This window comes from Carassius carassius, chromosome 7 (assembly GCF_963082965.1).
Source record: "Carassius carassius chromosome 7, fCarCar2.1, whole genome shotgun sequence".
Taxonomy (NCBI): domain Eukaryota; kingdom Metazoa; phylum Chordata; class Actinopteri; order Cypriniformes; family Cyprinidae; genus Carassius; species Carassius carassius.
In genome coordinates this window covers 21150270-21213226 of record NC_081761.1, presented here as the reverse complement: position 1 = coordinate 21213226, position 62957 = coordinate 21150270, and the positions used below count along the sequence as shown (strand labels likewise).

Below are 62957 nucleotides of genomic sequence, written 5' to 3'. Positions count from 1 at the left end.
CAGATATGAATGTTTAAACAAAAATAAATAAAAGGTGCCGCTTTAATTTGACTCAATTAATTGTACCTGTATATTGTTTATGACAATACTTTCCAAATCAGCGTTCTGCCTTACAAAACCCCAATCCAAAGTCAACAGGAAAAACATACCTCAAAAACATTTACTACTTTTTTTTTTCATTCAATAGCTTTATTATTTTTAACTAAAGCTATAGCAATGCTACTAAAGTTTAGTGTTGAACTTTGGGTAAGTGATATCTGCGCCAGTTTTTTACTCTGGTGAAGTAGTCATAACAGACAGTAAAGCTTTTGATTACAGATCTGTCAGTCCTGACCTTTAAGGACTTTCTCGGATTCAGTGGTCAGAACTGAAAGGTTAATGTCATGCTTCAGTAAATGTAATGGGATTTGTGAAATGACTCTGTGAAGTAGCCAGGAACTTTTGGAGAATTAACACCAGAAAGGCAGCTTAAAGCAAGGGGTCTGAAGTTAAAGGCATTTCTACAATATCAGAATCTTGTGAATCTTTTGCTTTTAAGATTGTTTCATTTCATCAACACATTTCTACCAGTTGATTTCATAAATTACTCTGTGGCATAAGTTTTAATAAGTATAATACATTTTGTAACTTCCTAAAGCACACAGATTACATAAAGGTACATGTTCCGATTTGGTGGAATGAACGTAGAGTAAAGGAATGTTTATAGTAAAGCAGTCAGACTGCAGTTTCTTTCCATTTTCCATTTGTTTTCGTTCCATTTCCACATAGACCTTTACTATTCCTGTGGATGTACAGTCATGGCCAAGAATTTTGGCAGTGACATCAATTTTGTGTTTTGCAAAGTTTACTGCTGAAACTGTTGTGTTGTTCGTTCACATTGTTTCCAGATTATTGTTTAGAGTGAAAAGATGCATTTCAAATAATTGCTAAAAGCTTCATTGGCCAAAAAAATCTACTTTTCACCAAAAAACTAATTTGACAGTTTTTTGATGCTGACACAAAATGACCACCAGATAACATTAACTGACTAATTCTATCAGCACCACACGTGAAAGTGTGTTTGAATATCATACTAATTAATAAGAGCAGACTGTTTGCTATAAATGCAGGGAAGAAGTGCTTCCAATCATTGTGTTCTTGCTAGCAATGGTTATCTCCAAAGAAACTTGTGCAGTCATCCTCGCTTTGCATCAAAATAGCCTCATATGCAAGGAAATTGCTACAAAGAATATTGCACCTGATAGACCATTACCTGATTCATCAAGAACTTCAAAGAGAGAGGTTTGACTGCAGTGAGGAAGTCTTCAGGACGTCCCAGAGTGTACAGCAAGCGCCATGACCATCTCCCTCCTGAGAAGTCAGCTACAGAATCGTGTCTCCAGCAGTGCAGAGCTTGCTCAGGAATGGCAGCAGGTTGGTGTGAGAGCATCTGCACACACAGTGAGGCCAAGACTTTTAGACAGTGGCCTGGTGTCAAGAAGGGCAGCAAAAAAGCCACTTCTCTCCAAGAAAAAACATTAAGGACAGACTGAAATTCTGCAGGAAGTACAAGGATTTACAAGTATTGGACAGCAAGCTCCCTTCTGACTGTTTGGGACATGTGGAAAATCGATTGTATGGGGAAGAAGAGGTGAACACTACCAAGAGTCGTGTGTTGTGCCAACAGTGAAGCATCCCGAGACCATTCATGTGTGGTGTCGCTTTTCAACCAAGGGAGTGGGCGCTCTCATAATTCTGTCCCAAAACACTGCCATGAATAAAGTATGGCATCAAAATGTCCTGCAAGAGCGACTTCTTCAAACGGTCCATGAGCAATTTGGTGATGATCCCTGCATTTCCCAGCATGATGGAGCTCCATGTCACAAAGCAAGAGAAGTGATAAAGAAGTAGCTTGAAAATCATTACATTGAAATTTTGGATCCATGGCCGAGCAACTCCCCGGACCTCAATCCCGTAGAGAACCTGTGGTCAGTCCTTAAAAGGCGAGTAGACAAGCAGAAGCCCACAAATTGTGATCAGCTCTGAGAACTAATAAAACAAGAATGGATTGCCATCAGTCAGGATTTGGCCCAGAAGCTAATATTCAGCATGCCAGAGCGAACTGCAGAGGTTATGAAGAACAAGGGTCATCACTGTAAATACCGACTCATATATATATATATATATATATATAATTTTTTTTTTTTTTTTGGCAATAAAAGCCTTTAAAATGTATGATATGCTTATTATTATTTTTCAATATACCATAGAAACTTGGGGAAATAATCAACAAATACCGAAGCAGCAAACTTCATCCATCGTGGAACCAGCCAGTCTAACACTGATGACTTATTTTCTTCAAGTGTGAACTGCTCAGGAAGTTGAAGGATTGGCACCACCTGCTGGCCTTATAGTATCCCTTCACTATCTGAACCTTTCGATGTCGCATGACCCCACATCCTCTTACTCTTGTCAACCACCAGGATTCCTGCCAGGAGGGAATATGTTTGTCAGATATAAGGCTTGTGGAAATTTCGGTAGTTGAGGTTTAAGGAACCACCTGTTCACCATTGTATTAAGTTTGGAAATGCATATGCTGCATCACTGATAACCTGCTCATATAGCCTACTATTAGCCTATAATTCTACAAGCATGCACTCTTTTTGAGAAGAAAAATTTTATACTTTTGAGTGTGTAGCAGAAGAAATAAGCATTTGGACACAATACCATGTCATAAAGCTGTTGCAGAGTTAACTGACAAAATTGTTTTTTAACATTATAGTTCATGAAATGTATCCTAACAATTCTTCCTATTGTATTGGAGAGAAAACATGTAGTATGTTGCCTGCCTTGAGTCCTATGCTCATGTTTTTTGAATGATTTATTCAGAATGATATAACAATAGCCAAATATCTGTTTTGGTATTGTGCTTTTCATGCACAACATTCGAATATCTATCTATCTATCTATCTATCTATCTATCTATCTATATATATATATATATATATATATATATATATATATATATATATATATATATATATATATATATATATATATATATAAACTTGACTAGTTTGTTTTGTAAATATATAGCAAGATTATATTGATGGAAACACAATTTTAAGCAAAATTAGATATTCAACATTTGTTCAATTTTTATATATTTATACTGTTTACACACAGAGACACAAGAAAATACTATTTTAGTCATTTTACTTTTATATTTAATTCAATGTTGTATCTGTCTTTTGCAAAAAGAAAAAAAAATAGTGAAATTTGATAGTAGATTCAAAGTAAACCCTACTACTACAGTATAGTATATTACTACTATACTTGATGAGCATTCATTTATGTATTTAATTCCTTGTCCAACTTGCTGATCTCTTATTTTTAATTTGTTAATCATGTGTAAACATACCAGATGCATTTTAGGTAGACAATTTTTAAACATAAATGGTATACAAATGTTTGCACAACCATTCAGTAAAGCATGAATTATTCTGAATGTACAAATATTTCTTAAATCTAGACTATATACAGTACGGTTAAATAACACTAGGGGGCAATAGGTTCGAGAAAACACCAACCGATGTAATGAAATTTAACTTACTATTGTTATGGGATGATTACAAAACTTTTTGCTGGATACTCTTGCAGATTTATTTAATTCATAATTACAAATATTACAAGAACTTTGTCAGACATTGCATGTACTATCAGGCTGAGTTTTTAATACAGGCTGATGTGAATATTTTATGAATATTTTTTTCATTAATATTTTATTCTCTCAGGAGAAGTTTCAGTCTAAATTAGTCAATTTAAATAGTCCTACCTGCACTGTAAAATATTTCCAAAATTGTTCAAGATTTCATATTCCATCTTACAATACAAGACTGGATTCAGATTTATTTGTTTATTGTAATTGATTAGGTCATTTTCTGTCTTACAACTACAGCACAGTAAAACAGAAAATTATACAAAAGCACTACTCCCTTAACTGTTACATGATGGGAATGTAAGCACCAGTTCTTCAATCTGTTATACAAGAGATTAATATAATACACAGACAGCTAATCACTGTGCTCTTAAACCACACTCCAGAATATTACATCCATGTCCTGTTCCTGTTCACTGTGACTCAACAGTAAACACCTGTAATATAATTCTAATAAAGTACAAGAACCTTTTGCTTTAAAAGTCACTGTGAATGTATGAGAGTAGCCACTAATATACTGTAAATTCATACTGTATGAATAGTTTGTATGGTGTTTCAATGGCTGCTAAACCCATTTGTGGTCAGGGAAATGAACAAAAGCATAGTCGAACTTCAGCACATTTGGCAGTTTCCACACACCAATGCTTCAGGTTTTCCACCGTTCCATTGGGACTTGTACAGTTTGTACAGTCATGCACAGTTTGTTTAGTTTCTGTTGCAAAATTCAAGCGAAATCTGCTCAAACACATTAATTCAACTCAAGATGTTAATGATGGAGAATGCAAAATGGTTACCCTGTTATGCAACATGGTTAGAATAATAAGAAAGAAAGAAAGAAAACCACGCTATAAATAACTTCCATTAATTAGCCTACTCTGAGTGATCAGCAAACTTAAGTGCACACCTCCATTCAATATTTGGAATCACTAAAACATTTAATGTTTGGAACAAAATGAATGCTGTAATTTTACGCTATTTTAACATAAAACAGTCACAAAGTTTAATTTATGTAACTATTTGTATGCATAAAAAAAAAGGAAGCCATTGTCATTAAGTGCTGATATTATATTTTATGGCACAGTTGTTTGACAGCAGATAAATAAATATTTTGGCATTGTGTCACAAGGTGGATTTTTCTTAAATACAAATACTCAAATAATAATAATAATAATAAGAGTTTCATTTAAAAAAGGTTCAATAAAAACACTTCTGACTGATTCCATTGCTCTAGCTAAGAGTTTCAGTTTCATCTATAATATCGTAAAATGGGGAGGCGCTGTGAAGTAAAGCACGGGTGAAGAAGGACAATAGTTCTGATTGGACAGGGTCCATGTACCATCGGGAACACAGCCACTCCTCTCCTACCGCGAAACGACGCGAAAATCTTATTAACCACGTGTATATATAAGCGAACAAGTTCTTTTCTAGCTTTTCGGTGATCTACATCCACGAGGAATGGAGTTATTTTGATCATACGATGAAGTTTGGCTATTTCCGCCGGGTGGTGCATTTCGCGGATTTCCCGCAGAATAAATTTTCTGTAATATCTTGGTGAATTTATTTGAAAGACTTCACAAGACGAAACGGTATGTTTTTGCGTTTACCAAGTTGGTGCAACATCAGAGTATGTTTCTACGAGGTGGATTGTGATTAGGGTCAGTGGGGTTGAAGAAAAGAGATGATAATATAGTTCGGGGTGAGGGGTGTGTGATTGCATGGATCCTTTCAGTTAACGCAGCCTTGATACAAGAATACATTCAATTTAATGTCGCAGATCAACAGGCTGTCAAGTCACTTTAATAAGCAACCACCGTTTAAAGTCCACTTTAATGTAAAGACGTCCAGATGAGTTAGTTTAAGTGGGAGGGAACAGTTTTGTTTAGGCTGGCACCCTTGTTTATTTTGCGCCTGTTTTCCAGAATTATACAATCAAGTAGCATATTGGAGATGGTGGCTTTTGTAACAATTTTTGTGAACAGAAAACGTTCATATATTTGTATCATTTGATCTAGACGTGTATGGAATATTTTAAACCACGCTGACATTTCGACGTTGAGAAATAATATATATTTATATGAATGTTTATTCTGTTCTCCTGATTTCTCAGGGAATTGCACAGGAAGGTGTTCAGGGCTTCCCAGAAACTTAAGGTACATTTTTCTGCTTTCATATTTGACTGGTTAATTGCTTGCTTGTAGGTCCCACTGTGATTTTAGAGTTGTTTGAATGCTCGCGTGGGCCTCGCACTTGTTTATATCCAAAGTTGTTATTATGTAACGGGAAATGTTGTTTTGCTCAGTCGACCAAACAAGAAATATTTTTTCCCCTTTCAATTTAGTTAAAAAAATAATAATCGGCCTTAACGAATTAGCATTGCAATACCGTAGACATAACATCTACAGGCTAAGCTGTGTTTTCTTTTAATAACACAGGGCTTGAAAAAGGTTGTTAAAATGCCACAGTCAAACTTCCTGTTTAGGTCGAGTGCTTTTGTCCATTGTGTCAGCACACACACACACACACACACACACACACACAAAAACGCGAAGGAATAATAATACCACGTTGTGCGTATTATGTTTCTGTAGCACACTTAGCATAAAGTCACCAAATCTCTGTCAGTTTGTATTTACGTGTTTATGTCTGTAACTTTCTTCTTTTTGGGATTCTTCAGTTTAGTTGGATATCTGCTAAGTTAGCTTTAAACGTTACGTCGCAATAGATTTTTAAAGTTGTTTTAATTGTTATTTTAATCATTCGTATTATGATTTGTAATAGGTGGAGTATTTTGTTGATTGATGGCTGTCTGCTGTTATTATAGGAGAACGAGTTTATTGAAAAATCCATAATAATCCAAATATATTGACTTGAACCTCTTTGTGTAGGCCTCGGAATATAGAAATTTAGGACAATACTCTTTTTAAAAGAGTATCACAGTGAATTAAAAAAGAAATGTTTTTTTAGATTACAGCTAATGTAAATCCGATTATATATATATTCAAACACAAATTTAAACACATGCAGAAGTGCTTGAATAACATTTAGAGGTCACTACATAGTTAACTACATGTGAGCACAACCACGTGATCAGGTTTACTTTACTCCTATGCAGCCATCCTCTAGTTTATAGCACACATGTTTCTACACAGACATATATAATTCTTATTTTGTTTTTTTACAGAAAAGCTTTTTATCAAGGATATGACTTGCAGTTGTTGTCTTAAAGAGCCACTTCTACCTCCTGATAGAAAATAGAAACCCACAAAAATGTGTTTTGTTGTTATAAATGAATGTGAGTTGGTTCATGGTAAATATTTTTTGACTAAATAAAACCATCTGATATAGATGTTTCTATTTGTTTCAGTGTACATATTCATGATTGGTGGGGACAAAATCACAAATTTAACAATCTTAAAAAAACATGAATGAATATTCACGATTCACAATGAATATTGTGGTAGTTGAGTTTTTAGTGTCAGTCTTAAGTGCAGAACTCAAATAGACAAGCTAATTAAAAGGTTTTTGTAACTAATTATATGTAAATACAAAACATTTTGAGAACATTCAGATGAAATTGGACAAGTTCTAGATTAAAGCATTCCATCAGTGTAAGAAGGAAATATTAGATTCACATGTTCGTAAGGAGTGAAGAACACATCATGTAAGCATTAGCCTGTATTAATAAATACCACCATTCGAGGTGGGATGTGGAGCAAATAACCCAGTTATCAAAACCCACTATGTAACAAAGCACAAACTATACACAGTTGAGTAATTTCTATATGCATTGTTGTACATAGTGTGGTCCACTTTTAGTTGCAGTAGCTGTTTTTAAATGATTTTTGAATTAGTTTGTTACTTTTGCTATGTATTAGGCACTTTATAAGCTTATTATACCTAGACACGGTGCATAACATCTACCACTGTGGTTTGTGGCAAATGATTGCGATTTCCTAAAAATGGTCAGTGCTTTGAGAATAAAATCAAACAAATCAAAACTTAAAAAAAGTGGTCAGTATTGGTTTATTCACTTAGGAGCCACTCAGCTTTTCAAGTGATAATTATCACATTATTAATAAACTATATAAAAGTTTTGTTTTTGTTTCTTTTGTGTTTAATTTCAAACATTATCAGGTTTATGTATTTGATAATTATATGTTCTTAAATATTCAAAAAAAAAATACTTTGTTTACGATGTGAGTACTTAAAGAAGATAACTGCTCTGAAATCATTATTTAAATATTCCAATTGACCTTAAAGGAAAACAGATCAGGTGTCAGATTCAGATAACAAAAAACTAGATCAATACACGGAAAACATGGTAAACCTAAAATTGGTATCATCTCTATTAACTGATTTTATTCAAGACAAAAATCATATTTATCATCACTGAATCAACCTCAATTGGCTACATTAATTTATAGCAACAAAATGAAAAAGTTCAGGTTAAATCAAGTAGAAATAGCTGATAACAATTGCAGATCATCACTTTTTGTAATGATTGCAATCTTTAATGATTGGGAAACATTTATACAACTGTGCTCAGCATTACAAAGAAATTTACAAAACCGGTCCTTGTGTCTGATGTTATATCAGCTGTTGATTTAGAAGTAATTTATTCGTTGTTCATACTGTTATCTGTCTGAATGTTCACATGTAACACAAATACTACATTTAAAAAGGCAAAGTTTTCTGCACTAAAAGGGTTTTTGTGTTTCTTATTGGAGTTGTGTTGAAACTTTAAGATTGAAATCTAGAGAAAAGATTTTTGTTTGTAGGTTTATGATATGTTAACAAATATTGTTAAATTAAATTTAGGGGAAAAGATAAGGAGAACAGAAGGATATAAGGGAAGAGAGAATTAAAATGCAATTTAAATGATAATTTACAGCTTCACAAAGATATAGTGGCCCTCAAAGAATTTGATAAAGAAATGTGTATCTTAAGGTATTATTTTAATTATTATTGTGAAGCTGTTTATGATTGTTTAAAAGGTTTATTATAGGTCTCAAAATTCTTGGAGGTTCTAGTTCTTTAATTCTTTTAAAATACGATTTGAATAATGTAATTAAACAGATGTGTTTATTTGTGCATCACATTCTTTTACATTTTGATTGTTGTTTGGACCAAGTTGAGAAAAACTGTGACCAGTTCTTTCTAAACTTCTTTCTAAACTTTTTGAAAGCTGAAATGTAAAATGAAAATGATATCATTGATTTCATAAAGAATAACTGCTTTTCAAAGTGGCAGAAAAAAATAGGTGTTTCTGAGGAGGGTCGTTGTTTTTTGTATATGTTTGTGCTCAAGTGCTTTTTTTTACATTTCTTTTTATTGAAACTGCATGGAGAGATACGGTAGTACAAAGACAGTGCTACTGCAGTTAGTGGAAGTGGCCCAAGTAAACCGGCGTGTGTGTGTGTGTGTGTGTGTGTGTGTGTGTGTGTGTGTGTGTGTGTGTGTAACCAGAGCCCAGCAGATCAGATGCCACACTATGAACAGGACTTCGGTTCTGTCACCCTGTGTCATCTGATGCACAGGAATCCTGTCACAGAACACATGTTAAAAGTACCTTTAGGTATCATGATTAGAACCGAAATAGGCCTAGAGAGTAAGAAAATGTATTTTTTTTTTATAGCAGGTTAAAATATAAAATGTAATACTGTATATAGCTATATGTATGTATATATATGTATATGTATGTATATGTGTGTGTATATATATATATATATATATGTGTATATATATTTTTTTACTTACATGTAATAACTTGTAATAATAATTTGTCTTTTTTCTCTTAATTAGGGCTGGGTAAAAATATCTATTTTCAGAGTATCTGTGATATTCATGTGAGCACTCCTCAGGATTCTCTGAATCCCAAGATTGATATTTTACTCTTGACGGCTTTCAGTTGCCGTGTGAAAAGTGTGCGTGCAGCACTTCCCGTCCTGCAGATTTCACTGCGTTTTGCTAAACTGACTCACTCTGCTGCTTAGTTTGAAACTTGCTTTTAAATTTTCAAATGATTTTTTGTAATGTACAAACTAGAACAAAGATTCCCTGTTTTCCACTTGGTTCATTGTGGTGATGCTGAATCTGTATGCTTTTCTATAATAGCTTATTTTTTGTGAATCAAAAATGTGATGAAAGCCTGACGGAAGACTCTTGAGATGATTTACCAGTTCGTACTAGTTTGAAACACTTCACTGTTTAATTTTCAGCATTAGTAGAAAAGGGAATTTCCTTTATATTATGTAGGCAAAATGGTCATTACTACAGAAATATAACCACCCTCCAAAAAAGAACAAAAGCTCATCGAGTTCTTGTGAATTCGTTTCAAATCTGTATTTAGCCCTGCTGCTGATGTCAACTAATAGCAGTTTAGCTCCATTCTGGTACAGTATGTAAAACCCAATTGTCACAATCCTGTTAATTAAAATATAAAAGAAAATCTAAAAAATAAAAATAAAAAAGTCCTTTTGAGCATCATATTTGATACATAAGACATTTATTGCTCATAGTATGATATATTATAAAAACGAAGCAAAAAATGTTTTTTGCAGATGCTATTCATATTGCCAAAAGTAAAATGAAACTGTGATGGCATGTAATGCAAATCAGTTAGATTTTTATAACCATATAACATAAAATTATATCAAATATATCAGTTGTCACTCTTTATCTCCCAAAATTGTCTTAGTAAGATGATTTAAATGTCTAGTTTTATGATCAAAACTGTAGTTTTAAAATCATATAATACAGTGCAATACATTGATATTTGGTACTCACATTTGAACATGGAAACATGAAAAAATGAAGAAAAAAAATCTCTCTCTCGCTGTATATATATCAGATTACATAAGATATGTAATATACTGTGTACAAAAGTTTTTTCAGGAAAGTGATTTTATGAAATTAATTTTTTCTATCCTGTGTAATTTGAAAATTTCAGAATATGAAAGTTAAATGGAAATTGAAGGTAACTTGTGTTTTCGCATTGACTGATATGCTATGCCTGGACAAAGAGTATAGTGTCTGATCATAACTCAGTACACCAGTAGAGGGGGTACAGACGGTATTAAGAGATTACGCAGATAAAAACCCATCTCCATTCATCTTTTCTCTGACTCTTTTCTTCTCATTGCCCACATCCATTAACACCTCTCATGGCTGTTTCTGGATATTTTGCATGGCAGTTATAGTCCATGAGGTGTTTGCGGTTTGTTTCTGTATCCATCTGTCTTTCTCTTTAAACACGCACAGACTCACACGCAATGACTTGATCACATTCAATGCTTTTGCCCCATACTTTACCAAGCTGAGTCAATGCTGATGACTTGGGAATGGTGCAGGAGTTGCCATGGTAACCCCATAGCTGGAGAGTGTGGAGGTATAGGCAGGTCGGCTGGGCTTTTGTTATGGATGGAGTGTGTGAGTCTAGAGCAACACAATAGCCCACTGAGACCAGCACACAAAAGAGGGAATTTACTGGGAAAATTGTGATCTATAAGTACTGTGAGAAAGGTTGGGAAGCAGAAATAATAACGTGCTGTGAAAGCAGAGTGAGAGGAACACTCCCTGTTTGCTGATGGGTGTCGACTGTTCAACAGGTTAGGTAGCATGTTTAAGATACGCAAAGATGAGTTGAGTATGAATTTATACCTATATCCAAGAAAACTACTAAAACTACTAATGTAAAATAAAAAATACACATCATCCTGTTCAGAAAGTTTACTCTAATGAATTGTGTTCTTCCTGTGCGTGTGGGTGTGTGTGTGTGTGTGAGTGAATGAATGTTTGTAGCCTCAGTGTGAAAAGATGGATGTCAAAATAATACAGTCACTCTTCAAAAATGGCTCAGATATGCAGAAGATGCTGGAAAACCAAAGAATGTGCAGGACCTGGAGGGCTTTTCTGAATAACTGTTAGCAGTTTAACTTTTTATTTAACAAATTCAAACAATACCGTATTGTGGCTCAATATTGTGTCATGAAAGATCACTGTAGCGTCTCTTCAAGCGGCACATGTACTGGTCATCTTTTCCACTTTACTAGTTACAGCGTGAAATAAGCATGAATGAACAGTAGAAGGTATCTTGTTTTAACCTTGGAACGATGTTAATACACAATATTTTCAGGTTCAAGTTCAACAACGTTAATCTATTCTTCGGTCTGGTTTGTTTGTCAGACAAAAAATGGCAGATTCAGCATTGATTAATCAGATTGGCTGTCAGTCAGTTAAAAAAAGAACAAACAAACATGTTTGATCACTGTGAATGGGTGAGCGTTTAATAGGATGTTTTCAATAAAATGTGTGAGTGTGAGAGACAGGTTTTTTTAAATTCAAACCAAAAACTCACATACATATTGCATATTGCGTGTATTATCTGCACTTGTTATATGAACAACAACCAGTCATTATTTACACTGACTGACAAGCCTTAAGTACACATTACACAATTACCGTTGAGTGACAAATGATGACTTGCACGTCATAAAGTAGTCAAGAACAGCCATTAACATTAAATCTTAGCTCTTCAAGGCATTCATTTAATTGCAATTTGCAATGTTTTATTTTCTCAAATCCACCTGTGAATGGAGATGTGAACTTGCAGGTCAGTCACCCACTGATCAGTTGCCCTGTGACAAGGATACTGAGTAAAAGGTTCACTGCCTGCCAGTACTTCAGAGTTGACATTAGAAAGGTGGAAGCTATGCTTTAGTTATATTTACCACTCCCAGAAGTGAGAACAGTGATGTCAGTGCTGGATAACTTTGCTTCGCTGCGTGGGAGAGTATTTATTTATTGATTTTTTTTTAATAGTGGATTTAAAGTTTCCTGCTATATAGTTCACCTCATTCCAAACCTTGTATACGTTTCTTTCTTATGTTGAACACAAAAGAAGATATTTTGAAGAATACTGGTAATACAGGTTTGGAACAACACAAGGGTGAGTAAATTATGACAGAATTTTCATTTTTGAGGTGAACTGTTCCTTTATTGTCATAATACAGGTACTGTGCATAAAGTGTAAGCATCATTGCTGTACTATGTTTTGTGGTTGTCCCACAGTTACTGTTCAGAAATCAGGCTGCACAGATTGTAGGTTTTTTTTTTTGTTTGTTTGTTTTTTTGCATGCAGGACATTATTCTTTCTTCGATCCTGAACTGAAGGTGCAGTATAGTGACACTGCACTACTGCTGAAGAGCAGTGCAGAAAACTATTTCCGTATACAAGTATTTTAGCCTTCTGTTTGCATTGACTGAAGAATTCCAGCATTTCTTCTAGTATTTCTAACAATTTTCGGTATTTTCTTAACAAGAACCAGTTCACCATTCCCAGCTACCTCATCTCTGCATTGTGGTTTTGTAAATTGAGCCAGTCTTACCAAATGTATTTGCGTGCATGTGCATTTGTATGATATTCTGGAATGCAAAGTGTCTGCTTGTAACCTGTTCTGTTGCAGTATGAGAGTGTGACGCAATCATATTAGAAGCGTCACTCATTTTACTCTGGCATTCTGAATCTACAATGGCATGAGAAAAGAAATTGTATCAGAAAATGTTACTTTTATTTTTTTATGTGATAAAAATACAGTGTACCATGGAAAAACGCATCTTTCTATTGTATTGTATTTTTGTATTTTGAAACAAAAGCTTATGACTTATTATTTGCTCAAAAAATCAGGAATCATTCACTAACCTAACTCATTAAAACAGATAAATATTGAAAATGAATTAATGTCTGAATCTCTTACATAGTCTTAAGTTTTGCTTCAAGTCACTCTTTCCAATTAAGCAAAACGGTTCATAAATCTTCCTTCAATCAATCTTTCTTCAAAAAAAAAAAAAAACCCACACACCATCACTGATTAGTTGTTGTTCATCTGACCTCAAAACGAAACTTAAATAAAACATCAAATATATTACCATAGTAATGTTTGCAGAAACAAGTGTCTTTAAGAAATATAGTAACATATTTCTAAACACACTAGGTCAGCTCTTTAGATGCTGAGCTACAGGATATGGATACACACACACTGGGTCAGAGGATGAGGATCAGGTTGTGATGAAGATAATGCTTCTTCAGCCTCTTGTGAATCACGTGATAGTCAGTGATCTGATGGCCAGGTTAGATCTGTTTGACATATATTATTAAAGCACATGGCAGTGGATTGTTAATTAGTCTGTAACTGCTTCCATTACGGTAAACTGACACACATACACATCATAGAATTTTTTGCTGCATAAAACATGAACAAGTATTATAAATGTGACAATGTCTATGGATAGTGTACATGCTGGATTGTCTCTTTTTAACCCCTTCAGGAGGATTGGAGTGAGCCGAGTATGTGTGCATGTTTGGGGGCAGTGGGTGTAACCACACTTAATAAAGGCCTCGCCTGTGTCTAATAATCCCAATCCCCTCAGATTAAAGGATGACGTGTCTGGTAGAGCGCTGCTTGGCTCAGACTCCAGTTGTGTCCTGGTGAGGGAATACACCATGCATGAATTACTTCTATAGGTGGGGTTTCACAAAGCAAGTGTCTGGAACACAGAGCGTTGATGTCACAATTTTTGGAACCTTTGTTTTTTTTTTTTTTTTTTACGTCTAAGGAGGAATCTTGGTGTAGACCTGTGATACCTGTAGCAATGACGATCTAGAACTCTCACACTTTCTAAAACTATTTTGTCCCGTCAGTCTTCATGATCACTGGAACATCCGCGCCAAATTGGGCAAAGGTATCATTCAATACAAATCAAAAGTTTGAAATCATGATCTTTTAATTTTTTTTTTTTTTTTATGGTTTAAAATGTAATTTCATGCTGGGATGCAAAGCTGAATTTTCAGCATCATTACTTCAGTCTTCAGTGTCACATTTTTCTTCAGAAATCATTCTAATATGCTGATTTGCTGCTCAAGAAACATTGCAGTATACCATTTAAATGTTTTGGGTAAGTAAGAGAAAATAAACTTCCTTTTAATAAAGCATGGATACATGCTGTTCTTCTGAACTTTCTATTCATGAAAGAATCCTGGAAAAAAATGTTTAACAGTTTCCACAAAATTATGAAGTAGCACAACTGTTTTCAGCATGGTTAATGAGAAGTTTTTCTTGAGCAGCAAATCAGCATAATAGAGTGATTTCTGAAGGATCATGTGACACTGAAAAGACTGGAGTAATGTTACTGAAAATTCAGCTTTGCATTGTGGGAATTTACTTTAAAATAGATCGTTTTAATTGAGATATAAGACAATATTACCATTTTTGCTGTGATTTTGATCAGATCAGATATTTGATGGGAAGTCGTGGCCTAATGGTTAGAGAGTCGGACTCCCAATCGAAAGGTTGTGAGTTCGAGTCCCGGGCTGGCAGGAATTGTGGGTGGGGGGAGTGCATGTACAGTTCTCTCTCCACCCTCAATACCACGACTCAGGTGCCCTTGAGCAAGGCATCGAACCCCCAACTGCTCCCCGGGTGCCGCAGCATAAATGGCTGCCCACTGCTCCGGGTGTGTGCTCACAGTGTGTGTGTGTGTGTTCACTGCTCTGTGTGTGTGCATTTTGGATGGGTTAAATGCAGAGCACAAATTCTGAGTATGGGTCACCATACTTGGCTGAATGTCACTTCACTTTCACTTTTTCACTTTTCACTAAATACAGCCTTGGTGAACATAAGAGACTTTTAGAAACATTAAAAAATGGTAATGATTTCAAATTTTGACCGGTAGTTCAGGTATCAGTAGTTCTTCTCCTTTGTCCTACTGAGAGTCATGTGTGTTTTTCGAGTTTCTCTCTCTTCTTGTTATGAGACAGTGAGGGTGGGGAAACTCATACATATGCAAATCAGCCTTGTCTAGTATATTTATACAGCAAGTATGCCTCTCACACATTGAAATATGGATGTGAGTCCTTAAATCTCATTTGCATCACATACATCTTCAGTGCATTCCAAGCGAGATATAATTGGCAGGGCATCCGTGGGGGGAGGCACATATGACATTTAAAGTGCCTGCAAGGAGGTCTCTGCCCCGTAGGAAAAGCCGTAGAAGGATTTGTGTTATCTTTAATTTAGTTTTTTGTCTTCATCTACGGTATGATACATATATTAGTCATGACACTTTTATTGGTCGAGTACTGATTTAAAGATCTTGTTTTTTCCGGCAGCGGGCAGTGATTAGAGCCTTTGTTGTTACTCCTTTCTCTCACAGTTGGTTCTCTATCTCTATTCAAGTCTCACAGGGTTTGCTGATTCATTAATGTTTAAATATTCTTCTCTGTTACATGCCCTTATTGATATGTCAAGTCTTATTGATTTTCTCCTAAAAACTGCATAATGTTACGCAGAAATAGTCATTCATTATTAACAGTGTTTACACAAACTAAGACTGACATAAGTCTATACTCACACATGCACTACTCATGTATACACAGATAAGGTCAGTTCAATGCAGGATATTTACATGCATTTTGCAGACATTTTTTATCAAAAACTCTTTTGCATTCAAGGTATACATTTTATCTGTTCATGCATTACCTGGGAATCAAACGCATTTTTACTGTTTGAGCTCCAGGAACCATCCATGCATCCATTATTCCAGTCAATTATCCTCTGTAGGGTTGGGAGGAATGCAATAGGTTTTTTCTTTTCACTCTCGGATCAAATGGGAATGCTGAGATTTCTTATTTACTTCTAAGTGAAAGTGTAAAACAGGTTCTTTAGGTTACAATGACCACTCCTTTGTTTTGTGACTTAGCTGAAAGTCGATAGATGCACCATCCCTGTATCTATTCCTATGGTTCACAAACATACTCATGGTTCCTAACAAACCTGGTTAGTGTGATAAGCCTGATAGTGTTTGATGGGGCAGTGTGATAATGACCGTTGTGTTTTCCAAACTTTAAATCCAAAATCAATCCTTTGAAATGTTGGTGTTTGTTTGGAGGAAAAAATCTGCATAATTTAATCACCCTCAAATCATTCTAAAAATCAATGACTTTCTTCTGTGGAACGCAAAATGTAGAACTGAATTAGCAAAACCTGCTGTTTCTCTGTCTCAGGTAGCCAAAAATCCTGCTGTGTTGTATTTTACAAATCGCTAATGCATTGCATGTAGTCACTTTGTCAAGTATGCTAATTAATGCTGTTTACTCTTAAACATTAATTTGTGCTGTAGAGGGCATCAGAATGCTAATAAACAAAGCACAACTCCTAAATAATTGACTGAGCTATGCAGAATGCTAATGGGTTAGGCACTGGGGGCAGCAGGATTCTGCTGTGGTAAAACCGTGCATGTTGAATGTTAATGTGGCAAGCGATGTCCAGGTGTACCTCTGCAATGTGAAGAGAGGCACTGATTCGATTTCTGGCACTTTCGTATTCAATAAAGAAACAACATCAGGGGCTTCAGAATTAAAACCATGTTTACAGTAATTGCTGGTTTAAGAGCAACAATTTCAGAAAACCAATCTACAGGACACATGCAGACATTGGTAAAATCTTAAGTCAATCTGAGCAGGTTTTTTTTTTAATAATAAAGCATCGTTACCATCATGAAATTTTAAGGACTTTTCTGGAATGCTCTTCTTAGAAACAGCACTTTAGAAAAGTGGAGACTGAAATCAAATTCAGTTCAAATTGTAGCTACCTTGTTGCTGAACTAGTGGTGCACCTAAATAATCCATTTTTAATTCTATTGAATGAAATTAAAACTTTATTTAAGATTTAGTTTGCTTTGGAAGTGCATGTATGATAACTTAAAGCAGCAAAGAAGTAGTGACTTGTTATATTTTGACGTACAGTACATCAAATTGTAACAGGTTATCAAAAAAGAACAAAAAAATGTCAGGTGTGGGTTGATTCTGTCTGAGAGTTGTTGATTGGATATTGAGATTTATTATTTCAGGTCCAAGTTTTATTTACAATAGAATCAATAATATCAGGTTTTAAAAATGTACTTTTTCACTCACTACTAAAATTAAGCTACCAGCCATTCAATCTTCTTTTAGCCAAAACAAAAATTACATTTAAAAAATCAACCAGATTTTCAATTATTGAAACTCAACAATTATTGAAGTCTAATTCTGGATCACTGAATGGTTTTATGACGTCCAGTCATTGTTTGAAATAAAATAATAGAGATCAATACAAAACTCTGTGTGACTTCCCTTACAAAACAGCTTTTCTTTCATTGTTAATTTGAAATGTTGCTGGCAGCGTCTAAAGCTTTAGATGGTAGTCCAAAACAGTGAATGTAATCACTGTACTGGCAAAATTTTATTTTAGGAATAAAGAAAAATGTCAAAATTAAGTTAAATTAAGTTGTTTCTTAGTGCAAACGGAAAGAGAAATTATCTATATTATAATTTTGTCAATTCATATGAATTTTATATTAATTTCATATGAAGCTACAATACTCAAAAATACTTAAAAATAATTAAAAATATGTGGCACTTTTCCTTTTTTTAAATTTTTTTTTATTTTTATTTTTAGCTAATATTGACAACTGCTAAGAGACCAATTTAGCTATTATGTTGATATGTATTACCGAAATTTTCACCTACATTTGGTGGGTGTTAGTTTCAAACCCCGAATATCAGACTTTTAGAAAATAGATTAGGATGACATTTCATGCTGACTTTAAAATGTTTCTATGTCCAGCTCAGTAGGTTTTTAGCTTTAATCATGTAACATTATCACATAATTTCTTGGTGTCTAAAGCAAATCTTCTGGAGTCTATCAAGCTAGGCTAATAGGGCTACAACAATACAGTTAGGTTCAATACATAACTCCTCATGCTCTTATGTAGTTTTAACCATGGTTAAAAAACTGAGTTATTTCAAACATTCGACAATGCTGTAGAGTAAAACCATGTTACAATGTTCTCTCCTGTTGGACAACACATGTAGAAACGCTTCTCATTGCAAGACATTACAGCAGATATGGCTGCACGACAAATCGAAATGAAATCCAAATCGTGATTAGGCAGAACCTGTGATTTGTCATGCGTATCTTTTAGTGAAACACGGTTCTGTGATCAGTAGTGAATCTCCATCCGAAGGCCAAACAGCTCTCTCGTGCTGAAACTCCAAATATTCCCCGCAGAAGGTTTATCTATAATGCAGTGCTAATTGACATAATCTTTATTCCTGCTTAGAATACTATGAAATATGTTGCACGCCTTATTCTGTGTAAGAAACCAGATCATCTAACAGAAGGATTTATTTCAAACACTCGACTGACGTTATGAAGTTAGTTTGGTTTGGAATAAAAACATGTTATTAAATGTGGTATTTTCACATGCTTTTAGGTGGAGCAGCATTTACTTCACAGAGCCATAGTTCACTGTGAATATATATATATATATACATTTTATTTATTTATTTAATTTTTTTTTTTTTTTTTGCATAGCTCTGTGTAGTAAATGCTGCTCCATCTGAAAGCAGGGGATGGAGATTTACTATTTATCACAGAACCGGCTTCACTGACAAGATGTGCATGACAATCGCATTCGATTAATCAAGCAGCCCTAACAGCTGAATATTTTCTCGTTTTCTCATGTCAGCATGTAAACTCACGTGCACACAAACAGAGGCAATTCAGAGTGAAATAAAACCTGGAAGTTATTTAAAAAGCGAATCCGAAAAATAGCAGTTCACAAGTATTGAACCGTGGATGTGTACCAAGCAGTTCAATATTATATTGAGAAACTGTGGCATAACTAGTTCAAAGTGACATTTAAGTTCAGACTCGACTAGTATAGATGCATCTAATGAGCCAAGGTGAAGGGTCACATGGATCACTCAGTGTATTAAGGGGTCAGTAGGGTCTTAGCTTTGATCCCATTGGCAGTAGCTCTGACTGAGATTGGCAATGGGACAGAAATAACCCTGTCCACTTCATGGGGTTGCGAGCTGCTGTAGACCTCCAGATGCCATCCTGCTAGTATAGATGACTAGATATTGCAGATCTGATTAAGGTGAGGCAGGCATTAGTTGCTGAGGAGGCTAAAATCTTTTTCTCCACACCAAAGCACTGAGGGCGACTACACCTAGTGCTTGTCTGTTGAGATCTTTCAGTAGAAAATCTCCATTTAGTTGTTATACAGTAGGAGTCCAATATTAAGACATATTTCTTTTGTCATTCTCCAAGCAGCTGATATACCTTTGCTAAAGCTCATAATACAACATCTTTTGTCCCAGTGGAAAATGCACTTACTCTGTTTCTTGGGTCTGACTCTTTGCACACTTTCAGGACGCTTATGCGCTTAAGTGATTAAGAGACGAAGTGGGAAATCGGGTTAATTCAGCTTAGAAGTGTGTCTCTAGGCAGGTGGGTGTCACTGCCACTTCAGGGTCCCTGTGGTCTCAACTTATCCTACATCTACTGCAGGAGTAACTGAGTTCAGCAGGTTTTAGACTTTCTTTTATTTTATGCAGGTTTTTCCAGATTTCTTGGAGATAATAGACTGTTCACCATCCTGCTGTTTATTAAGAGCCTGAGGCTCAAATCACCAAAACTAAAGCTGATTCTGGGTGTTTCTTGTAGCTTTTGTCTTGATGTCTTTTGGATTAGTTTTGAAGATCTCACGTCATTAGCAATGTGTTATGTGCACATTCTACACGAATGTTCAGGCTCATTACAGTTTCAGTATAGTTGCCTGTATTTCTCTGGTCACCGCCCTGATGTGCTTTAACAATGGTTGTAAAACTGGCTAGGTTTACTCTGTGACTTATTATAATAGATCAAGTTTTCCTGTCATCTCTAAACACATGGGTGGAGAGCCATCCTGGCACCTGTCTGGTCCTGAAACAACTATTACATGACTAACATTGATCGGTGACACCAAAACGACGTGGCTGGTGGAGCAACTGTCATGGCGCATTGGTATCTTTTGCGCCCTGTCAGGATAGTCACATTGTTGCATTCTATGAGCTTATCATCTCCCTTTCTCTGTAAGGAGCTGTGTCGCTGTTGTCTATTTAAAATAGTGGAATTTAACAGGAGTCCGAGCATGTCTGCAGAACTGGAAAAGCAGGTTGGAGTTCAAAGGTGATCTCTGGCAGCGCTAACGTGTTCAGTTAGCACAGTTAATGTTTGTACTAGTCCCATCAAACGTGTGGATACAGTGAGGTAAATTACTTTATCTTTAATATCTTAAACGTTCATAGTAAAAACCAGATTACGGGTTTAGAAGTAAATATTATGTAATTATAGACAATACAAAATTCTTGTTGGATGGTTTAAAAAAAAAAAAAACGTGAATCGAAAGTGGATTTTAAACATTTCAGATTTTTTTTTAATATTATTGTCATTTTAATATTAATGGCATTTTAAATCTGTACAGTGTTTGTTTAACCAGCCTTAAAGGAACAATTAAATCATTTACTGCAGTTATTCATATTCTGACAGTTAGTAGTCAGTCAAAATGTCATGCCTGTCTCAGTTGTAATGTGTATGTTTTGAAAAAAATTACGGATTGAGGGAGGACCTTTGAAAATGTAAAAAAAAAATACATTGTCAATTAACTAGGGCTAGACCAGATTATTCGAATATACGTTCAGTGGGTTGGCATTCGATTTTCAATTCTGAGATTGGGATATTCTTTGTGTTTGTTTTTCAAACATATGGCATCCCCTGCAAGACAGTTCTCATTCATGCTTGAATATTAATCGGCCATGAGTGAACATCATTAACGTCATGATTCAGTTCATCTGGAAGAGAAGACAAAAATGCCAAAGACCTCAGTTGTGTGGGAGCACCTTAAATTGAGTGAGGGCAAGACAAAGTCAGTGTGCCAAATATAGGATTTGAAACTGGTCTACCACAACAGCACATTAAGTTTGAAAAATCACCTGAGTTCTGTAAGTAGTAAACCTACAGTAAGTATATTGTTGGTGTAAAAAAACAATCTGCTTTTATCTTTTATCTGTTAATCATAAATTTCACACATGATAAAAATGTGCACTTAGCCTAATATGCTTGGAAAATATGGCAGTCCTAAAAAAACAAAAACATACAGTAGCCCAGCCTAATAATAAATTTCTATATTAAAAGTATTGCTCTTAACAGAGCTGTGTGTTTTGTATCACTATTGCAGTGTCCGTTCTCGGAGCATATAAGCCCTGTCTGCGTGAGGCGTGCAATGGCTCGCGCTGTTTAGTAGTTTATTAAAAGCTTATTCATTCTGAACGTGTTGCGTGTCCATATTGCACCAAAATGCGACACTGCACTCACTTGGGTCCACAGCAACACACCTGCCATGTGTGAAATTGATTGAATGAACGGTTCTCGAAAAAATGCAAACAGACAGATACACAGAGATTCCTGCCTGTATTACACTGTGTCTGCACTGGACGTGACAGTTGTGTCGTGCCGCACTGCAACAGCTAAAGTCTGTCTACACTAGGGCTGTCACTTATGAGAAAAATCCAATTCGAACGGATATCGAATATCATGCAATGTATTCGAATATATTCGAATAGCTACAACACTAGTCTATCAACTTGATCTGGATTAAGTGCGGCTCTCTTTTTATTTACAATGTTCCCCGCGGTGGAGAACATATAACCATGGTTTTATTATAGTAAAACTGTAGTAAACCATGTTTTTTTGGCGTGTTGACTACCATTTGTATAACCACAGATTTACTACAAATACCATGGTTAATTTAGCAAAACCATGGTTAATTTGTGGTTACCATGGTTTAACTATAGTAACCATGGTTTTTTGGTTTTATTTGTAGTAAAACCATGGTTAATTTTCATAAGGGCACACTCCCCCCACGCTCACATATCGCGTCTTTTGTGCGCTCAAGTTCGTTATTTCCAATGTAGGCGCACGGTATTTATCCTTTGCTGAAATTTCCGCGTCTTCTTGGAGAGAGCAGGTCATGGTTGCTTAGCAATGGCAGACACCTCAGGGGCGCAACTGCCCGAGCGCTTTGGAAAGAAGGAGAAAGCGGCACGCCTAGCGTTTTCCACGCGTTTTTAGGCGCGATATGTGAACTGCCCCTTAAGATGGCAAATAATAAAATAAAAAACAAACGGTCTAATCATAGACTATAAAAAATGCGCTTCACATGGCATTTTAAAAACCGGATATTTTATTTATAGTTCGATTACGGATATTTCACGTCATGTTCAAATGCATATTCGAATATCAAATAAAAAGTGACAGCCCTAGTCTACACTGGAAGCGACAAAGCGACCATTGAAATATTTGAAATTTGTATCAGTACATCATAAATAGAATGCAGCAGCAGTTTACTGTCACGGATTTGTTGCACTGTGCCTCATCCAGTGTAGACAGGATAATACAGTAGGTTATATTTTATTTTGTCGGGTCACACTGCGCGGCTCGCGTCCGGTGTAGAAATGGTGTTAGAGAATATGTTCAGCCCCTCCCTCCAAAGCTTGAATATTCAGACCAGCCCTACAATTAACCTACAAATTAAATATCTACAATATAGTTCAGAAGTTTGAGGTCGGTGTTTTGATGATTGATTTTTGTCAGCCATTGTCAAAATGGCTGATTCAATTAGAAACCAAACAAATGAGTCCATCTGAATGGACTGTTGAATCACTTGTTCACTCAATTCGTCATTCAAGGAACGAAACACCATGTTGCTATGCACTGTTGTATAAAATGAAATATTAGAAGATATGATATATAAATTAGAAATATTAGAAGATATTCAGAAAAGTACATTGCTTGTGCAAGGAATATAGAAACGTAAAAACTCATAAATGGACATTTTTTACCTCAATTACTTGAATTATAAGGGCATTCTAACTGTATTCTAACAGGCTTCATCATGCAGTGAATGCTTTTGGGCTCTCCAAGACGCGTATTTTTTTTTTTTTTTTTTTTTTTGCAGTCGGTGATTCAATATGTCAGCTCTACTATCAGCTCTCAATCCATCACACACACAGCACAATAACATAATGTCGGGGAATGTCTTTAAATTACAATCAAGGAAAAATCATGGCTTTTCTGTTGTCTTCTTTTAAAAGAACTTCAAAAGTTGCACTTTAACCATTTTGCGCTAAAAATTCGGAAAACTTGGTTCCGCTTGGGAGCAGCTTGTTACCATACCGAGTTCAATCGCCACTATTCAGTTTGTGAATTATAAATAATTTAGAAAATTTTAACATTTCATTTGCATGGTAAGTTTTAAATAATACACATTATTCTAAAGGGGATGGTTAGGGGGTATGGTGGTTTTACCAATGGGATGATTTTTGTAATTTTTTTTCAACCAGGAGGATGTCATCGCCCCTCAGTTTGATCCCTGGTTACGGCTATCATTTACACTACCCTGGCATTTTTGACCCTTGAAAACGGAGACTTTCGAAAAAGCTGCAGACCCAGTTTTATTTGGAAAACTCCAGGGTTGTGTTTCAGTGTAAACGGACCAAAACGAAGACTTTTGAAAACGATGGTGTGGATGCCCACATTCGCTCTGCGAACACTTGATGACCGTGTAAACAATAACATCATGTACATTGTTGTACTCATAGATTTGTTAGCTATAGATATGCAGATTCCCATTCAACCACTCCAAGTACCGTAGACTCGTCAGTCCACCATCTAAATAATAGGGAATCTAGGCTACCTATACATATCTATGGTTGTACCTGATTGAACGGTCATGTAACTGAATCTGCGTAAATGTTTTGTTACACCAACTAAAATTTTAAGGGTTATCTTTTAAAGTTACATGTAACCACTCTTTACAGTGTGAACTGTGATATGACCTAAAAAAATTGTGATGTCACAATAGTAACTGACACTCATCTGACCTCATTAGTGGAGGTGATGTAGCCTAGTGATGATGTCATTTGGCCCACAAGTGCAGCATGTTATGTCACTCTGTTACAGTCACTGGTGATTGATAGTGAGTCTTGTTTATTCCTGTGACCTACTTTAAGTTCATCTGACTGGTGCACAGTGCACAAACACACCTGCTTTGAACAGATCTGTGAATGTATAGCTTTATTGGCCCAATTGAATCTCACCTAATATCCAGACTTTAAATGGAGGTGTAGGTTATTGCTCGTTGCAGTATTGTATTTCAGACTGCAGACATGCAGCTGTGTAGTGTATCATGTACCCCTGCTCACATGTTGCTTGTTGGCATTGCATTCTGTAGGGTGGTCTATTGGTGCATTGCATTAAGCTTTCAGAGGGAAGTTAAATTAAGCATAGTTCAACATTTAAAAACAGTGTTGAAATACGTGCATTTTGTTCTACTCTGTTGCAATCCAGGAACGCTTCCTGTGTAAACGGGTATTTACTCATTCTGTGCTTCTGACTGCAGTGAGAAAACTCCATTTAATGTTGTTTTCAGTAACTAGCCAATATAATCAATAAGGGGGTCATATGACGTTGCTAAAAAGAACATTATTTTGTGTATTTGGTGTAGTGAAATGTGTTAATGCAGTTTAACCCTCTGGAGTCTAAGGGTATTTTTGGGGCCTGGGGAAGTTTTGTCATGCCCTGACATTTGTGCTTTTTTCAGTTTCTTATAAATATCTAAATGGTGGTCCTCTGAGACAAGGTCTTTACAGGGGATCTGTATCTGGGGATCTAGTTGTCCTGGTCTCCGCTGTCTTTCAGGGATGTAGAGGTCCTTTCTAGGTGCTGATCCACCATCTGGTCTGGATACGTACTTGATCCGGGTGACTACAGTGACCCTCTGATCTGGATACAGACTGGATCTGGTGGCTACGGTGACCTCGGAATAAGAGAGAAACAGACTAATATTAGCGTAGATGCCATTCTTCTAAGGATGTATCAAGTACATCGGGTGTTATGGGAAGTGTTCCCAGTTCTGGTTTACCTAATTAATGCAGCCTAAAAATCCTTTAACGGATTTGGATATAAGAAGCATATTAGTGTGTTATGTGTCAGCCAGGTTAAAGAGATGGGTCTTTTATCTAGATTTAAACTGTAAGAGTGTGTCTGCCTCCCGTACAATGTTAGGTAGGTTATTCCAGAGTTTAGGCGCCAAATAAGAAAAGGATCTGCCGACCACAGTTGATTTTTATATTCTAGGTAATATCAAATTGCCAGAGTTTTGAGAACACAGTGGATGTGGAGGTTTATAATGTAACAAGAGCTCATTCAAATACTGAGGTGCTAAACCATTCAGGGCTTTATAAGTGATTAGCAAGATTTTAAAATCTATACGATGTTTGATAGGGAGTCAGTGCAGTGTTATGTCCTTAAGGTAATATCCTAAAAAGCTGCATGATATAAAGCCGGTGTATGTAATTTTGGATGTTTATTTAATAGATAGTAGTCTAAATAACACTTATAATGCAATTCATATTTGGAAAGGAAGCTCGTGTGTTTATTCTCAATGCTATTAAAATTAGTATTAGTAAATATAATATATTCATGTAAATATTTTCTTTATATACTGTGCGTGTCTTTATGTAGGCCTACATAATTAATATTCTCAGTGCACACACACACGTTATATATGCTATGCATTTTGGATGTGATTAATTACAATTAATCGTAGGGATGCAACGATACCATTTTTTCAGAACTGATCCGATACTGAAAATTCTGAGTATCTGCCGATGCAATCCAATCCGATACCAGCACAGTTTTTTTTTTATTCAATACAGAATTTCTATACTTCTGTGTTGACCTGATCATCATTCTTTTGTGTTAATCACAGTCTACTACATATACACAACTTCCTTTTAATGAAAAATAACAAATGAAAAAATATATAATCATAAATGATTACAAAACTATTATTATAAACTAGGTTGGTAGATTCAGCAGCAAAAGAATCACGGGAGCACAGTAATTTTGTCAAATTTGAAATATCTTATTTACAAATAAAGTGAATAAGTCTAAAATCTGGTAATATGTTACACATTGCTCTTGTATTGTTGTAAAATACATTATTGAAAAAAAACAAGTATATACATTTATATAGAAATGTAAATGATGTTTCTTTTAAATCTATAGCACAGTAGGCTAATAGAGGCAGCAGCATATCATAGATAGGACAGAACAAGAAAGACTATTAATAATCTGATTCCACAGAAAAGATTATAATACTGAAGGCGCCACAGTTCAGTCAGTGTACTGTATGAGTAAATGAATTACTCCGTGGTTTATTTTAACTCCGAGGGAGTGTTGGCCACCTTAAAGTAAATATATTGTGGATTAATGCTTACCGGAGACGCGAAACAGTTCAAACGATTCAGTCCTATTTGGTGAACCGGTTTAACTGGTTCACTAAGAAGAACCGGTTAAATCGAATGATTCATTCGCGAACCAGACATCACTACAAAGGGAAGAGATATTGATACGTAGTCTGTTAAATCTGTGCATTAGTTTAATGAGCCTTTTCTTTGAACCGTTATAAACCTCCGTTACTGTGTGCTCTTGAAGAGAGTTTCATTGTTTTGACTGTAACCGAACGCAACACACAGTTTGATTGCTGAATGGAGGATGACAGACAGCCGCAGCAGAGAGAAGAGTTTATGTGAACTTGAATTTAATGACTTCAATATCAATCTGTACCTCACGTTGAACTATGAAACAGCTTCAGAACACTTGAAATATGTTTTTGAAAACATTTTAGTGCTTTATAATATTTTTGTGCCTTTCGTGGAGCTCAACAATAACACATAATAGTATACGCACAGTATCAGATTTGGATCGGTCTCGTCTGATTGATACCCGATCCGCAGAAAATGCCAGGATCGGAGCCGATACCGATCCCGAGTATTGGATCAATGCATTCCTACTTAAACGTTGCACATGACTAGTTAAAATAAAAGTCCTGATGTTGTCAATATAAAAGTCCTACTTCCAATGATTATCGACCAAACAAAATCAGATGCAGATAATTTTAATCTGCAGTACTTTGCTGATATAGCTAATGTTTGACAACACTCCACATAGTTGATGTTGCATTTGTAGCATTACAATTGTGAATGAATGGACATCAGCTGAGGGATGCTGAGAATATTTGCTCTGGGACTCATGCCTGACTGAACACTTGGCTTCAGACAATAGTAACGGTGTTCCCAGCAGCTGATAAAAGTCCTCTGTGAATGTGTGTGTGTTGGACCAGACGCCAAGCCAGCCGGTGTTTAACCCTTAACTTCTCTCATATGGCTAACACACAAACACACACACTTTCAAACATCTCTTTAAACCACAGATCTCCTGTCCTGTATCATCAAATGTTCCCGTTAACTAATTTAAATCTCTAAAGTGGTTCCAGATCAGTGAATGTGGGGATTTTCTCCCCGCGGGATAATGCAGATAATAGGTTAACAGATCTGTTAACAGATGGCAGTACTAGTCGCAAGGTCTCAGCTGTAAAAAGTGGTTTTCCTGGGCAGTGCCTTGTTTAATGTATATGTATGTATGTGTGTGGTAGAAGGAGGGTTTAGGGGTTTGGATGATTTCTTGTCTCCAGGGATCTTATTTTGGAGCTTTGATCTGAGGGAGGTCTGTCCCAATTGGGGTGGGTTTGTGTGTGCTGTGAGTTGTCTGATTTACTATTTCCTGTCATAGGGCGACAGACCGGCGCTCCGTAATTGTACCAGCATTTGTAGTGAGCAGGGTTGTGCACCATTCAGAGTTGAATTTATGTGAATTAAATTCTGACTCATTCCTTAAAGTAGAAACAAATTACATTTTAAAATGTCTTCACTTAAAAAGTCGCTTTTGTTAAATTGCAATAAAATCTCACAATCTTGCTGTTTTTACTGTATTTTATATCAATTAAATGCAGCCCTTGTGAACAGAAAAATCTTACTCATCCCAAACCTTTGAATGGTAGCTCATTTCATTATATTGCATAAAATGATTATTATATTTCTAACATTAAAAATAATTGTATGCATCATATTGAAGGAACATGTTATATAAGAATTCTTTAATTTGCTTAAGTGAATAGAATCAGTTTTTTTTATAAATATCATCTAAACACAATATGATAGACGTTTTAAGGAGGTTTACTGTTTCTGTTAATTTGACAGTATTCAACACTTTAGAGAGATATGTATATTTTACACATCAAAAGATAAATAAGCATAAATAGTCTCAATGAGTTGTGCAGTTAGTATATGTTTTGTTGCAATAATGAAATTGCTCTGCTTTGTGTATGTTTGACTGTTCACATTATTTGAATTGCAGAACTTCTTCTTTTCATTTCAATTCAAGTTCCAAGGCAGCCTGTAGGGTGTGAGCAATTCCATTCAAATTCCTCATGAACGAACGTCAGTTCTTAAAATTTGCCCAACCCTAGTAGTGAGGTGGCTATCACAGTAGCAGGTCATGTGAATTGTGCGAAATAAACATTTATTAATGATTTTTAATGTTGGAAGCCATCCACTTTTGTAGTCCATTCACGACAGTATATATTATCCAAGTCTGACCAATACTTAGTTTCTCGTTGCGAGTGTTGTTTGGGTTCTGTGTAAAGTATGTCACGATCTAGTGATTGATCTAATGATTGACTGATCTCTTTCGCTCTCATTCTTCTCCAGGGCTGTTGAGAATTTGACTGGCCACATTTTTGAGAATCACTCCTTCAGTGTGTCGTACATACTGGACGAAGAGGCAGGAAGGGACGGGGGTGTAAGACCCCAGGTCCCGCGAGGGGCATCTAAAATGGGGACAGGAAGTCGGGAGCAGGAGTTTGGTCAGCCAGGGGCCATGGGAGGCCCCCAGGGGCCTAGGCATCGTCAGCAAGAGCTGCCTCTACGAATCCTAGTGCCCACTCAGTTTGTGGGAGCCATCATTGGAAAAGAGGGACTCACTATAAAGAACATCACAAAGCAGACACAGTCCAAGTAAGTCTTGATATTTTAAACATTTTAACAAGTATTTGTCTAATTAGTAATAAGTTGAATTTAATTAGGGCCCAAGTACTAATGGTGTGAGGACCCTCTTGGAATTGCTTTTTTTATTGAGGTTATAACTGAAAGATGTAATAGCTATCATAGTTTAATCACACAAATACGGATGTACCAGAAGGACATTTCTGGGCTGATGATGAACAAATAAATAGTGTAATATCATCCATATTGACCATCCTGCTAATCATAATTAAAAAATGCAGTATACATCAGCTGAAAGCATTGTTGACTTTATAGTTATGTCATATAACTAGTATAATGAAACAGGCATATTTGCATGTTTTACAAACTACAGCAATATTTGTATGTGAATACCCTTTGATACAAATGTTATAGGCAGGGTTTATTCTTGTTCATTTGTTCAAAGACCGCTATTCTGTAGCACAAAGGGATCGAATAAACCTGTAGGGGTCTTGACGTATTTTTCTTGTTTGACTACTTTAAACTTGACATTGAAGTCTTAAATGCTGCATGACGTGCTTAATATAACATGCTGAACACAGTATCTTTTGTTGGTCGCAATTATATCCTGTGTTTGTGCAATTCCACCAGTGTTGGGTAAGTTACTTTCAAAAAGTAATTAATTACGATTACTAATTACATCATCAATATTGTTTTTAAATTACTTTACTTATTACTCTGTCTGAAAAGTAACTTAGTTACTCATTAAGTAACTTAATTATTTAAATCACTAATTGGGCTGCATCAAATCCCTATAAACCTATGAACTCTTTATTCTTTCAATTTGAGTCAAACACAGAATAGTTTAGCCTTTTAGCTTTAAAACAACTGTTTAAATGTAACCTCCTTTTGTTAACAAATAGAAATAATCTGAATAACAAAAAAGCTTAAGAAAAGTTAAACAATACATTTCAGTTTGTCAAGATGTTGAGGAAAAGCCCAACTAGTAAAAATCCATACAGGTTTATGTAAAAATAAAACGTTAACTAATGTAGGTAAGAATAAATTACATAAATTATCTTCTCTACTAAATAAAGCTGTATCAGATCGTGCTGTTCTTCTGAAGTAAATTCCTCATAGCAGGACTTCAGCAATGAAAATAAGACAAATCTTGATATTTATTATTATTTTTGTAATCTATTTTTGTATACGTATAGATGAGGGTGTGCGCGCGCAGGTGACTGCGTATAATGAGTTCAGATGTGGGAAAGACTGGACCTAGCTTTAGTTTTATATGGATTACATAATCAGAGCACGTTCATTTTCGATTTGAATTTGATTTAAAAGTAGACACAAGCTTTCTATAGACATATTTCTCATGTCTCGGTGTCAAATACTCGCTGAGTTTGTGACATTTATAAAGTTGCTCACAGAGACCTAGAAGGCAGAAAGTGCATCCTGTGTGTTTTGTTTATTTTGCAAAAGCACAATGTTTTGTTTTTATTGGTAGTGTACACAAATAAAAGTAGGTCCTTTTTAGATTCTACCGATTTTAGTCTTATCTGTATCTGAGTAGGCTACTTAAGGTTTCTCTGTGAATCAGAGAAATGGGACGCAGAGGGTTAAAGACGCTGCTTTCACTTTTATCTTTAGTACAGTAAGTTGAACTAAATTAAAATGAGAAATATTGCCCTGACAACTCGCTGAAATATAAATGATAGAAATATCAGGTATACGTATTTCATTTATTTTATTACTTTTTTTTCAAGTTGCAATATATATATATATTGCGCAGCATCATAGAATGTCTATGAACAGATTCACGCCCACTTTTAGGGGAAAACAAACCGCCATACAGTATTGGATCGAGGAAGTGGACTAACCTTACAACATGCCAAAGAGTTGTGTACTTTGTGCACCAATAATGATTGTAAAACCCTAAATTTGAAATCATCCATATCTGGCTGTTATGGCAATATCATGCATTACGTATGATGCTAATCGAAAGCTAAGCCAGGCTAGTTGTACTTTTCTGTTTTACTTTTACTGTTTACTTTCAAATACGAAGTAAAATCATTCACTGGTTTACCTGGTGACTCGATGAGGTACGAATAAATGTCCGGGTAAGACTCTGGCCACTTATTGGGGTTGTAACCAATTTGACACTGGGAGGATGAAGGGACGTGTTTTTAAATTGACCAAATGAAGTTTATGGATGAATCTTTCACACACTGTGGGAGGCAGGGTGGGCATATAATTACTTGACATGTTCACGCCTGCCGGCTGTGTATGGACATTGCTTTTTGCTGCTAATTTCTATGGAAGTCTATGGGAAGTCTAGTTTACTTTCCCCTAAAAAGGGGCGGTAACGAAATGGAGCGTTACGTTCCCGGATGTGCTGGTTGTGCATATATCCATTTTGCTCTATGCACTTGATAGTTAAATTAAAAAATGTGATAAAGGTCATTCTTTGCTCTGTCTCAGGGTAGATATCCATCGTAAGGAGAATGCAGGAGCAACTGAGAAGTCCATCACTATCCACTCATCTAATGAGGGCTGTTCACAAGCCTGCAGGATGATCCTGGAAATAATGGAAAAAGAGGCCAATGACACCAAGATGTCAGTATCTCTTCAGACTGTGGGGCACATTAAAGTTTTACAGGCTTCATTTGCTTTAGGATTGATTCTTTAAGACAAATAATTTAAAACTGTGTAAATAAGCAAATAACCTCATGTTGTTCTCAGATTTATTATAAAAAAGAAATAAAAAAATGAAAATAATATTGTATGCTCTGTCTCTATATCAGTGTGGAAGAGGTTCCTCTGAAGATCTTGTCCCACAATAACCTTGTTGGGAGACTCATAGGGAAGGAGGGCAGGAACCTGAAGAAGATAGAGCAAGATACTGGGACCAAGATCACGATTTCATCGTAAGTTTGCTCTGTACAGATCATCTTCAACAGATGGCGTTAATAAAAGATTGAACAGCGTCTCATAGGAGAGGACCCAGTTATGAAACTGAGGTGTAATTGTGTATGTATTGATTGTTCATCTGAAGATCCAATGCCTATTTAATTTTTTTGTATTTTAATTTTTTTGTAGATTACAAGACCTAACTATATATAACCAGGAACGTACCATCACGGTGAGGGGAGGGGTGGAGGAGTGCTGTAATGCAGAAGTGGAGATCATGAAGAAACTTCGAGAAGCCCATGAGAATGATGTGGCTTCACTTAATGTGAGTAAATCATAGCTTTTGAGGTTTATTGGTGGATGGATGGTAGTTTGTTCATAAAGAAAGGAACTGTTTTATGTGAAGTCACTTTGAAACAACAGGGGTTGTGAAAAGTGTTGTATAATAAATTACATAGGGCCAGTATGTAAGTTACGCTACATCGAGTTTATTATCGAAGGCGATTCATCTTCAATAATGAACTCTATATACTGAAAACACTCTAACTGAAAAACTTTAAGTGCTTTTCTATAATGTTAAGTCACAAATGTCAACTAAACATTGGATTGGTTTCTTTTTTAAATTATAAAAATGTAAAAATATGAATGGTATCATAATGTTATACTAAAACTAAAATAATGGGAAAAACTCTTAAGATAACACATAGAAAGGAAAAAAAACTCTTAAGCACACAGAATAACAAGTGGATTTTGAACGATTAATTGCCGCTTTGAACGATAACATAATTATGGCATCCATAATTGTAATCGCAATTAGAAATTTGATTAATTGTGCAGCCCTAATTGAATGTACGTCCATACCATTTTAGATGATGCTCTAAACAAGTAGCGTTTAGTGATGTACTGCAAAAGAATCTCAAACTCTTGAACTACAGCAACAAGAGTTTGTTAGAACTTACAAGATAAATGAATTTAGGTACATGAAATATTGAAGTTATTAGTTTACAGAATTATTGATTATTATTATTGAGTAATTGATTATTGTATCTTACTTGTAGAGTTGTCTTGTTAAAGTAAATAAGGTAAATCTTAAAGCTCTGTGCCTTTTTTATGATAAGTTTATGTATTACTATTAATCTGCAAATTTTAATCTCCAATTTATATGAACTACTTAGTAACATATTTAGGTACACTGGTGAGAAAAAGGGTTAACCTAAAAATGGCCACATCTAAGTTATCTGGTTTTAAGACTAAAATTGTATTTAATTTTGCTTAATCAACCTAAATGCATTAACCTAAATACTTGAATTAATTTATAACTGAACTAATTTTTATGGATTAAATCAGGAAAAATAGGTCAACTTTTAGTCATCTACTGAAAGGTTTATTACTATAAAATGACTGATGTCTTCCAAGGCCAGTTGAGTTTTTAAACTCAAGATATGAATATGTCGACATGTTACCATGGACATGGCATATACATATAGTGGTCAATGTAAATCAGGAGACTTGTATAAACTCACAATTGATCTGAATCAAGTATCGCAGAGCAGCAGAGAACAATGTAATATGGACTGACAAACACCAAACATATCCTTTAACTGTTCTCACACAGTATTTGGCAGTGGCTTTAATCCTGCTTCTTTAATCTTAGTAAAGCAGAACTTGTTTTGCCTGGACAGACAGTGATTATCAGGCAGTATGTGGATGTGAATTGGCATTAACTCGGTAGAATTGCATTTGTTTAATCCATTTAATTTGCTGATTCAGTAACTGTTTGAATAACATAAACCCGTGAAATTGAACAAGACTGATTCATTCCACGCTTTGCATAAAGTCTCACTTGTACTCTCAGATTCACATCCTTCTCCATCTCTGGTTTCAGCAGCAGACTAACATGATGCCAGGTCTAAACCTGAGCGCATTGGGGATCTTCTCCTCTGGCATGTCTGCTTTCCCTCCAGCCCCTGGTCTGCGTGGATCTCTTTCTGCCCCAGCCAACTACAGCCCCCTGCTGGTGAGCATCAGGATGTGCATGTGTATATCAGGACTTAAAGCTGCCAATGATTTGAGAAAAGAATGTGTAAACCGTAAACGGAGTGTGAGAGATAGTTGTCTTTCATCTTAGTGCGTTTATCTCTTAAATAACCAACTGTTTGCTTTAAAATTGTGGATTACATTGGTCTCACCACATCCTCAATGTATATGTTTGCCACTGCAGGGCCCTCCATCAGTATTGGGTGGTCTGTATGGGGTTCCCCCCTCTGGAGCATTATCTCTTCAGCAGGCAGTGAGTACTTGTTATTATGTTTATGTCAGTATACATCTCTCATAATTTCCATAAGTCTGCACACTGCTGTATGTCATGACAATCTTAAGCTCATAAGAACCTTTTCAGTTACATGTATTATAAATCATTTTGTAGCACATTCATATGCCACATTCATCATTCAGAGCTTCAGGATATAAAAAAAAAGTCCTTTAAATAATAAAGTTTGAACTGTGGTTTCAAACAGATGCAGATTCGATACGAAACTGCATAATGAAACGATAATTCGAATTTTAAATTATGTAGAATAAAAATGAAATGTTAAAAAAAAACATATAAATGTTGTAAATGTGGTTTTTAATAATACGTTATATTTTTCTGCATGTCTTTTGAATAAATATGTTGACACAATCATGGCATATTGCCAGAATCAGTGAATGATATTAATAAAGAGTCATGTAATGGAGAATCAAAATCTATCTATCATCTGTCTATTTATCTGTCTGTCTGTCTAAACTCGACTAGCAGGAGTCAAGGCTGTCTGTGTGTGTTTCAGACTGCTGAACAGGAAGTGGTTTACCTCTTTATCCCCACTCCAGCAGTAGGAGCTCTCATCGGGAAGAAAGGGCAACACATTAAAGAGCTGGCACACTACGCTGGAGCTTCAATAAAAGTGAGACACTTTAAGACTCTTGAGGCACACCACTGCAGTTCAATCTCTCTTTTTGGGAAAATTAACCAGTTTCTGAATGAAGCTTGAATGAAAGAATGGTTTGGACTAGATTGTTTTGTATTGCTTGTTATACTGGCCTAAGAAAACCGTGATGTTTTCTACTGTTTTGGGCTGAAGTGCTAGTTTCAGTGCTGCATTGTCTCTAAATAAATGTAAATGTGTTTGTGTTTTGAACGTTATTTAGCTGATTAACAGCTGTGGTTTCGTATAAATTTTGACTTGTGATTAGAAAAAAGTAAGTGGAAAACAATCAGTAATATTTAGAATTGTGTACATTTGTTTTCCAGCAAAAGTGTGTTGTATAATGTAAACTTGAGCTGTACATGCTGTAAAAAAAAAAAGTGTTGACCTGCAATTGTCACCTTAAAGAGCTATTTCTAACTGGCATTAACCTGTAAAATGTAGTTTTGCTGCTATATATTAATGTATATAGTATGGTTCATTGATATTAAATAATATTTTTGTCTTGAATAAAACCAATTCATTTAGATTTTTAGATAAATTTTTAGGTTTCCATTATTTTCTGTGTATTAAGGTATCACTGCACACTTGTGACAGTTTAAGTGGTCTTTTGTACTCAAATCAAGACAGAACAAAGCCAAAAAAGTGGTGTTTTGTGTCACTGCAGATTGCTGCACCGGACAATCCTGATGATCCTGAGAGGATGGTCATTATCACTGGACCACCAGAGGCTCAGTACAAGGTAAAAGCCATCATTCATTCATTTAGGCTCCTTATATTCTGGGTACAAATACCTTTAGGCAGGACCTAGGGTGTTTTACACCGATATCTATTAGGGCTGGGACAATAAATCGATGCATAATTGATTTGTGGATAAATTCTGAGATTTTCAGAATGCAACGTGATTCTTCTGGAAATTATTCTGATTCTAAAAATTTTGATTTTAACAGCAGATCTAATCTAGTTTTATCCGCACTCTCAAATGCTCATGAAGAAGAGTGCTAAAGAGCGCTTATGCGTTCAGCTGAGTCATGTAACTTTAATTTCGCTTTTATGAAGCAAGATTATGATGCACAGCCCACTGTGAACACCCTTGTAATTCGCTTCAACCTTTTTCTAAAATTTTTAAATGATTATTTTAGGTTTTCGACTCAAGAAAGAAGTGCGATGCATTGAGAAAATCTCAGAATCGTTGCCGATTAATTTCTTGATTCGCAATTCATTGATTTATTTTCCGAGCCCTAATATCTACATTCATCCCTTATTTCTCCTTTGCTCTTTGTGTATGTGTGTGGCTGTAGGCACAGGGGAGGATATATGGGAAGCTGAAAGAGGATAATTTTTTCACTGCTAAGGAAGAAGTGAAGTTGGGGGCACATATAAAAGTGCCTTCGTCTGCCGCCGGACGAGTCATCGGGAAGGGTGGCAAAACGGTATGTGTGCTTTGTGTACATGTCATTGAATCACCAAAGACACGTTAAAACCTTGTGTAAGAACACAAGTCAACTGAGGCAGATTGTTATTTACACCTGGTAGTAACACAACACTTGAGATCAGATTTTCAATTAACTGTCACTGATTATGTTACTTTGTGTAGAAAATATGCAGAAAAAGTAAAAAGAAACACACAAAGTCCGAGACATTGCTTTCAAATGCTTCCAAATTTTAGTGTTGCCACAAACGGGTTAAATAAAATGTCATTTTAGTCCCTTACATTGACTACATTTAAGTAATTAGAAGAGCCCGACCGATATGGGTTTTTTGGGTGGCCGATACTGATATTAGGGAGTATAAAAAAGACTGATACCGATATATCAGACAATATTTTTTATGTGCAGGCTATATTATAGTACAGTATAGTCAAAACACTTCCCATTGGTGTGTCTAACTTTTAACTGGGTTTTTTTTTTTTGCAATGATAACTCAAATGTGGTGATCAAACACTTATAATGATGTGACAAACATAAAAGTATAGAGATGGGGGAATTTTGTTTATTTGCTGAGCATTGAGTTTCTACAAATAGGTGACAACGTAGCGTTAAATCACCATTGAACAGACACCAAAGTCTGCTGCCATGAAGCAGCAGACTTTGGTGAAGTTTGAGCTCAACTGCTCATCTCTAAACTACAATGACCTGGGTCACCAGTAGAAAACAATGGAGCGCGCTCTACTGGACAAACTAAGTATTTACACCATTCAGAAGCATTTAATCTGTGTTATATGTTCTGTAAAAATAAAAATTAATATCGGCGACATTCATCAATGCCGATATATCGGCGACAGACTCATATTGGCTAATAATGGCAGCTAAATGATATATCGGACGGGCACTAGTAATTAATAAATCTCAGTACTATGTTGTTGGGCAACACTTAGGAATCTAGGAGAGAGGAATCTGTTTGTGTGACCTCTGACCTCTTACCAACCACAGGTCAATGAGTTGCAGAATCTCACCAGTGCTGAGGTCATTGTACCACGAGACCAGACACCAGATGAGAATGATGAAGTGCTTGTTAAAATAATTGGACATTTCTTTGCCAGTCAGGTATGATTTTGACATTTTCCCAGCCTTTAAACTCTTTGTATTTTATTTAGAATTTGAATAAAAGACCAGGGTCAGGCCAGGTCACCCCTGAAAAAAGTGGTACCTTGCAATTGTTACAGTTTTTACTTCAGGTAAAAAGACATATTTATACCTGTTTAAAGTAGTTTTGATGTCACCATTTACTCATGAGGCACGAGACATGAGGGTGAGTAATTAAATGAACTATACCCTTACCGGGGTGCAGTGTGGTAGAAACTGGCTTACTTTACAACTACTACTGGTTGTAGTACTCACTGTGTTTTGCTTTTGTGACCAGTAGCTCCTAAGTTCACATAGAACCACCAGAGGACTATTGGCAAGTCCTGGATAGTCACAAAGCAACATCAATATTATTATTCATGAGATTTGTCCTAAGCCATAAATTCAAGTAAGAATCATAAATTCAATTTCAAATTTTTCTTTCAACTTTGGTATCAGCTTGTTACTACAGTGCTGGTACTTTTGACTTTCCCGTTTCGTGTTCCTCACTCTCTCATTGTCAACATTAACCAGTTTTGAATTTGGCTTGTATGAAAGAATGGTTTGGGCCAGACTGTGTCCAAAGGCTTGTTATTCAGGACTGCATATGATTTGTTCAGGTTCTTAAAACATTATCTGTTGATGTAAATAATGTATTTGCGTGTGCACCCCAGTCACCTTCAACTCCGGTGTGTGTGTTTGTAGGCTGCCCAGCGCAAGATAAGGGAGATCGTTCAACAGGTCAAACAGCAAGAGCGGAAACAGCAGCAAACAGTGCCAACACCTTCACAACCATCAAAATGATCAGCAGACGCCAGCAAGCAGCAGCTAATGAATGTAGCTCATGAGTGGACAAATCGAAAATCAAGAAACAGGCAAAGGGAGAGAGAGACAGAGCAGGAACCAGAGAGAGACTGATGAAGCTGATGAAGAGGACCAGCAGTTTAAAACAACCAAAGAACTCAAAGCACAAAAACGTTTGGTCATGATGATATGAATGAGGATGATCGAGAACATTTTTCAGGTCAGAGATCTTTTTATGACCATGGACCTGATATTTCATATTGAGCTCTTTTTGTTACTGATTAAGCTGATGTGAGGATTTGTGCACTGTGAAGTAGACTGCTGGAGGAGGTGAATGCACACTGCAGGTAGATTTTATAGGACTTGCAGAGTCTAGTTGTGCATTAGATCTACTAATTTATTAGGAGATATAATAAATTGCACATTAATATTTTAATAAGATTCTAAAAACCGTTCTATATTAGTTTATTCAGCAGAATATTCTTTGGAAACTCATTTTAGGCTATTTAATGTGAGCAATCAGATTTGTTTTTGAGTTTTCTAGAAACAAATTAGTACAGCATGGTAGCTAAAAGCATTAAATGATGTTACAAAGGAACGTACATGTAAAAGAGTGCTTGCTGTGTGCCAGCATTTCACTTCCAGTTCCTCTTTTTCCATTGCTGAGTCTGAGCATTTCTCCTCTGCTTGCTGCCCTGTCCTCTTTTCTCTTTTTTAAAATGATATTGCTTTCTCTTAAATGTTTCCATGTTCCCAACTTATTCCTCACACAGAATAAGAGCTGTCTGTGTGCCAACTGTAAAAAAAAAAAAAAAATACTAAAAACCGAGTCAGTACAGGCCCTAAGGAGAGGTAGATCTAATGTTGATAGCCTGTACTCCCCATGTATTACACCTTACACTACTGTTCTAAAGTTTGTGATTTTTTTTTAAGAAAAAAATTATATTCTGCAATTATGCATTAAATTTATCAAAAGTAAAGACATTTATAATGTTGCAAAAGATTTATATTTTAAAATATTAAAATGTATTAACTTGTATTAACTAAAAGAAGAATCCTGAAAAGGAGTATTGTGGTTTCCTTAAAAATATGAAGCAGTACTTAATATTGTTTTCAACACTGATTATAATAAGAAATGTTTCTTGACATTAGACGGATTTCTGAGGGATCGCGAGACACTGAGGACTAGAGTAATTCAGCTTTGCATCACAGGAATAAATGACTTTTTAAAGTATATTCACATAGAAAATGGGTATTTTAAATTATAGTAATATTGCAGAATATTACAGAAGATTAAAAAAAATCCTACAAGCCTGAACTTTAGAATGGTAGTGTATGCAAATGAGAAAGCTGAATTGCATGTGCAATCTGCACCTTGTCTGTAGGTCGTGTAACGGGAGCCCATGGCGACCTCCTAACACTCGTGAATGTATATGATGCAAATGCCTTCTGCAAACATGTACTTTCTGTGTAGCAAACTTAATTTCTCCCCTCCCCCTCTTATTTCACTTGCTGGGATAAATGTCTATAAATGCATTTTTGACTAAAGAGAAGAGCAAAGCCAAGACAAATGTTTTTTTTTTTAATTGTATGTAAAGACGTCCCATTTTTTCGTAATATATAAAGGTGATAAGATTGGTGAGGGATGACGTCATTAAGCCTTTTAAAGTTTCTCCCAAAAGGCTAATGGAATAAAAAAAATGAATGTGCTGGATATAGGTGACAGCTCGAAAATATTGGTTTTAGTATTTCTTGACTGATAAAATGCAAACAGCCAGCTCTGCAGTACAGTACAGTCATAGAGCGTAACATTGATATAAAGCAACTGATACAACCATGATTGAGACATGAAAATGATATATTGAAAGTCCACGCATCTTTGTGTGAATCAGTACAATATACCGTTCTACCTCAAGAACAAGGTACCTCAATCTGATCTTTTCTCCCTTTTGCATATTTTGTATACCTTGTAAAGCTCTCAAACTTTGAGCATTTTTTATTTTTCTAAATAAAAGTACAAGAAGGAAAAAAAGGGTTAGCTCAAGGCACCAACTTGGCCTGCTTGTTCTTGTGAAAGAGGTGTCAGAAACTGATTGTTGCTTTATGAACCGTTTGACTCAAATGGGCTCTTGAGGTCAATACAACTCTTGGGCAGCTGAACATTTGGGTTGACAAAACTTTTGTTTCTTGCAGTTTGTTTGAACTGACTGGTATATATAGTGTCTAAGAATACATCTTAATCCAACCGTATGCAGTGTTCTTCAACCTGTATTTAGAATGTTATCTACATGTTACTCTGTTACAAATGGGCTCTGTAATTTTGCTCTGTTTTGGAGGTCATATCTGATTGGATGGCCGATAAGTCAGTTTTGAATGTTATTTTAACAGCATATGTGTGTGTTTTTATTATAGGAATAATCTCCAGTTTACTGCTGAATGTTAGCATAACAATATTAGACACAATTGAATTTGATCCTTCTAGTTTGGGTTTCTGTAGTAAAATGTTGCTGTGTCAAATAGGAGGGATGTCCAGCGGTCTCGAGACCATCTCTTCTCATATCATGTACAAAGAAAACATGTACATGAAACCTAGTCTTTGCCGTATTACTTCTGCAGCTGTCTCTGAGTCTGTTTCTCTTCACATTCTGCCATGTTCAAAATGTCTTTATTGTCCACTTGTACCGTGAATACTTCTGGGTGTTTGATAAGCCTGTCTCTTATCTGATCCACTTTTATAGTAATGTCACACAATGTAAAAATGAGTTAACAAACTAATTTTAGATCTGGGCAAAAGGGGGACATATTCCATTGGTATTACTGTTGGCTCTAGCCAAGTGTGGGTGAGTCGGGGACAATATGAGTGTGAGTGAACAATCATGAATACACATCTGTTTTTATGTTTTCTGGAAGGGTCACACTACCCTTCACACGGATATGAGCAATAAAAAGAGTCTTTAAAAATAATGTTTTCTTCATCTTTGTATCAAGATATCAAGTTTACTTGTGTCATCAATAGCGTAAAGATTCTGTGGAAGCTTCTTTCTGCCACAAAAAAAAAAAAGTTATTGATCAATTTGATCTCCAAATTCATATCTTATTACCCAAGATTATAATATATATATATATATATATATATATATATATATATATATATATATATATATATATATATATATATATATATATATATATACATATACATTAAACATTGTCTGAACTATGAGATAAAAAGTCACAATTACCTTAAGTTTTATTGAAACTGACTTCCATAAGAGTGAAAAAGCTAAAGTGAAACCTTCATTTCTATTGGAATATATTACTATATTATCCTGCAGTTATACTGTACTTGCATGCATTTTTACATATAATTGATCAGCATAAAATATGCAACCACAGAACTCTAGAATTAGTTTCTCTAATTTTATTCTGCTTTCTGGTGCCAATATGGTACAACCCGAATTCCGGAAAAGTTGGGACGTTTTTTAAATTTTAATAAAATGAAAACTAAAAGACTTTCAAAATCACATGAGCCAATATTTTATTCACAATAGAACATAGATAACATAGCAAATGTTTAAACTGAGAAAGTTAACAATTTTTTGCACAAAATGAGCTCATTTCAATTTTGATTTCTGCTACAGGTCTCAAAATAGTTGGGACGGGGCATGTTTACCATGGTGTAGCATCTCCTTTTCTTTTCAAAACAGTTTGAAGACGTCTGGGCATTGAGGCTATGAGTTGCTGGAGTTTTGCTGTTGGAATTTGGTCCCATTCTTGCCTTATATAGATTTCCAGCTGCTGAAGAGTTCGTGGTCGTCTTTGACGTATTTTTCGTTTAATGATGCACCAAATGTTCTCTATAGGTGAAAGATCTGGACTGCAGGCAGGCCAGGTTAGCACCCGGACTCTTCTACGACGAAGCCATGCTGTTGTTATAGCTGCAGTATGTGGTTTTGCATTGTCCTGCTGAAATAAACAAGGCCTTCCCTGAAATAGACATTGTTTGGAGGGAAGCATATGTTGCTCTAAAACCTTTATATACCTTTCAGCATTCACAGAGCCTTCCAAAACATGCAAGCTGCCCATACCGTATGCACTTATGCACCCCCATACCATCAGAGATGCTGGCTTTTGAACTGAACGCTGATAACATGCTGGAAGGTCTCCCTCCTCTTTAGCCCGGAGGACACGGCGCCCGTGATTTCCAACAAGAATGTCAAATTTGGACTCGTCTGACCATAAAACACTATTCCACTTTGAAATAGTCCATTTTAAATGAGCCTTGGCCCACAGGACACGACGGCGCTTCTGGACCATGTTCACATATGGCTTCCTTTTTGCATGATAGAGCTTTAGTTGGCATCTGCTGATGGCACGGCGGATTGTGTTTACCGACAGTGGTTTCTGAAAGTATTCCTGGGCCCATTTAGTAATGTCATTGACACAATCATGCCGATGAGTGATGCAGTGTCGTCTGAGAGCCCGAAGACCACGGGCATCCAATAAAGGTCTCCGGCCTTGTCCCTTACGCACAGAGATTTCTCCAGTTTCTCTGAATCTTTTGATGATGTTATGCACTGTAGATGATGAGATTTGCAAAGCCTTTGCAATTTGACGTTGAGGAACATTGTTTTTAAAGTTTTCACAGATTGGAGAGCCTCTGCCCATCTTTACTTCTGAGAGACTCTGCTTCTCTAAGACAAAGCTTTTATAGCTAATCATGTTACAGACCTGATATCAATTAACTTAATTAATCACTAGATGTTCTCCCAGCTGAATCTTTTCAAAACTGCTTGCTTTTTTAGCCATTTGTTGCCCCCTTGCCAACTTTTTTGAGACCTGTAGCAGGCATTAAATTTTAAATGAGCTAATTAAGTGGATAAAAGTGTAAAATTTCTCAGTTTAAACATTTGCTACGTTATCTATGTTCTATTGTGAATAAAATATTGGCTCATGTGATTTGAAATTCCTTTAGTTTTCATTTTATTAAAATTTACAAAACGTCCCAACTTTTCCGGAATTCGGGTTGTATGATTATATCACTCATTTCAGCAATTTTACCATGCATACATCCGTTCCACAGAATTTAACATATAGGTTACAATAAGATGTTAAATGGTTTCAAATGTTTTTATTATTGACTTTTTAAGTACGTCTTAGTTGTGAAAAAGCAGTTATAACTTGGTTATAATAGAATTATAATGTTCAAGCACTCAATCAGCAGTTTTTAATGCAAAAACTAAACCTTAACTTATGTACACATTAAGACATTGATTTATTTTTCCATAAATAGCTTAAAACATGCAGTCATTACTTAATAAAGTAGCACCTGTAGATGCAATTCATGAAATTGCTGTGGAAATGATTTAACAGCAATAGAATTTAGAGTTTCTGTGACATTCTGATAATTGATACATTCATGGCACAGTTAACCACAAACTAATGATCAGTACAAATGTGTACTGATCCCATTTTATGCTTTAAATTTAAATACACTGCACTAATACTGCCTTACTGTCCAAAACAAGTCATTAGTGGGACATGTGCAAATATAACAAAGTAAGTTGTATATGTACTGTATGATCAAGTCCGTTATCAAGCCCTGAATGTATTGTGCAACTCCAAAAGATTTAGTATATGATCAGTTCACAAGTCTATATTAACTTGCAAATAAAAGAACTCCCTGATATTAGGATGCTTGAGGATCACAAATATAATATCTAATAATCTTTAAAAAATAACTTTAGTGGTATGCACCTTATTTTTCAGTGCAGAAGTAAGCTGTTTTTTTTTTAATCTGATTCATTAGCTTGTATAGGTAATAACAAGTGCAGTATGCAGTAACAAGTGTCTATAATTACTACATTATGTTGAATGAATATTACAATAATGACATGGTATGCCTCGCACATTCAAGTTACAAATAGTTGCATCTCTTTTTAAGTGAATAAAAAGTTTGATACAGTATAGGTAAATCTGTAGTACTACTTTTAAATAAAAATAAATGTATATAATAATTTTTTTTATGTTCAGGTCTTGAGCAGAAAGTTTAAATTTACATGTTTTAATCCGAATTAGTTTTTTTTTTATAAATTAATTTATTTCGGTTAACTGAGCAATATTAAATAATAGTTTTGACTTGAATAAAACCAGATAATTAGATTTGATCATTTTAGGTTACTACTTTATCAGTGTCCATTTAGAGGACAAAGTAACTAATCATTAGTTCTATTTTGGTAAAATGTGTAAACACTCAAAAACACATGGAACTTACAGTTATTTTCAGTTTCCACAACTGAATAAAACCATAAATGCACACAAACTTCAAACAAACGTGGTCACTAAACATCATTTGAAAACACAAGTAAATATTTTAGCTTCAATAAAAAAAACTAGGCTAGGCTGTCAGATTAATTTTTTCCTATATAATGAGGCAATGTCCAATATTATATATGTAACATCAGCAATCTGAGTGTGTTCTCTTTTAAGACATTAATAGTCTCTTCATTATAGACATTCGGTAATTAATATTCTCTATTTCTGTCCATGTCGGTTCCACTCTGCATTCAGACATTCATAACCAAATCCTCAGCTGTGACTCCAGACCAATGATCAGTCCCACATCAACAGGCTGCAGTCTCTTCTTCTGTGTGTCTTTGGTTCATCTAGTCTTGCGATCGTTCAGGACCTTTTGGTGTCCATTAGGTTCCAGGCCATCAAGTTTGAGGTGGGCCTGACTATAGTGGCGGATCAGAGCTCCAGGAAGCAGAGCCACACATGCGATCAACAAGAGCTGAAACAGGATCCTCCAAGAAAAGATGTCGTCCAAAGACTGGATCTCAGACAATATGGCACCCGTACGGACACAGATAAAATTATAAGGGATTAGACCTGGGAAGAAAATAAGCATTTAAGATCATGAGGGTTGTTTTTCTCCAGAAGCTGTATTTTTACTTAATAATTGTTTAGATTCTGGCCACCTAAAAACTATAGAAGGTCAAAATGGAATCATTAGGAAAATTTAGTAAAAAACAAAAACAGTGAGGAATTGCAGTGGATTGTAAGTACACCTATGACATAAAAAAATCCATGAATGTATAACTGAATATGTACTGTAAGCTCACCAATGAGGATGGAGAAAAAGAAAATGGTGATGGGGATGTTGAGGATTGGAGAGGTGACATTCAGAAACCAGTTTGGTGTCATGGGAAAGAACCGCAGAAAGAGCAAGAAGAACAACAAACTACTCCTGTTCTCTTCCACCTAACAGAGAGAGATTCATCATGTGCTCATATTGAAAATAATGATTATGATCAAGGTTGCCAAACTGAGATACTTTTAAACATATATTTATAATCAAAAAGTATCCCTTACAAAATATATACATACTTTGGGATCATTTTATGAAGTATACTGAAGTACTATACAGTATTCCATGTACTATGTATACTAAAATCAATATAGTAGGACTTGCAGACTTGCAAGTGAACTGTTTCAGTACTACTTTGGATGTAAATTGGCCCACATTTTAGTTTATAAATGTATACACTTTAATGTACTTTAAGCATAATTGAAGTAAACTTTGAGTACACAAGGTTTTTCCTGTATCGTAAATATACTGTGAACTACAAGTGAACAAATTCTGTTATAATGCTAGTTTACTAGTAACATCTATCCCACTAGTTTATAAAAGTACAAGTATACTCTCTCAGTAAATTAATTAACAGAAAGTTTTTATGCTGCAAATTTATATATGTGTATTCAACATTTTATAGTTTACATTGAAATAAATGAAATCAGCCAAATGTCTGTTTATATGATGTCCAAAAAGATCAGGTTTAGTTCCACCTATGTACTATTTACTCTAGCTATTCCACTTGGGTTACACTTTATTTTAAGGTTTCCTTGTTACAGTGTAAATATACATTTAATCACAGTTGTGCTGTGGAGACTGCTATTCTTTAGAATTGAAATGCACAGTATAAACAAGCAAAATGTTTTGACTATTTTAAGAACATTCATTAATGGAAAATCCCTCTATCATGTGTTTAACACCCAGAGGTGACCCACCATTCTCTGCAGCATGGCAACCTTCTCAGGGAAGAGCCTTACGATGTGGCGTTTGCCAAATGTACGGGACAGCAGGTAGCAGTTGGTGGAACCCACAGTAGTCAAAGTGCAGGCGATGAGGAGTCCATGCCATGGCCCAAATAATGCCCCCGCCAGCATGTTCTAGACACGACAAGAAAAACTGACAGTAAAGGCTTTTTTATTAGGTCGTCAGCTACATAGTCATATTATATATAAATAACTGTACTGTTTGTATATTTATTGTCCCTTGTGAAAAAGAAGTACATTTAGTCATTTAGCAGATTATTTTATTTAAAGCAGCTTAAAAATGAGAACAATGGAAGGACATGATATGCAAAAGAGAGCAATGACATGCAAGTACTATGAAAAGTCTCAGTTAGCCTAACGCAGTGCACGTAGCAAGTTTTTTTTTATTATATAAAAAATAAAAATAAAAACAGAATAGAAAAGGAATAGAACAAGCTAGTGTTTTTTTAACAAGCAGTAAATGAATAGAGTGCAAGTCTGAAAGTAAAAAGAGTAAAAGTCTTCAAAATTTTTTAAAGAATAGAATTAGAATAGAGATTGCTTGAGTTAGAGGGTCAAATAAAGATGGAAGAGATGTGTTTTAGCCATTTCTTGAAGATGGCTAAAGATTCAACTGCTTGGATTGAGTTGGGCAGGTCACCAGGAGGGAACAGTTAAAGTAAAAATCTGTGAAAATGATTTTGTGCCTCTTTGGGATGGCAATATAATGCTATGTTCACCTGCAGAATGTAAGCTTCTAGAGATCACATAAGTTTGTAAGGTAAAGGGGTGCAAAGCCAGGGGTGGTTTTGTAGGCAAACATTATTTGCTTGAATTTTATGTGAGCAGCTATTGGTAGCCAATGCAAATTGATAAACAGTGGAGTGATGTGCATTTTTTTCGTGCATCTTGCTGCCATGTTCTGGATTAACTGTAAAGGTTTGATAGAACTGACTGGAAGACCTGCCAAGAGAGCATTGCAATAGTCCAGTCTGGAAAGAACAAGAGCTTGAACAAGGAGTTGTGAAGCATGTTCTAAAAGAAAGGGCCTGATCTTCCTGATGTTGAACAAAGCAAATCTGCAGGACCGGGTAGTTTTAGCAACGTCATCTGAGAAAGTCAGCTGATCATCAATCAGGTTTCTGGCTGTTTTTGAAGGATTTTTGGTTGACGTGCCACACTGGATGGAAAAATTGTGATGAAATGATGGGTTTGATAAAACCACCAGCGGTTTTGTCTTGGCAAGGTTGAGTTGAAGGTGATGGTCCTTAATCCAGCAAGAAATGTCTGTTAGACAAGTTGACATGCGAACGGTTATCATTGGATCATTAGAAAGGAATGAGAGGAAGAGATGAGTGTCATCAGCATGATATGAAAAGGCATCTTCCTGATTGACAGAATCTAATGCCATGTAGACAGAGAAGTGGTCCAGGAACTGAGCCCTGAGGCACTCCAGTAGTTAGATGTTGGGACTTGGACACCTCACCTCTCCAAGATACCTTGAAGGACCTATCTGAGAGGTAATATTTAAACCACTGGAATATATATATGGTTATATATATTTATTACATATTAGTAATGATCTAGCCGCAATTTAGTACCATTATTACTATGTACTAGTCAGCACATCAGAATTAGTAAACTTTAAAGCATTATTAAAACATAATGAATTAAAATGTACATTATTTAGTTTTTTTAATTGTTAAGAAACTGTCATGAAAGTGTACTCTCTTTATATTTTGTGACCTTTCATTAATTTATTAGTTGCATGTACAGTTTATATACTTTTAAGAATTAAAACTACACTATAAGTGCACATTCAATTCAATTAAGCATACTTTTAGAGAAACTGGTTATAAAGCTTTTATTTCAGTCTAATGACGTGTTTTCAAGCAGGTCTACTACTAGTTTCACAGAGTAGACCTCTGTTACCAACCAAAAAGGATGAGCCTGGAATGGCGAAGGACTGCTTGTAGAGGTAGGCACTGCAAAAGAGGATGAACACATATCCAGTGTGTTCCGTCTTATAGAACTTCAGCAGCTCAGCTAGTTCCCTCAGCTCATCCAGATCAGATGGGAACTTCAACCTGGAGAAAATATAAGACATTGTTGGATCAGTTAAATAATGGCACTGAACTTGCATTTTTATCTTGTAATGTCTAACAGGTTGGCTGTCCTTTTCCTATCAACCCAATTGCTTTCCCTTCCAAAACCAGCAGAGACTGAAATAAGATGGAGGAAGATAATTATACTCAATATATTGAGTGGATACTGTGGGCTTAAGTTATGTATTTAATACATTTATTTCATACTAAGAATTGTTTAAATTTTATTAAAATTTTTCCTTTCTCTTTGGAATGTTACAAGCTCTTGGTGAATAAAGAAGATTACCGACCTACCTAAAACAGCTCATTCTAACACGCCCAACATGTCTACGTCACAATGTGGGAAGATTTGCATAACACTGCCCAAATGTTCACGCAAAGAAAGGTGTAACTTTGATTCTCCCTGTTGCCACCGGTGCCATGTTGGGGAGACTCTGTGTTTCGTTGTGAAATCGAAACTACTTTGTTTGGACTTCCAAAAGAGGACACAACTAGAAATCATTAAGTTAAATGATTGTTTAAATAATGTTTAGGTTGATTCAGTTATATTAAATACAATTTCTGACTTAAATGAAAAGTATATTTAAATGGCTGCAGTTCATTCATTTATTTATTTTTTTCTAAGTTTGTCCAAAAATATCATAATTTACTCGCCTTGATGCTTGCTTAAACCTGCGTGACTTTGTTTCATCTGTTAAACAAAGATATTTGAAAAATGCTGAGAACCAAACAATGGAGGTTTAGGATGACATGAGGGGGTGAGTAAATTATGAATTTTTAATAATCTAAATGTTTCATTGTTCCCTACATATTAAAATGTATTACATAAACATCTTTTACATGACCGTATAAATATATTAATAATTGGTAATTCGTATAAATCCGTGTATTTAGGCTCAGTATTATTAAATAACATTTTTGATTTAAAGCCAGGTTCCTTAAATCTTTAGGTTTGCATTGGTTTTAAGTACACAACAGACTTGAAATGACCGAAAGGATTCTTGAAAATGGTTGAAGACACTAACCTGTCAGCAAGATGAGACAGAAAGACCAAAATCTGCCCTCAGCATGCGTGAAGGAATGAAATATGATACACCAACTGGACAGAAATAGCCTCTCAGCTGTGGAAATACACTAGTGTGTGTGTGTGGATTGGCTGTACTCAGTGACCAGACTGTTTAAAACATCTTCAAACACACCTAACATGATCATCAATAAATATGTGGATGTACCAGATACTGGATTTCTCGTGTCGTGGTTACTGGGCTCTTTCCAGCAGATGAATCACATCGTGCGCAGTCGTGAGTAATCTAAGCTCCTTAATGTCATCCCCGGGGTAATTTGGGCACGCAAAGGGGCAGTATTCCCCACCCATGTGCCAGAGGTTTTAATTTCACATACGTACCCAGTGTGAGGAATATAAACATGTGATATGCTCCATTCTGAGCGCACACTGAGTATGTTCCCACTAGTACAACAATATAAGAGCCTTAAGTGCACGAGACCGACATTAATCAAAACACTTTTTTGAAAAGTGCTGACATGTTCTCCTTAAAACAGCTGATTTTATGGCTATACCACTGTAAAACATGATACATGCACATACTGTATTAAGTATGTACACAAAATGTCCCTCATCAGCAGATATTCTCCAGGGAACAGAGGAGTGAGCTAATCAAGACATGAACCAAGACATACAGGTCACAAGACACTATGGAAAGTTCAGATCTTTGGAAGGAATGTGTTAATGGCAGACAGAGCAGATCCGTTACCCAATTTGAAACTTCAGTGTCCTTTCCACTATTTTTGTTATTATAAATATCTGGATGACTTCAGAAAGTGACATATAGTATACTGTTAGCACAAATGGCTTTTGAGACCTCTCTCCTTTTTTTATTCATGTAATTTATTTTAGCTTGTCATGTCAGACATACATGTCAAGTCAAGTCACCTTTATTTACATAGCACTTTTAACAATGCAGATTGTTTCAAAGCAGCTTTACAGTATTAAATAGGAAAATAGTGCCAATAATGCTAAAGGAGAATAGTAAACACTCAATATTCAGTTAAAGGCAAGTTCATCAATTCAGTGAATTCAATGATGTCATCATCCAGCTCAGTTCAGTTTAAATAGAATCTGTGCAATCAAGTTGATGATATTTCTGGATATTAAGTGTCCCCAACTAAGCAAGCCATAGGCGACAGCGGCAATGAACCAAAACTCCATCGGTGGATTATGTATGCATATGTAACATGTCACATATGAATGCTCCAGATATCTCTTTCTTTCCCTCCTCCTCTATATTGCACATCTCAGCAAATTCAGGGGGTTTCAAGACACTCCAGAAGGCAGTTGTCTGATCTTATAACTGTCACCTCATGCCCTCTGCCAGGCTCCAATTCTGAGACATGACTGCTAATGTTGATTTGCATTCAGAGCAGACAAAGTAATAATCAATGGAGAATTTAATAAATTAATAATTAAAATAATTATATGAAAAAATTACATGATAGGCTCCAGTGTCCCCTGGATTCTTTCAAAAGACAAGCGGTTTGGAAAATGGATTTTTTTTTAAAGCAAGGATGTATTAAATTGATCAAAAGTAATAAGATTTTAAACAATACTATATTCACATATTTCCTTATAGTGGAAAAAAAAATTTTCTAGTCAGTCTGATACACTGAATATTGTTCCACACATATACTATAAACATACACTACTGTTAGAGACTACAGGACCTACAGGACTGTGACTGGAACTAGGGGGTCTCAGACTCCTTAATTCACTCATTGCATACAGTCACACAACATGCAAAGCAGACAGTATCTGAGAATCAGATGCATAATAAGAACTGAGGATCAGTTCCTTTAGGTGCCTGCCAAGGACACATGAGAGGACGGATGAAACATTAAAGAAGAAAAAGAGTTTTGCTGCATTAAGGATCTATGATTTCCCCCACCACACAGAGCTGCTCACATCGAATAAATTAACGCTGATGAGGAAAGAGCACAGGGCAAACAGGAGCTGAATGTTTGCCACCATCAGAGAATAACTGCCAAAGCTTCTCACTTTCTACAGTACAAATCCATCTCTCTCTCATTCTCTCTAATTTTATTTCTTATTCTTCCATTACTTCTTCTCAGAAATGAGATGAGGGTGTATATTATAATAAATAAACCAATACTGAGTCAAATTGACATGCAGGCAAATATGGAAGAATGTGAAATTAATGAAGATAGAGAGAACTAATAAAAAAGAATGAGGGAATTGTTCCACAGGTGAATGGGAGCATAAACAGCACTGCAGATGCTTCTCCTAGAAACAGTGTGAACTTACTGCTTCACTGTAACATGCATGAGTTTAATACGATGACTATGCATCATCCAATATATTATTAATGGAAAAAACTGGAAACATCTTTGAGTTCAGTTATAGCAAAAATTCCACTATACAAGAAGCCCTCTGGACAAATATGTAAATCACAGTTTAGTTAAATAATTGAATACATGACAGAAAAATCATGTCACTGAATCCCAATCAAATAGATACTTTTACAAGGTTAACTTGCTGAAGTAATTCAGATAGGCCTACATTTTTTAATGAAGAGATGCAACAGATTATAATTCAGATTAGACTATGGTTATGGTTAATAAGATAGTTGTAATAATAATATTAAACTGTACATTTGTAATTAGTATTAAAAAAATCCTGTCCAAAAATAGTAAAAAATAAACGATTACTTAAAAAATAAAAAACGGCACGAGCGAATCGTTTAGACAGGTCCTGTGATTCACAAAACCGGTCTAAACGATTCGCTCATGAATCGTTGATCGTTCATATTTCGAGTGCGATTTATCTTAATAATATTAGTGGTAGATGCAAACCTGTGCAACCAATTAAGTAAAAAATAAATAAATAAAAAAGATCCAATTAAAAATAAAAATTCATAACAAGTTTAACCTTAAATTTTAATTTCATTTATGTATGTTGTGTAGCTTTGATTGTGTGAAATAATTTCCCATTTCGTCATTTGTTGTTTCCACATGTAAGATTATTAAAATAACATATTCAGATGTTTAGCTTACTTGTAGCTAGTGTGTTAATTAAACACTAGGCTATATTTAACAGACCATTGTACAGTTAAAAGATAATTAATTCTGCTAGGCTACTAACAATAACACAAGTAGGAATAACTGCTCACAAAACAAAACAAAGTAGCGACGGTATGATTCTACCTGAGTTCTTCCTCCCGTGGTTCATCGGCGGTGTGTTCAGGCTGAGCGTCGTGAAGACGGGCGGCACGCGGACCCGGCGGCAGGGACGCAGACAGCAGATACAAGTAAAAACTTGCCGCGGCCACCAAGGCAATTAAACCCCAGACTGAGCGCATAGTCCCGGACTAGGTCTGTCTAAAAACGACGCTGTTGTACTTGCTGCTACACCTGTTAAATAGCAGATCCGGTCAGTGGGCCGTTTATACATGTTACGTCTCCAGCCCATGCAAGTACGTGGACCTACTGTATTCCAACAAGTCAGAGTCAGTGAAGCCCCTCGTGAGGGTGGACCCCCATGTCACATGAGACACCCAAAAATATGAGTCCATGGTGTGGGAACTGTGGGAAAGGTATGTGTAACTTATGTAACAAAATATTATTATTAGAGGCTGCATCAGTTTTGTCAGTGCGTTGTTTTCAGAGCGGCAGAGTAATACCTGGCATCCAAAAATGAAATTGCACCATGGTTTTTAAGTCACTATATTTATAAGGCATGAGCAGGTCATTACCTTCTAGAAAACAGTAAGTGCACTGTCTTACACAGTATTTATTTATTTATTTATTTAAAAGTCAAATGCACATATTTACTTGTGAGCAGGATGGTGTAGTTCAAAGCTTAGTAGGCTATTTGTTATTGAAAGAACTGAAAGAAAAAATATAACAAAATTTAGACACCACATACAGTGCCCTCCGTACATATTGGAACAGTAAAGACAAAATTGCTTTCTCTGCTGTGGAGTCAAGACATTTGGCAATATGATTTAAAGATGAATATGCGACAAAACTACAGAATGTCACATTTTATTATTAGGTCTTTCGACACATACACGTTTTACCAAATAAAAATGACAGCACTTTTAGAGTTCATCCCACTATTTGATGTGCGCATAAGTATTGGAACAGTTGAATTTAAGGCAGCTGTAAAAGATTAAAAGCTAATATTTAGTTTCAGATCCCTCGCATGTAATCAGAGCAGTGAGTCTGCAACCCATAGACATCAGCAGACTCTTGGTCTTATGCTTTGACATGCTTTTCCCCAGCTTTTAATGCAGCCAATTCCAACTTTTGCTTGTTTTGGGGAGTTTCTGTCTTAAGTCTCCTCTTCAGCTGGTGAAATAAAATTGTCAATCGGATTTAAATCTGGAGATTGATTTGGGCAATCTAAGACTTTACATTTCTTTGCCCTGATAAAGTACTTGACTGAACTGGCAGGGTGTTTTGGGTCATTGTCTTGATCCAATATGAAGTGCTTTCTTATTAGTTTGAGGGCATTTTCTTGAATATTGGTAGCAAGATGATTTTGTACCCTTCCAAATTCATTCTACTACTGCCATCATACATCATTAAAATGAAGAGGTCCTGTTCTAGAGACACCCATGCATGCCCATGCCATCACACCACCTCCACCAAGTTTACAAATGAGGTTGTATGCTCAGGATCATTTGCAGTTCACTTTTTTCTCCACACTTTTGCTTTCCAATCACTTAGATAAAGGTTCATTTTTGTCTCATCAGCCCATCAACTCAGTTCCAAAACTCTACTGGCTCACATTTGTGAAGAATCTTGTCTTTCTATTGTGCTGATCAGAGGTTTGCATCTTGCTGTGTAGCTTCTGTAATTCTGTCATATTCTCTTGCGGACTGTAGATTGACAGAGCATCACCCCAGCTTTCTGGAGGTTGTTGGTGATTTTACAGACATGTATTTTAGGGTTCATTTTCACAGTTTTACACAGCAAACAGAACAATTTTGTCTTTACTGTTCCAATACTTATTGGAGGGCACTGTATGCACATAATGCACTAAACAATGTATAATATGAAGTATTAAAGTCAAATGTGCAAAAATCTTATTTTACAATCTGATCATGCAAAGGGAATTATTTTCTCTATATTAAAATACAAGATATTAGGAATAGTAGGAGTAGGAATAGTAGTACTATAAATTAAAAAAAATTATGATTATAAAAGTATGAGACTCTAATAATGTAAAGAACATCAATTAATAAAATAATGCCATTTTAAAAAGTGGAATGAGCACTGTAAATGAGAAACATAATGGGGTTTACTCAATTTCCATAAACTGTTAATTGGCAAAGAACATCTGTTCCAAGTATTCTGTAGAAAGAGAGGGAAAGGGTAGAACAAATTTTGATAGCATAGAACCAGTTTTACTCAGATAAAGTGAAAATTGCGAAAAGGGATCTTATACTGACAAATTTCATTACATTATACTGTAAATGTATGCCAGTCTTAGTTTTTTCTACCATTTTCAAAAGTTTTGCACTCTTGAGGCAACAACCTCGTTCTCATGTCTTTTAGTGGAGGACTACAAAAGGTTATTCTATTTTGTTACCACATGATGGCAGAGTTGCCTTCATTATCAAAAGCCCAAACAGTTGTCAACACAGGGAGGTTTTTGGAAAGATTTGTAATTATTATCTATAATATTGTGTTTAATAGACAAGTAGCTTACCCAAACTGTTGCTCAGTTATAAAGATATGAAATATGTAAAGTGATCTTAGTAAAATGAGCTGTTTCAGAAATTGCATACTGCATGAATGTGTGTAGTATGAATTAAATTTGGACAATCTACATCCATCATGTTGTCATTGTCATGTGACATACAGTGTTGCTTCACTTTCATTCACAAATCCTCCCCTGTGGCCTCATGGGATAGTAAGTATCCATCAGATATGCATTTCAGAATCTAACCAGAAATATTTTTTGACTTTTCAACTACTGTTTTATAAATACCTGAATTTTTGACATACTAATCTCTTCACTGTTTTTCGCTTACTGTATAGTATGGGAGTGTACATATTTTGACTCAGCTATGCTGTGATTTCATCAAGTATAACATGCCCTTGGATCAAGATCCTTGCGTAATAATATTTCTTTAAGGTTTTAGGTTTTATGAAGAAGCTGCAGTTAGGGATTCTAATCAACAAATTATTTCTTTCTAATTTTACAGGCTATTGTTGTTTAGGGTACATTTAGGGTAAGGGAAAAGTACTATGTTAGGAATATAAGTTAGTTTGTTTGACAGCATTACGTTGATTCAAAAAGACCTTGGCACTACTAAGGCAAGAAAAAAAAGAGAGTGAGAGACGTTTATATGTTTAATTAATGATCCCCTTGAGAAAGCCATTTCATCATCAAAGATTTAAATAACCTTCCCAGAATACTGCAGAGGCAGATTCATTGATAAAATTCTGCTGTCTGTAGACTGCTGTGTAAATTCTCCACAGAGGTGCCATGCCTGACTGGGAATTAGAGATTGATTGAGATTAGGCACATTTGTTTCCACGTTTTCACGATTGGTTGAGGATCTCCTGATTTGTATTATGTGGAACATCTCTAATCAATTGAACCCGTTCATTGATGGGTAGTTTGAATGCATGTGGTGGACACACACACACAGCAGACTTTGAGTGGATTTATTGATTTGTCTTTGTGGACTCACAAATTTGCCATTGATATTAATCAGTGACACAAAAGAAAAACTGTGAGATTGCAGTTTGAGTCACTCAGAAGAAGGAATGATTCAGAATAAGGAATTATTCAACAACTTTTTCCAGGAAAGAGAGTGATGATGTTTTTGCTTGTCCAAGTCTGTGCCAATGTGATGTAGCCTCAGATACGAGCTCGATGCCTTTCACACTGATAAGAGAGAGAGCAGAAGATGAAGGGATTCAGATGCGATTAAAGAGAAATAGGTGCACTCTCAGCTCATTTCGACTGTCCTCTTTACAGGGCACAGTTAGCTTTAAAAGGACATCTAATGCAGGAGGCTGTCAGACAGACAGAGGGAATGCTGATAGATATGGACAAGGAAGAAACAAGAAAGATAAATTCTTGATGTGAAAAGAGATCTTTTATTAATGAGTCTTTAAAAAAGACCAGTTGAATAACTCATCTTAAAGAATTTGTTCATCCAAAAATAAAAATGATGTTATTTTTAACTCACCTTCATGATATTCACCTTCAGACATTATTTCGTATATGGGTTAACATTTGAAAATGTATGCAAAAGCACCATAAATTGTTGTCTATACTGAGCTGAAATGAAACTGTTGCCTATTTAGAACTGCTTAGCAGCAGAATTTGGGATTTGCTTCATAAATGTTTAAACATCATTGGTTCTTTTCCTGTTAAATGTTGTAAAGCTGCTTTAAAGCTTTCTTATGTGTATAAAATGCTATACAAATAAAGGTGACTTGACTTGACATATAGAGTTAACATGCTATATTCTATGTTTTGTAGAGTCACATAAAAAATTTGTGTGTGAAACAGACTCAGATTCAAGTCATTATTCACTGATAACCTTCGCCGCCACTGGGTTGTAAACCACTGTGCTCAGATAATTGAGTTTTCAATGAGTTGAACTCCAGAACCAGATCAATCATCAGACTGACACTCAGTCTGCTATTCTGAACGGAATCATATGATTTACTGATTTAAAGATCCAACTTACATTTTTTTTTCAGCTTACACACAACATCTTTACTTGTCACACAATTTCTGAAACAAAAAGGTGTTTGCAAATGTTTGTGATATTTTGAATGCAGTGCTCCATTTTGCAAGAGAAGTGAGGCATGTAGAATTTTGTGTGTGCCATTCTTGGATTTGTGTGTAAAGTTAAAAAAAGGCTTTTTGAAATTGTGTTTGAGCAGTTAAAAAAAAAACTTTTAAAGAATGATTCCTTCATGGATGAATGCAGTTAGGACAACAACGTAAAGGCATAGTTCACCCCAAAATGAAATTCTGTAATTATTTACTCTCCCTAATGTAATTTCCAAAAAACTTTCATTCATCTTCGGAACACAAATGAAGATAGTTTTTATGTTTTATCACTTACATTTTTGTCTAACATTGAAAGTCTACACAACCAACATTTTCAATCTTCAAAAAAATACATAAATACATTGTAATACATATTAATCAAGCATTTTAATCCATGTCCCCATTTTCTATGATAAAGAGATTTTAGGCTTCAGAATCACATGTAAACATGATCAGTGCACACACATATGTTAAAAGGAAGCTCATACGTACTTGCTTGATGCATGAAAATGAAACTCATTGATTGCTGCACAGCAAACGAGCATGTCTGAGCTTTCATTTACCATATTTGATGTGATCTGTGCATTGTATGTGCATTCTGAAGATGAACAAAATTAAATGATGACAGAATTTTCATTCACATACTATTCCTTTAAATTTGTCTGCTCCTGGTTCATATACACAAAGCTATTAGGCCCATATTGCTTCATAAGACCAATTTTATAATACTTTTTTGAAGCTTGAAAACCTCAGTCATTGCTCGCTGCTCAACATTAAAGTACTTAGCTACTCTTTGTGGTAGCAGTTTGCAGTACATTCTAGAAACCCTCCACCTTCCCTAGCTCCACCTGTATAGATCTGCAGCTGGGTGATCATATATGCTGTGGGGGTTATTCTTGTTATATGTGCAGCAGCAGTATTTCTTTCATATTCCATCTTCTTTTTATAACAGTCTGCAAATGTCTGGGGACTGAGGAGACAAGTTGCTCAAGTTTAGGAATAGGAATGTTGTCCCATTCTTGTCTAATACAGGCTTCTAATTGCTCAACTGTCTTAGGTCTTCTTTGTCGCATCTTCCTCTTTATGATGCGCAGGCTGGCCATTTCAGTACCCAGATCCTACTTTTACGCAGCCACGATGTTGTAATTGATGCAATATGTGGTCTGGCATTGTCATGTTAGATAATGCAAGGTTTTCCCTGAAAGGGAAGCATATGTTGTTCTAGAACTTGGATATACCTTTCAGCATTGATGCCTTTCCAGATGTGTAAGCTGCCCATGCCACACGCACTCATGCAACCCTATACCATCAGAGATGCAGGCTTCTGAACTGAGCGCTGATAACAACTTGGGTTTTCCTTTGTTCTCTTTAGTCTAGATGACATGGCCTCCCAGTTTTACTGAAAGTACTTCAAATTTGGATTCGTATGACCACAGAACAGTTTTCCACTTTGTCACAGTCCAATTTAAATGAGCCTTGGCCCAGAGAAAACACCTACGCTTCTGGATCATGTTTAGATATGGCTTCTTTTTTGATCTATAGAGTTTTAGCCGGCAACGGCGAATGGCACGGTGGATTGTGTTCACCGACAATGTTTTCTGGAAGTATTCCTGAGCCCATGTTGTGATTTCCATTAAAGTATCATTCCTGTATGTGATGCAGTGTCATCTAAGGGCCCGAAGATCACAGGCATCCAGTATGGTTTACCGGCCTTGACCCTTACCCACAGAGATTGTTCCAGATTCTCTGAATCTTTGGATGATATTATGCACTGTAGATGATGATAACTTCAAACTCTTTGCAGTTTTTCTCTGAGAAACTCCTTTCTGATATTGCTCCACTATTTTTCGCTGCAGCATTGGGAGAATTGGTGATCCTCTGCCCATCTTGACTTCTGAGAGACACTGCCACTCTGAGAGGCTCTTTTTATACCCAATCATGTTGCCAATTGACCTAATAAGTTGCAAATTGGTTCTCCAGATGTTCCTTATATGTACATTTTTAGCTCTCATTGCTACCTGTCCCAACTTTTTTGGAATGTGTAGCTCTCATGAAATCCAAAATGATCCAATAGTTGGCATGACATTTCGAAATGTCTTACTTTCAACATTTGATATGTTATCTATATTCTATTATGAATTAAATATACATTTATGAGATTTGTAAATTATTCCATTCCTTTTTTACTCACAGTTTGTACAGTGTCCCAACTTTTTTTAAATCGTGTTTGTACAGTACTTTACTATGGAAATCACTCCATTTTTTCTAAAGAACCCTCAAAAGATGTATCCAAACCAGAATTTTTAATCCTCAAACAGAAGTGCTGCTAGCGTGTTCAAACACAAACATATGCACACTTACGCACTGCCCCAAATGATTTATGTTCACTCCTGTAGTTACTGAAACATCTGGACAACACACTGGATACCTAAATAAATTAGATGGTGCATCTACACCCAGGAGATCTTTTGCAGGTCCGCTGGGGATCTACTGGAGAATCAGCAACTGAACCTGAAGTGACCTTCCAAAAACATAACAGTACGAAAAAATATTTTAATACTAATTTAATCTGAGGCAAAATCCAACGTTAATAAGATTTAATTTAAAAAATAAAAATAATATAAAAAAATATAAAATAAATAAATAATTAATAAGTCATGGTAAAAGGCTCTGGATAGAGCAAGAGATCAGTCATGCGTTACAAGCATGTAAAATCATTGGCAGGATCATGTTAGATGTGGTTTTCCCTCAGATGGGATGCTGCACAGCTGAAATAGAAGTGTGTAACCCAGTTTTGGTCATGGATATAACTCTGCATCAAGCTGAGGGTCCAATTTCTGCCCAGATCTCATTACACTGAGAAAGGAAGACAACCTTACACACACTAAACAGATTCAGAGATGCACCATCCTGCCAATAACAATCTCAGTGCCTCGGGCAGTGTCTGTTTGGTGGATGATAGCAAATCTGATATTTAAGTTGTTCAATAAAGCTTAATGTCTGAGTGTGAGAAGGATTTCTCAGATGTTAAAAATGTGTGTGTGTGCTATGTGATTGTGTGGAGGAGGGTGCTTTCAACCTAGATATAGTAATTGTTGCAGGCTTTGGTAGCTATATATTGAAACGTCCCCTCTAGTTCACATGTCAGACACAAAGAGCATCCAAGGGGGGTATATTCAATCAGACACAACATCTACATAACAAATCCTGGTCTTATTTTAATCTTAGTTTCTGTGATTTCATTTTCTACACATCAGAGAGCAAGTTTATCTCATGATTTATTATCACCATGAACCCTGAGGATGAACTCTACAAACATAAACTGCCTTTGTATGATATTGTTCTATTGTTTGAATTCAGGGTGGCTGAAATATATATATATATTTAGTTCATTTTACAGCATAGTGCATGATATGCAAAAGAAAGATTAAGCTTAGTCGTTGCTTCATCATAAAATGTACAACTTTCATAAGCAGCGTTTTTGTCGAGATGAAGAAGGAGAAACTTTCAATGAATGCTCATGAGACATTGAGTTTCCTCAAAAATTTTACAAGTAGCTAAACCTGTAAACCTCAAAAACATGTATGTATTACATTGTGATATGCAAAAGACATAAGTGGTTAATGATATTCCCAGACCATATACAATAATAAACAATGATATGCATACACCAGAATCATATTCAAGTCAAAGTATGTAAGTAGATACAAAAGAAGTGCATGAAAAGTCTATAAGAAAATAGTCTGGAAAAAGAACTCTTTTCTTGTATAAGAATATAATTGTTATCCTTCATGATGAATTTTTTTTTTATTTATTTTTTTATAGCAAACACTGATCATTGCATTTATTATGACTATTTTTGGGTCTTTGGCAGATTTCTTTGTTCCTCTTTAGATAAAAGCATCTACTAAAATGCATAAATTTAAATGTGTCTACCTGAGAGTATCTGACAAAGCCTGCAATTCTGTACTACAAAGTATAGTGTTTGTGGACAAAAGCTTGAATGCCAATAGACGTGTATATATGCATGCTCTGTTCTCTGTCACACCTTATCATTTCTATAGTCAGCACCATGTCACAACAACCACACAGCAGGTCTTTTCTGTCAGAGAAAGAGAGGGGCAGCAGAGGTTTATGACAGGATGTATTTTGTATGTTTGCAGACTGTCTCTGGCAGAAGCATATGCAGCAGTGCTCAGCAGAGATGGCATGCTGCCCTTCTCACTATACTGTACCTCAACACAGAAGGGCAACCAAAGCTGCAACAGAAGCCACACACCCACTCTCACAAGATGGGTTCTCAGCTTAGACATGCATTAAGACCTTGACTTTAATTGAAATAGTGTCAACAAAATGGTTAATCAACATTATATTGACATCTGTAAAGCATTTAAGTAAATGCAGTTGATGATTAGGAAAAATGACAAACGCTTTCCTGACAGAAGATGGTTCACTGTGAAACAGAATTTTCTTTCAGAGGGACTTATTAAACTTAAAAGAGTAAATAGTTCGGACAAAAATGTCATCGCTGTCATCGTTCTGAACATCAAAGTGTTTCTTTCTTCCCTGGAACCCAAAAATTATATTTCAAAGAAGATATTTTTGAATAACTTGGCAACAAGGATCTTGGAAAAAACATTGGAAAACATCTCTGTTAAATGCTATTACTTCTAGCAAGGGATGCTAAAAGCATTATTATTATTTTTTAAGCAGATGAACATGATTATGTCGATGTCTTATTACAGTGGCTGTTGTTTGTATCGCTGCAGTTCGTAAATTACATGTCCGGTGATCCAAAGACTAAAGTTAACACTCAATTATCTTTGAAAACAAATTATAACATACAATAAACTGATAGTGCAAACAAAAGCAAATAAAAATGCATTTGCTAAAGCAACCATGTTATTTTAGTTTGCATCTACAAGTATTTGAGCTCTTTTATTGTGATTCGAGTTACACAGGACTGGAGTGTTTCATATCACAAGTGAAATGCAATACCGGGTGAGTTACTGAGCAAGTTTACTACACCAGAAAAGCCATATGTATGGAGCTGGTTATGTACTACAAATCAACTGTGGTAAAAGTGTTTTTAAAAGTGTCTGTCACTGTAATCTTAATATGTGTGATAATGAATAAAAGTTGTGAATAGAGTATGTTTGTGTCATACA

At 35.6% G+C, this 62957-nt stretch overlaps 2 protein-coding genes across 6 annotated transcripts; one reads left to right on the top strand and one right to left on the bottom strand.

Annotated features, from left to right (window-relative positions):
• Positions 1-5014: 5014 nt before the first annotated feature.
• igf2bp2b (insulin-like growth factor 2 mRNA binding protein 2b) lies at positions 5015-41708 on the top strand. 5 transcript variants are annotated; one of them, XM_059554162.1, is made up of 13 exons: positions 5015-5283; positions 5805-5847; positions 29232-29537; positions 31989-32123; positions 32312-32434; positions 32607-32742; positions 34306-34434; positions 34639-34707; positions 35243-35359; positions 36048-36122; positions 36682-36813; positions 37813-37926; positions 38650-41708. In XM_059554162.1, the coding sequence occupies exons 3-13, from the start codon at positions 29356-29358 to the stop codon at positions 38746-38748; spliced, it is 1311 nt and encodes a 436-aa protein (XP_059410145.1). In that variant the 5' UTR covers positions 5015-5283; positions 5805-5847; positions 29232-29355; the 3' UTR covers positions 38749-41708. The 5 variants fall into 5 exon arrangements, with proteins under 5 accessions (XP_059410145.1, XP_059410141.1, XP_059410142.1 ...); XM_059554158.1 differs by having other exon boundaries at positions 34303-34434; XM_059554159.1 differs by lacking the exon at positions 5805-5847 and having other exon boundaries at positions 34303-34434.
• Positions 41709-44065: 2357 nt separating this feature from the next.
• LOC132143087 (transmembrane protein 41A-B-like) lies at positions 44066-53496 on the bottom strand. The gene is made up of 5 exons (XM_059553241.1): positions 53187-53496; positions 48782-48932; positions 46819-46980; positions 45873-46011; positions 44066-45639 (listed from the first exon to the last, which is right to left on the bottom strand). The coding sequence occupies exons 1-5, from the start codon at positions 53339-53341 to the stop codon at positions 45410-45412; spliced, it is 837 nt and encodes a 278-aa protein (XP_059409224.1). The 5' UTR covers positions 53342-53496; the 3' UTR covers positions 44066-45409.
• Positions 53497-62957: the final 9461 nt, after the last annotated feature.

Bases quoted from the DNA above. Each gene is read 5' to 3' on its own strand.
- igf2bp2b (XM_059554159.1), top strand. From the start codon at position 29,356: ATGGGGACAGGAAGTCGGGAGCAGGAGTTTGGTCAGCCAGGGGCCATG. The intron at 35,360-36,047 runs GTGAGACACTTT...GTGTCACTGCAG, and splicing joins ACGCTGGAGCTTCAATAAAA to ATTGCTGCACCGGACAATCC. The intron at 36,814-37,812 runs GTATGTGTGCTT...TACCAACCACAG, and splicing joins TCGGGAAGGGTGGCAAAACG to GTCAATGAGTTGCAGAATCT.
- LOC132143087 (XM_059553241.1), bottom strand. From the start codon at position 53,341: ATGCGCTCAGTCTGGGGTTTAATTGCCTTGGTGGCCGCGGCAAGTTTT. The intron at 48,933-53,186 runs GTAGAATCATAC...TATTTTCTCCAG, and splicing joins CCACGGGAGGAAGAACTCAG to GTTGAAGTTCCCATCTGATC. The intron at 46,012-46,818 runs GTGGGTCACCTC...TCTCTCTGTTAG, and splicing joins TTGCCATGCTGCAGAGAATG to GTGGAAGAGAACAGGAGTAG.